Source organism: Ambystoma mexicanum, chromosome 1p (assembly GCF_040938575.1).
Source record: "Ambystoma mexicanum isolate Mex_15411 chromosome 1p, UKY_AmexF1_1, whole genome shotgun sequence".
Classification (NCBI taxonomy): Eukaryota; Metazoa; Chordata; class Amphibia; order Caudata; family Ambystomatidae; genus Ambystoma; species Ambystoma mexicanum.
In genome coordinates, this window is record NC_090921.1 from 1,060,254,464 (window position 1) to 1,060,326,552 (window position 72,089).

The following is a 72,089-nucleotide window of genomic DNA, read 5'->3' on the forward strand; positions in this document are numbered from 1 at the left end:
TGGTGTACTGAAGTACATGCGGTTGTTCTGTATGGTATGGTTGTGTTAAGTTCAGAGTTTGAGAGGTGTATGCAGAATTATGAGTTTTATTTGTGGGTTGGTTAGTGGCGATACCCTATCATACCCCCACATATCCTTTCCAATGTCATATACTGTGGCGTGCTACAATCCCAGCTCCCACTTGCTGTGTAGAGGTGTGTGTCGTCAACAAGGCTACTCAGTGGTGGTACCCTCTCCAACCCCCGTTTTCAGACTAATGGATTCCCATATCACTTTACCCCCTGCCATGTCCCGGTGCGCAGTATCCACCGCCTCCATGGGCCCTTCCAGCAGGGGGCAACTATTCCCTGCGCCCTTGACCTCCATGTGCCACCTGGTCCATCTGCTCCGAGTGTGGATCGCCTCTCCTCTTTAATTCTAATGCCCTCTATCTGTAGTTCAACAAGTCGGAACCCATCTCTCTCCCCTGTTTCCGGTATGACCCTTCACTGGAACGGGAACACCCGGGTCTCCCTTCCAATCAGACGCCTATCTATTTCCCTGCACTTTGCACCCTGTTTTTTCCAGTTGTGTGTTCATTCCATGGGGCGTTGGTGTTGCATATTCGTTTTCGTCCTGTTCTGAGTTGAAGAGCCAGGTTTTAAAACGTTTTCTGAATTTAAGATGGTGCTTTATGGTTCGTATTTATCTGGGGAGAATGTACCACTGGCAGAATCAGCACCAGAAGAATTCAATCTAAGGGTGGTTGAGCAAGTCGGTTGTGTTGTTTCAGGCAGTGTACGAAAAGTATTTTGACATGCTAACCTCTTTCTCACTAGTTTTGATTACGGAGAAGTTTACGTACGTTTCTTCATCTTTATTTGCGCTTCTGGGCGGCGACGCAAAAATATCGCTTGACGGCCTTGATAGAATGTCCCTGTATGGCACGCTAGTCCAAGAAGCGTTTAAGTAAAAACGCTATTTGTGTTTTCCTGTCAGCTAAACTCCTTGTTGTCTGTTGTTCTGTGTGCCCTTTCTAGTGGAAGTTGAGCAGGTTGGGCGGGTGTTGTGTGCAAATCAATCTTCATTGGAATATTTAGAGTATGATTTCACCGAGAGAACACTCAGCATATTTCAAAATACCGTTGCCTTTTCAAGTAGGAACAGCAAAGAACCAAACAGTGCTAAAAGCAGATTAATGGTATTTTCTTAGGCACTCTTCCCAGAATATGCACTTACAAGCAGTGCTGAAATTCGTGGAAACATAAATCCCTCCCCCTCTATACTGCGCCACAAGATACGCAAAAACATGGGGAATGTTTACTTCTACTTTGTATAGCAACTCACATTTCACCTTTAAAGAAAAGTACTGATATTCCAGTATTTAAAATCAGCTGTAATAATAGCAAATCGCAAGTCAATAGTTTTAGCTTCTGTGTAAACGTTTCTCAGCTTTTGACAATTTGCCTCCAATTGACTTCATATGCCATGGTATTACTATCCCATGCATTTTATTGCCATAACATGTTCTTATACATGGCAGCGGTTGTTATCAAGCACCAGTGCACAACAGTGTGACGTTATGGGGCAAGTCCTTGTGAAAATATTCAATCACATCTTTAGGATTGGCGATGGTTCAGGATGTTGGACACATTTAATCTGGTGGCGATTTTAGCAGGATTCCCATTGGACCTAATGGTATGTGATGTCAAATCAGAAAGTTGAGAGCAGTGTGTTGGATAGTTTTCAACTTCTGATTTAAACGTTGTGCTCGTAACACCACAGAAGCATTTATATCCTCCTCGCTGCATGTTTCAGAATTATTCCAAGGCATCCCCAATAAGACACTGTACATCCCACAATGTTTATTTATATAAAGAAGAGAAAATAAACTGTATAGAAAAAACAAGTGTCAGTGTCTGATTCCTCCGTTCTCAAAATGCTAAGTCCTGAAAAAATGGACACCATTAGCATGTACAAAATTAATACAAATACAATTTTTTAAATAACTTGCACACAGCAAGAATCTTCTTAAAACCCTATTAAAAGGACATTAAGAAAAAATTGTACACAAAAGTAAATGCAAAAATCACATGACACACAATCAATAAACAATAGTGCTCTGTCATGGCGCGTCGGCTCCCGCAGTGGTCAATGTGGGGAAGGTGGAGACGCCGTCCTGCAGTGGCACACCATTCCGCCGATGTAGTCTTTTTACATACTTTCAACATGGCAGCTGACACCCTTTGTGTGGGTAGTCCCTTGTTTGTCTCAACGTGCCAAGGAACACTGTGTCATCGTTCCGCTCCAGTCCTCAGTACAACAAAGTCTCAAAAAAGGACTTCAGAGACACAGAGCTTCGTGTCTCAACGCTAAGGTTTGTTTACCCTAGCTCAGTGCGCTACCTTGTTTGTCCTTACTGTCGTTCTCACTGTGTTATCTCTGCCTTTGGTTCTTTCTCCTTCCCTGCTTCCCCCCTTTTTTTTTTTTTTTAAACATATCTTTATTGGATTTCACATATCAACCAACATTAAACAGTACAACCCCCCCCCAACTTCCCCTTCCTTCCCTTCGGGGCACAGGTTGCCATCATTCTGGGATTGCATTATGCACTAAATACGTCCATTACTTTAATGTTGTGTGGGCACCATTGTTCCATAAAGTCCGATTGGAGATACTCCAGGACTCCTCCCCATTCCTCTGTGAACTTATCCCTCGTTCCTTGTACTCTGTGAGTGACTTTCTCCATAGCCATATACGTCCACACTTTTTGTAGCCGCGTGAAAGTCAGTGGAGTGTCTTTCTTTTTCCAACTCTGGGCTATTGTTGACCAAGCTGCGATGAGAAGTCCCATAAAGGTTCTCCATTGGTTTTTTTTGTATTTCCTTGCGGTTTCATCTCTCCTTCCGCACAACCATACTCCCTCCCCCATTTGTCCCACATCTGGAAACATTTTCCCCATCTCTCCCTTCACTTCTTCCCAAATGGCGCAATCCCTTTACAATCCCACCAGGTATGTTTCCACGTTCCCACCTCTCCGCATTCCCTCCAACATTGGTTTGTCGAATTGGGGAACATGGTATGCAGTCTTTCAGGTGTGAAGTGCCATTGTGTTACTATTTTGATCCACATTTCTCTAGCCTGCACAGATCTCGTCATCTTTGGGATCATTGTCCAAAGGTCTACCCATTGTTCTTTCGGAGGTTCCTCCCCCAGTGTTCTGTTCCATTTGATCATGTAAAACCACTTGATCTCTTCCTCCTGGGAGTTTATGAAGGAGTACAGAGTGGAAACCCATTTCTTTTCCCCTGTGTTGGAAATGACATATTTCTCAAAGGGAGTGAGAGTTCTCGTTGCGGCCTTAGCGATTTCCAGTGTTTTTAACCAGTGTTTAAGTTGTTCATACTTCCCCTTTTTTTTTACTTCCCACTCAGGCTATTTTCTTGTACCTTTTTGGCTGATTTATTTGAAAACCAGCTGAATACTCAAGAAACTGCTCAGCACTACCATCTATACCCTGGATTGTGCATCTTTACCAACTGATGTTTGTTCCCTTGTTTGGGGGTTTTCCCCTCTTTTTGGAGATCAGTTCTGGGCGCAATCCCTTCCCTTCTTGCCGGATTGTGCGGCGCCCCTTTCTGCAGGTCTCCCGTTTGCGGCGGAAATATCAACCAATCCACCTGGTAAACTGTCAGCCAAGCTCCAAGTCTGACAGTTTGAGACTCCCAGGAAAGTCCGAAAGACATGGAGTCCATGCAGGATGTTGTCAGGGCAATGCAGGAGTTAACTGTAGAAGTACACAGCCTGAAAGCTGAAAACGCTGCCCTTAAACATATGGTTCTGACCCGTGATGTGCTGCCACAAGAAAATCCTTCCCTTGGAATCGTTTTGGAAAAGTTTGACTGTTCTCTGAAGAAATTGCAGTTGTTCCTAGATTCCTGCACTATTCATTTCACCTTTCGGCCCCTATTCTACGACACTGAGAAAGCAAAAGTGGTATTTCTGATTTCACATCTATCGGGCAATTCCCTTTCTTGTGCCACTCCTTTTGTGAACAGATCTGATCCCTTGCTGGATAATTATGCTGGATTTGTGGCCATATTTAGGAACATGTTTGACCAACCTGATTTCGCTATCAATGTGCAGGAATCATTGTTGGATCTAAATACTGACCTGATGACATACACCAATAATTTCCGCCAATTGGCCCAGGAGACTGGCTGGCAAGAAGACACCTGCTATACCCTTTATTGTAGTGGTCTCAATGAAGACATCAAAGATGAACTGGGCCATGTAGCCCATCCACCAAATTTTAATGCTTTGGTCGCATTGGCATTGCAAATTGACTACCGTCTTCAGGAAGGAGGAGCTGAAAAATACTCTTTTCCATACAAACCCGCTACAGTTCCAGCTGGCAGCTCTTCAAGTCCCCTGCCGGAGCCTGAACCCATGCAATTGGGAGCAGCCCGGGGGCTTCTGATGCCTGAGAAGAGGAAGCACAGATCCTCTTAAGGATTGTGAATGTATTGTGGTTCTCAGTCACATTTACTCAGAGAATGTACATTGGTTCCACCACGATGCTCGGGAAATGCCAGTTCCCGGTCCTAAATGGAGCCATGAACCGGGAGATGAATGAATGCCCCGACACCGTTCTATCCACCATAAAAATAGGCGGACCCTCGTTGGTGGTGTTGAATATTACACTTACCCCTCAACAACAAGACCCCATACATATAGTGGCATTAGTGGATTGCAGAGCATCTGGCATATTTATGGACATCTCCTGGGCCAAACAAAATAACATACCAACCACTATGAAGGCTGTACAACAACCGGTTGAAGGTATTGACGGGAGGCCATTTTCTTCAAGTCTCATCACTATGCAAACAAGCCTCTTAAGAATGGAAATAGCCCAGCATATCGAGGAATTATGTTTTGATCTTGTTAAGGCGGCTCATTTTCCTGTAGTTCTAGCGATACCATTGTTACACAGGCACAATCCTTACAAAAACTGGTCGGCAGGAACACTCTTTCTAGGTTCTGAATTCTGTACCCTTCACTGTTCGAAGTCTATGGTTTCAGTGCAAGCAGTAGAATGTCAGCTAACAGAATCTCTATTGTCATTTGCCCGCCTTCATTTAGTTCCAGCTGAATACTAGAACTTTTATGAAGTCTTCTCTGAGATAGTTGAAATAAACTACCTCCTCACAGGCCAGAAGACTGTGACATCAATGTGATTCCAGACTCTATAATCACATTTGGATGGATTTTCATACTCTCAGAGTCGGAAAAAAATCCCTAAAGGAGTACCTTGATAGAGCTTGGAAAGCGGACTTATCCGCCCTTCAAAGTCTCCCCGTGGAGCGTCATTGCTTTTTGTCCCAAAAAAGGATACAATGGAACTGAGGTCTTGTCTGGACTATAGAGGGCTAAATCATGTCACAATTAAAGACACATACCTGCTACCATTGATTACGGACATACTGGGAGCCCTCAGAGGTGCCGTGGTATTCACAAAATGAGATATTCGGGGTGCCTACCACCTAATATGAATAAGACATGGCGACGAATGGAAAACAGCCTTTAGGACACCCTTCGTGCCAAAATAACGGACCCACACCAGCATTTTGCATCTATTGGCCTATAGGGCAGTCCGAGCATGGTGCTGATCTTTCAAAAGGCTTTTCTAAATGGCTTTAAGTAAATCTGCAAGAAGAGAGAATATGCAACATTCAACATATCTGCAGAAGAAAGGGAATCATTGCAGGATTTAAAGCAGGATAGGTTATTAAAAGTGAAGATTAGGGCGATGGCATTGGACTGCAAAATGTATGATCATGAAATCATTAGACTTTTGAATAACAACTTACATTATCTCCCTTTATCGGGAGACCCGACTAAAGAGGTGAGAAGTGAAATGCTGCGTGTAACAATGGATGAAGGCATTACAACAAAACCAGAATTTGAATATCTCAATCATACAGAACCGAAAGTCCCGGTGTTTTATCTTACCCAAGATGCACAAAGACTTGAGGAACCCTGCAGGAAGGCCGATTGTCTCCTCCTCTGGGTCTATTTTGAGCCAATTAGCTAGTATGTAGACTTTTTTATTAATCCTTTAACAACCTCAGCAAGCTACTATTTGGCAGACTCAAGAGCGGTTATTGACCAACTTCAACTTGAAGGCTTGCCTTTTGATTGTGAAACTGAATCTTTGGTGACTCTAGACATAGAATCACTATATGCAAACATCCTGCAGGAGGAAACTATACAAGTAGTTAAACTTTCAATCACTGTCCTGTTCCACAAGTGGTCCCCACCACATTTATATTGGAATTGGTAAGGCTAGCACTCACTAAGAACTTTCTTCTGTTTAAACAATCACTTTTTCTGCAAATAAAGGGCACCTCTATGGGCTACGACTTCACACCAAGTCTTGCAAATTTGTACATGGCCACTTTCAAACGAATGCATGTTAAGCATAAGGCCATTCCTTTTTCAGGTTATCTGAAACTATACAAACGTTATATAGATGACATACTGATCATTAAACACTTTTTTGAGTGGATGAATGGATTGGATCCGAATCTCAAGTTCACTTTGAGTTCGAGCCAACCTTCCTAGACTTAACCATCAAGGTTGAAGAAGAGAGAATAGCAACAACTTTATATTGCAAGATGACTGATAAAATCATGATCTTGCATTTTTCCAGTTTCTATCCCTTGCTCCTCAAGCAGAATATCCTGTATGGGAAGTTCTTGAGGGTAAGGAAAAATTGTACTTCAGTTGCTGACTTCAAATATCAGAGTGAAATACTGGCAAAATATTTAAAAGCAAGAGGGTATCCAAGAATGTTATTGAAGTATTCTTGTAAGAGAGCGAGAGCAGCAGACAGGAGAGTACTATTGGAACCTAATAGACAGTAACATAGTGAAAATAGAATGGTCTGTGCAACCGCATACTGCGCAGACACACCAGCCCTTAAAAAACTGATTTTGAAAAATACCACATTCTTCAATTGGAGGAGCCCAGCTTAGAACGACCACTTTTTGCACACAAGACGAATAGCATCCTACGCCAGTCTCGAACATGTACCTCAAGATCAGATAGACCTAAAGAGACAACCTTTGTCGGAATATGGGGCTTTCCCAAAATACAAGGCCATTGTCCGAGTGGGCAATGTAGTGTTTGCAAATTCTCCGTGAAGACCTTTGACCAATGGCACCTTCAGCAATTGACTAATTTCAAGACAGCGGGTGTGGTATATGCCATCATGTGTCCCTGTGACATGGTGTACAAAGGGAAAACTATCCACCAGCTAAACAGCAGGATCATCAAACACAGGTCACAGATCTGCACAGGAAGTATGAATGCACCCGTGGTGCAACATTATCATGAGAAATGTCATACAGAGGATGACATGAGGTGGTGTGTATTGGAGAAAGTCCAGAAGAATCCTAGGAATAGGTCTCTAGTGTCAACATTGGCAAAGAAAGAACATCTATGAATGTACAGGTTACAGTCTTTCACCACTGGTCTTAAAGACCAAGAGGAGTGGCAACGAAAATTGCCAAAGCGCATAGCGCAGGAAGTCTTGATTCTATTAAAGACACGGAGGTGAGCATTATGCTTAATCTTCTTTATTACTGCCTCAGCACAGCACTTCAAATTTATCTTCATTTTCTTTCTTTTCTTTTTTTTTTACAACAGGTATAAAACAAACAAACAAACTTTCATCTAACATGGATCTCTTAATCCAGTCCAAGAAGTGCACCCACTACCTTTCCCATGAGGCCTCAGGTGTCCTGTAGTCCCAGCCTCAGTCTCAACCTCCAATAAGACTCCCTTTCCTAGTATAAATCCTTCCTTGACCAGGTGCTTTCCTCTTCTTTTTTGTTGAACTGGCTGAACTCTCCTTAAAAGTCTGGCTCCTATTGTCTGGTGCATTTCCTCCTGTCTTTATGAGTAGCGAAGGGCTCTGCACTCTCTTGGATATAACATTGAGTCACTCTCTTGAATTTTTCTGCTCTTCCCCTTAAGCAAAAAACAAAATCGATATGTTAGGGTGGGGAATTCGCTGACTACTCTCCACAAATGTATACATTAACCTTACAGTGCAAAATGTTTATATAGCGACATTCCCACAAGGAGGGATAATGCTCGCCTGCGTGTCTTTAATAGAATCAAGACTTCCTGTGCTATGCACTTTGGCAATCTTCATTCTATGACAAGACCGGAGGCGAGCATTATGCTTGTTCAAAGCTTTGAATTACTGCTGATGCAATATTCGCTATAGGCTTAAAATAGAAGGTTCTGAAAACCTAGTCACTAGATCAGTCTGCTGCCTTCAAGATCTCCTGCAGCGGAACTCCAGCCGCAAAAGCTCCCGAAGCCATGGATCCTCTGGCTGAATGAGCTCTGAAGACAGAAATGTCTATGCCTGCCTGTTCCATAATCTCTTTCACCCATCTCGCAATAGTAGCTGGGGCCACTGCCTTGTAAGGCTTCCTTCGCGCGATGAGGAGCTGCGTGACATTATGGGGTCTGACTGCCGCTGTTGCTGCTTCATAACATTTAATGCATTGTTCTACGCAGAGCTTGCCAATGTCTGGAAAATAGGGATAATTAATGACCTTAGAATTTGTCTTAGTGCACTGCGCAAGGTTAAAAGCTATGCCTTCTGGATAAAATATTTTTCGGTCAATCTCTAATGCCTTAACGTCTGATACTCTCCTGCAGGAAAATAAACAGAGTAATGTGGCTAACTTTCCTTTCAGCTGCCTGTTTGATAAGAGGTCATTTCTTGGCCACTGTTCAAATAATTGTAAAACTCTGTTGACGTCCCAAAGCATTGAATATTTAGGTAATGGAGGTCTAGTCAGTTTCACTCCCTTCAGGAGTCGAGACACTGCTGGGTGCTCTCCCACCAGAGTTCCATCTATCAGCTTGTGCCCTGCTGAAATGGCTGACCTATATAACCCTATTGTCCTGAAAGCTTTCCCGCTAGCTGTGAGTGATGCTAGGAAATTCAGAATATGCTCTATAGGTGCTGAAACGGGGGAAATACTCCTCCCCCTGCACCATCTGACCCAGGCTTGCCAAGCGGAATCATAGCTCTGAATTGTGGAAGGAGCCCATGATACCTTGATAAGCTCCGTAGCTTGCTCTGAAAGACCCGGCAGGCACCATCTGCGCCTGAAATTCTGCACGCTATGAGGTTCAGCGTCTTGCTCTGAATCAGCGGATGTGGGTTGCCTCTCGGATCGAGAAGGAGATCTGCTCTGGGGGCAATCCTCTGCGGGAAATCCATAGAACGTTCCATCAGAACTGGAAACCATGCTTGCGACTTCCATTCGGGTGTCACTACCACTAGCTCTGCTGCTTCTCTGCGAGTCTTTGATAGAGCCCTCGCCAACATCGCAAAGGGGGGAAAGGCATAGTGAATGGGGCCTTTCCAGTTGTGCATGAACGCATCTGTTCCCATCGCTTCCAGGTCCAGTCTCCAGCTGAAATACTTTGGCAGGTGGGCATTCAGTCTCGATGCAAACAGATCTGTATCGAAAGGGCCCCACTTCCATTGCAATTTCTCGAAGACTGACTCGTGTAGCCTCCAGTCGCTGGAGTCTGTTAAGTACCGGGAGTTCCAGTCTGCCACTGTGTTCTTCACTCCCGGCAGATACTCTGCTTTCACCGCATCTCCCTTTCCAGACACACGTGCAAAAAATCTTTGGCTAACTCAGCTAACATCTTGGACTTCGTGCCCCCTAGCCTGTTGGTATATCTCACTGCTGAGATATTGTCCATACGAAGAAGGATGCAGCATTTTGCTTGCTCCTTGGTAAATGCCTTGACTGCAAATGATCCTGCCAGCAGTTCCAGACAGTTTATGTGCAGTTCTAACTCTTCTCGGGACCATTTTCCGCCTGTCTCTATAAAACCGCATCTCACTCCCCAGCCTGACCTGCTGGCGTCTGACTCCATGACTATCTCTGGTATGTCCGCGAATATGGCTCTGCCATTCCATGCTTCCATGTTGCTGAGCCACCAGCGAATCTCTGTCTTGCTGTCCTCGTCTAGAGGAACTAGGTGATGATACCTCCATCCTTTCTGTAGGAATCTTATCTTGAGCCTCTGAAGAGCTCGATAATTTAAGGGCACTGGGAATATTGCTTGGATCAAGGCTGCTAGGAGGCCTACTATCCTGGCTAGATTCCGGAGCGATATAACCGGTCTCTTCAGAGCTGCTCTCAGATCTTTCTTTATCGCTCTGATCTTGGAACTGGGAAGCTCCAGGGTGGCCTTCCTCGTGTCTATAATGAAACCCAGGAACTCTATTCTCTTGCTTGGCACCAAGTCTGACTAAACCGTATTGATCAGAAACCCCAGCTCTGCAATCAGTGCACTCGCCCATTGGACCTGTTTTAATAGTCTCTCCTTGTCCTCGGACATAAAAAGAATGTCGTCTAAATAGATGATCATTCGTATGCCCCCGTCTCTGAGAGAGGCTGTGAGGGGCCTCATTAGCTTCGTGAACACCCACGGGGCTGATGCTAGCCCAAAAGTCAGGGTTTTGAATTGCCATCTTTGATCCCCCCAAATAAACTGGAGAAATCGTCGGTCTTGGTGGGCTACAGGAACTGTCAGGTAGGCGTCTTTCAGATCTAACCGTGCCAACCAGTCCCCTTTCCTGAGAAGGTCCGCTAGCAGATGGACGCCCTCCGTTTTGAAATGCCTGTACACTAGCCAGCTGTTCAGCTCTTTCAGGTTTATGACTGGCTAAACTTTGCCCTTCCTGTGCACTAAAAACATGTTGCTCATGAAACCTGTTGAATGAGAATGCGCTCTTTCTATGGCCTGTTTCTGCGCTAGCGCTTGCAACTCTTTGTCTAGTAACACCGCTTCCGCTTCTGAACAGTGTAAGCGCGGCGGGAGATTTCTCTGCCTGGTGGAACGTATAAAATCTAGCCGGTAGCCCTGCGCTGATTGTAGTACCCAAGCGTCTGAAGAAAGCTTTTGCCAATTGTGCATAAAACTGGCAGTTCTGCCCCCTTAAGGTGGGTGTGCCGCTTTGCGCTCTCTCACCTGAGTTGTTATTCTGGTGTTTGAAGTAACCTCTTCCTCTTCTCCCTCTGAAGCCTCTGCCTCTATTCAGAAAGAAGGCATCTTGCTGACGCGACTCCTAGTACTGGGCTCTCGGTCCCTGAGGCCTGCGGTTAGAGTTAAAGCAGCCGGTCGAGCGGCCTCTATATTGACCGGTCCCGGCAAAAACCCGTCCACGGAAAACATTTCTGATTGAAGCCTGCACCTTTTCGAGGGCTGTATAGGTTCCTACGAACCTGCTCATCTCTTTCACGAATGTGTTTCCAAAGAGCAATCCTTGAGCGCCTTCTCCTGCCTCGTACAAGGCTACATCACTTAGCTTGTTATCTATCTTTAGCAGCATAGATCGCCTTCTCTCTGCTGATATAGCTGAGTTTGCTTTTCCTAGAAGACATACGGCTCGCTGTGCCCAGCCTGCCAGAATGAAAGGATCTACTGGTCCCCAGTATCTTTGGCTCTCTCTGCGAGGTCCATAATCTTCGCAATGGGCCCTGTTAGGTCCAGCACCTTATCCTGACAGGATCGCCATGCACGGTCCATTCCTTTCCTAACATCTTTACTTGCTTTGGTGACAAAGGTAAGCATTTTCGGGTCTAACTCTGGAGTCTCAGAGACTTTCCCGTTAAACTCTGGTCTGGGGCACTCAGATCTGAGCCGGAATCTTGTCTCCTTTTCTAAAGGCTTCCTTATTTTCTGAGCCATATAAATAGCCACTCTTGGCGAAGGGGTCCATTCCATGGACCGAGGGTGTCTGATTGTGTCCGGCTCAAACATATCTGATATGTCCTCATCTGGGGTAGCCTCCGCTGTGCTCGCTTTATTTGCATCTGCTTTGGGCTGTTCAAGAGCCTTCTCTTTGCCCAAATTACTCTCATCGTCTTCCTCCTCTTGTCCGTACTCCTCTGACGATGAGCGCTCTTCCCCCATATTATCTGCCCCTGAGGTTGGGGGTAAGAGGCAGGGCGCTGCTGATTTTGCCAGAAAGGCTTCTTTCAATCTGTGGAAAGCATCAGCTGCCTCCTGGGGCTTTTCTCTTAGTCCCCTGATAGAGCCCAGGGGGGTAGAAGAGTGCTTCCTCTTCCGGGCTGCTTTACACCCCCTATTAGTGTTCTCCAGAGGTCTTGCGGAGGTCCCCTCACCTGGATCTTCCTGACAGCCAGCCTTAGTGCCCAGCAAACTCTCTAGGACTTGGAGCCATTCTTGTAAGGGTTGCACTCCCTGAGCTACTGCTCTAATCAGAGAGTCGCCTAACACTCTTTTGAAGCTGAGTGGTAGGTCCGTCAGCTCCTCCTCCTGCATTTCTTCCTCCTGCTCTTCATACTCCTCCCAATACTCTTCTCCTCTGTCACTTGGCATAATCTTAGCTTGTGGGGCTGCGCTCACTGCTTGGGGTCTCATCAGGCTTGGTTTGGAGCCTCTGAGGAGCTGGGCTCTCTCAACAGAAATGCCACTGTAATATTTTTTTATTTATTTTCAAATTTTTCTGTATGCTTTTTGCTTTCCCTCTTGGTGCCTCTGGAAGTGGCTTAAAAATGCTGCAACGTGGTGCTTGCCGCGGGCGCAGTGACTCCTGAGCTGTAACACGTGTTTAAAGCGGTGTTTTGACCGTTAATGGAAGAGAACAGCTGCTACATGCATGCGCGAAGTCGTGCCGGCGAGTAAACGGCACCACCGCCGTATTCAGGAGGTCGGGCTCTGGCAGGCCCTGAGGAGGCTTACGCGACTGCGAAATGAGGAGCGGGCGAGCCCCTAGAGCGAGCGATAACGCTCGCGGGGCTATGCCTCCCTCACAGTATCACGAAGGTACCAGAATATTAAAATTATAACGTACTCAATTACCTTTATGAATTAATTAATTATTACATAATTATTAATACACGCTTGCTGTAAAGACAATAATATTGCAATTACGCGCCCGTGAATAACATATGGCGGTCACATGAGAAAATCGCTTCGACAAAATTTTATAAAATATAAAGCTAATGGCATTAATTGCCGATGTCTACTTAGCTGTGTATGCAGCAAAAAAGAAGAGGAAAGCACCTGGTCAAGGAAGCACTTATACTAGGAAAGGGAGTCTTATTGGAGGTTGAGACTGAGGCTGGGACTACAGGACACCAGAAGCCTCATGGGAAATGTAGTGGGTGCACTTCTTGGACTGGATTAAGAGATCCACGTTAGATGAAAGTTTGTTTGTTTGTTTTATAACTGTTGTAAAAAAAGAAAAAAGAAAATGAAGATACATTTGAAGTGTTGAAGTGCTAGGCAGTAATAAAGAAGATTAAGCATAATGCTTGCCTCCGGTCTTGTCATAGAATGTTGGGGCTGTGTGTAGTAAATAAGCAATTGGGCTATGAGATGGCGTTGACACAGTTAATTCCAATCTAGTAGACACTGTTTCATACCCAGGTATGATACTGTCTATGAATATCGAGAGACCTGTGCCGTAAGAACGTAAGCTATTTATATGTCACACACCAAATAGTGTAGCAAAGATGGGGCTACATTGAATCAAGAAGCAATTCCTGCTGTGTCTATAGATGTCACTGCTATGAAACATTAATTATTATTCTGACAGGCATCATTGCATACCTTTGTGCCACATTGTTAATGTACATTGAGAGTCCTGTAATGCAAGAATACAAGCTAGGGACATATCAATACTGCACAGATTGGCTGAACATTAATTAACGTTTATTCAGTTATGGAAGGATTTCACTCCTTGCAAGATGGCCCCCAGCTGCAGCACAAACGCTGATGTGATTGGCCGGTCCGTTGTTGATGTCTCGCTAATGCACGTTACTTCCGCTCACGAGTCATAGAACGGTAGGCTGTCGGTGTAGCCGGACCTGCAGGCTGCCGCTGGATGGAATGAGGGGCAGCGGCATGCGAATTACTAGTACGCATTGAGATACAGCTACCAGCGACAATGGTAAGCTCTAATTGATTACCTGTATATGGGTGGGGACTTAAATCCCTTTCATAAGATATGGGCGCATCGTGAGTAAGGCTCCCAGTTTTATGGTATTTATTTTTCTGCCATTTCTGCCTGTATTTATCCATATTTATTTTTTTGGCCTTTTTTCTGTATTTAGCCACATTTATTTTTTGTCATATAAAAAGATAATTCACAATCAGTATTTTTCTGCATTTATTCTAATAAAAATGGATTTATTAAAGCACACATGCAGCCATACAGGAAAGAAATGCGAACTCAATTTTTTCCACAACAAACGGGTTTTCCTGTGACTGCTGCTGCCTTAAGATATATGTTGTCAGCAATTTGAAGAACTTTAATGCATTTATATACAATGTTTACCCTCTCCATGCTGCCAATATGCAATTTGATTGGCCTGCAATGTATGAGTGACATCATAGAGAACCAGACAGAAAGACTTGTTTTTCAATTTCTTTAAATTTTTATAAATAAATACAGAAAGAAAGCAGATTGATTTCCGTCTGTATTATGTCTAACAATCAGTAAAAACAGAAAACTGGAATACTTAATTATGAGTTACCTATGATTTACTTCAGCAGGTCCAATTTGAGAACTTTGTTGTGTAGCTACTTGTGAAACGTGCACATTGTGCTCCTCCAGATACAGAGTGAGATGATTGCAAGTAAGCACGGCTGGCCTGTGGGTGATGAGTCTAGGTTGGAACAGTAAGTAATGCTAACATTGGTTCTCCTTGATGTTTTCGGCTTAAGGAGCCATTGGTGGATCCCAGCACCATACGGCTAAGCTGGACACATTGAGTTGAAGGTATCGATACAAATTATGTCACATTGTTGTGGAATCATGGAACTGATTGCCACTATTTAACATTAGTGGATCACCCGGGAGTGGCACACGGGGTGACGGCTTGCTTTGGGTGATGAATGGCTTTATGATTTGTTTCAAGCAAGCAAGCCAAAATGTGTAACACTGGTATTGCATGCTGACATCTAATATGGTTAGACATGCATTTATAAAAGTTACTGAGTAAACTTTAAGTAATGATAAATTGTGACACACTCTGTACGAACAGGAGTCTGTGTCTGCGTTAACACCTTGCGCGTTGTTTGTCTTATTTTTAAACAGCACGAAACCCCTGACGAATATGTGGAATACAATGTTGTCAAAACTAGTGCAATCTGTTGTTAGATGTGGTCAAAGGAGGAGTGGGCCTGTTCAACACTAGTTGGGCATGGCTTATGTACAGACATATGTATAAACCTATGGAATAAAGCGTGTGATTTTCTGCCTAATACAGTCCTCTTTTGATAACCTAGGAGCCCGAGTCCACAAACAGGTTTCACATATGTCTGATAAATTGGTAGTTTACCGTTGATGCATTTGAAACTAAACATATGATACAGCCATGATGGTAATCCTATCGACATAGCGGTAGAGACATGACTCACGAGGTGTTACAGCATGACTGTTTGGCAGAATGGACGAATTCATGACTTTAAGTGAATTGCTCATACCTGGCCTAGTAAGATCGCTGTCTCTGTCTTCCCTCTGTTCCTCCTCCCTTGCCTCGTTGTGCCTTGAAACACTTGTGTATAGGCGCGTTATAAATGCCATATCATATACCATTTCATATGGTGTATGTCTTTGTCTAACATTGAAGAACATTGAATGCCTATAAGTGTACATGCGCATGTTTTAATATAGGAAAGATTCTGCCTAATAAACTCGGTGCTGCAGCGGAACTAGACTCTGTGGATTTGTTTAAAGAAACTGGATTAATTCTGCAGAATTAATTAGCACTATTTTATTTCCCGTGATACATTTTTGTTGGTTAGGCAAAAACAAAAAAGATCGGGCAGCAAAATACTTAGGATGATGAAGGCGATGCAGCACAGCTTGAAAAAAAATTTCGAGAAAAGAAAATGGGAAAAATGGCATCAGATTTTTGAGCACCTACAACCAAACAGCATTGACATGAAATACTGGTCATAAGGCTTGTGTAGACCATTTGGCCACTTCCAAAAGGAGAGCGTGGGATGAAAGGATCAAAGCGATGTAGCAAAGAGATCTAAAAAGAATATTGAGCCCGGAATCTCTTTGGTCATTGGCTGTGCTAGAAGAGAAAAGAAGAAACTCCCTCTTGGAAGAGAGACATTTCAGATTTGTAGCCAACATGCAGGACTTAACCCAATTCAGGTAACTGTTCCGATGATGGACACGCCCCTTTGAGGTGACATCTTGGGTATCATCGGCATACTGATGAATGCTGACCCAATACTCAGTTGTAAGTCCCAACACTGATCCATATGAAGATTGGACAGAATGGGGACAGGATGGACACCTGGGGTCCTCTGCAAAGGTTGGACAAAGGGGAAGGTCAAAACAGTCCCATCTTGGAAGACTGAGATCTGCCAGATAAAAACGGTTTAGAGCAAAATCTGAACAAAACCCTGTAAACCCACCCGCCTGAATTGATTAGCAAGACATGCCTCTTATACACTGTGTCAAGTACTGCTGAGAGGTCAAAAAGCATGAGCAGATAAGAGCCATTATAATGAGTTTCCCAAGGATGTCATCCAGAACCTTAAAAGCGGTTGTCTCTGCGCTGTGTAGGGCCCTGAAACCAGACTGGTATGAGAAGAATAATTGCTGCTGCTCTATATGTGCAGTCGGGTGGAGTGAGATTTCCTTTTCCAAGAAAAGTGAACTGGTAATTTTTTTAAAGTTACTAAGCATAGAGGGGTCCAGGGAAGCTTTAGTCAAGAGTGAGGCTAAAGCCCAGTTTAGCAAAACGATCTTGAGAAAGAGATACATTTAGTAACTATTGAAGAACTTAGATTAAAGGGAGGAGATTTTAACAAACATGAAGCAAAAACATTGGGGTCATTCCGAGTTTGCCAGTATCCTGGCGGTAAATCTGCCAAGATACTGGCAAACAGACCTACCGTTACCGAAGCCTGATATCCCGGTATCCCTGATAGTCTCATAGGTCTCCATGGAGGGGATTCACAGTATTAACGGCAGCAGTAATACCGGTTGTTTTTGCCGTAGGGGGCCTGATTTACCTCCAGCTCCTGCCGAATGTGCAGTAAAAGTGCAATCAGCATTATTTTTCTTTTTTTCGGCCGATACAGAAAATTCGGCCGCTTTTTTTGTAGACCGGCAGGGTCGGATTCAGCCCCAGGTAATAGGTAGATTTTAAAGATGACAAGACAGAAATAATGTCTGACCTTGGGGCATAAGAACAACTGTGCGTATTTTTTTCACAATTTCCTGTTGAATGAGATCATTTTTATCAATGCAAAATGAATACATGATACTATGTTTCTCAATCAAAGAATCAACTAGAAGAGGAGAAATAAAAAGAGCACAATTTCAAAGAGGCTCTTTGCCTGAGCAGTGGCAGTATTTTGGAGGCATAATAAAGAGATTTGGCCTAGACAATTAGAACTGTACGAAAACGTCGGGCAGATCTGAAATCCAAAATAGACTGCTCTGAGGGATGATGAGGCCACATTTTTCGATCTGGTGTAATTTACATTTAAATCACGAGAACACTACGTGGTTGATGATTCTTGACTCGTGTGAACTCAGAGGTCAGAGCCTTTCACGTATGAAACATCTGTTTTGGAACTCTAACCCTAGATAGTGTTGACATTTTCTTCCCTGATAGGTTCTCCAATCCCACACAAATCACTGATGCTGTCATATTTGAAATTATCCAGCTTGTCATTGATGAGGTCATAGGTTAACTTGTTGGTTTTGCAGCTTAGCCTTAACATTCTCAAATTACTGTTTTACATATCCGGGAATTACTTAAATCTTAAGGAAAGGCTCAGATGACCATTCCAACGCTTTTTACTTTTGTACTTGATGGTGTTATGTTTTTTCCAATTGAAATAACAAAACCCACGAGGGATGCTACATTTCACAGTGCCATACTTACTCCATGTGCCCTGATTTTTCACTGCCAGCATTATAGCTGGTTGTGAGGACCACATTTTACTGTACTGGATTGCTCAGTGGCAACGCGTTTGTCTTGGAAGCAAGATAACACGGCGCAACACATCCCAATCCCGCGCTTAGACACCACGCTTGTATTAAGCGCATTATAAATGAACAATAAATGAACGATAAATGTACCCTGTGGAAGAGCAGATTGTGTGAAATCCAGTACAAGTTCCCACAGCTGTTGCGACCTTTCCTATGAGAGTGTGCGTGAAAGTGCTCATAACACCCATCTAGCTATATATGTTCATTGTCTGTTAGCCCATGAATTTCAGCGACCTCAGGGGACCAGAGAAAGCCAGCGTGAATGAAAAGCGGGATTCATGGCTGACTCCAGGTAGGGAATTTGCTTGAGAGATGGGACATGCCATGACCCTGGCAGGGGGGAACAATTACCCCCTCCCAACCTGGGGTAGGTAACCTACCATAGTGTATACCAGAGTCGGTCCTACCCCAGAGCTGGAGTGAGGGAGTTATGGGCCACAGTACCGGTCACCTGGACAGTGCATTGTTTGTGGCTGTGGGTACCATTGTCTCTGCCACCGTACCTATCAGCCTCTCTTCTGTCTTTTTCTGAACCGCAACTCATAGAATACACCTGGGTGAAACCAACAAAACCCGGACAGAACCGGATGAATGGATTCGAGACCGGGCATGGAATGGACTGAGATTTTTCCTAACAAAAAGAGATGAGATACCCAACACCTGACCCACTAACCCCAGGCAGGCCCAAGGGAAATGGTGGGGCAAAATAAAACAAACTTAGAGTGAGAAGGGACTGCAGGGGAGAGGGAGAGAAACAGAAATCCTCAAATCCATTTGGGAACCAAATTCACCAGCACAGGAAGAAAGCCACCAGGACAACGATCAGCCTAAGCCCCTTTCCTGTCCCTACACTAATGGAAACAGAAAAGGGGTGGGCAAATGCCTCCCTTAACCATCCAAACACCTTCCTAAAGCCTTCCAGAGGGTATTGGGTAATATTATCCCCATAAATAGTGTCGCCATACATATAGCCGCCGGGAAACGGAATAGGCAACATTATTTATGGGGATGATTTATGGGGTAAATGGGAGCGGGGTTCCCCTGCTCCCTTTAAAAAAATATGTGGGTTGCAGGGGTGTCCCCCGCAGGTTCCATTGGGTAATATTGTGGGGATATTATCACATGGAACCTTCCGCAGGAAGCCCCATCCCTCAGATGGATAGCTGAGCCAGAGATTGGCCAAGGGGAGCAAGTGACCAGGGAGACCAATGGCAACCTGGTGGAGTGTTGGAAGGAGTAGGCTGGTCTATAAAGGCCCAGTCAGAGCAGAGGTGAATGGAAGGTGTGCACGTAGATCAGGTGGAGCAGGGATGTACCAAGAAGACAGGCGGAGGGCAGACAGTGGAGTGGAGTACTGAGGAGACTGTGGCAGTCTTCTGAGAGAGTGCAGCTAAGGCATTGTGTGTGAGAGAGGGTGGTACTCGTTGAAGTGTAATATGGTGAGCGGGGATGTGAAAAATGAGAGAGAGGGAGAGAAGTGTATGGGGTTTAGAGAGGGCATGAGAGTGAGTGGAAGGGGAGTGGTGACAGCAGGCAAGAGTGAATAGGGGTGAGGGTGGAGTGTAACAGGAAGGTGGGATAGGCGGGGGATTGTGATAAGGTCAAGACACAGAGGACTAGATAGAGGATTGAGAGCAGAGAAAGGGATAAGGGAGAAGACAAGACTAGCAAGCAGAGAGAGAGAGAGAGAGAGAGAGAGAGAGAGGTAGAGGAGACTAGATTGGGAAGAGGAGCAAAGACAGGTCGAAAGAGGGTAGGAGTGAATGTAAAAGAGACAGAGCAGGAGGGGAGAGAAGGAAGATCCTGGAAGGGGAGAGTGGAGATAGATATAGGGCCTCATTACACGGTAGGCAGTGGACCAAGGTGCTTTTAGCACCTTGGTCCATGTCGGTAAAATACCGGCACCGCCTTGGAAGAAAGGGGAATTACCGCCCTATTCCAAGGTTGGCGGGGTGGTAATTCCCCCTTCCCCCATTCCCATAATGGGATGGGGAAGGTGCTAATTACGGTACCGCAAATTGCGGTACCGTAATTAGCACCCTGGTCCCTTTGCGGGTTGGTTTTTAACGCCTGCTAAAAAGCAGGCGTTAAAGTACCAACCCGCAAAGGGACCTCGTAGTAAGGCGGTAAGGGTTAATGGTCACCGGTAATTACCGGTGACCGTTAACCCTTACCGCCTTCTGTGTAATGAGGCCCATAAATGGAGAAATAGAGGTGGAAAGCGAGAGAGAATGAGAAAGACAGACCGAGAGACAGAGGGAAGGAGATAGAAAGCGAGAGAGAGAAATAGAGGGAGAAAAAGAAATAGAGAGAAAGTGAATGAGAGAGAGAGGAGACTGGACGAGAAACCCTGTTGACACTGGGCAGTAAAAACAGACGAGAAGTATCCCTCAGAAAAATCCCAGGAGATAAAGACAGAAAAGGCTTCAAACTGTCCCAGGTTAGAGAAATCTTGAACAGTAGGGGTTACCAAGTGCTCGAATATCTAGGGACATTCTGATGATGTGGGGCACCTTGGATAGGCTGGCGGGAGGACACGGGGAGTTCGAGAGAACTGTTGGGACCCTCTAGTTTCAATCGTCCGATCTTTCTAAAACCATGTTTGCTTAAAATGAATACATCACCTTAAAATCTATTATCCTTTTTCTCTAGATTTCTGAGGCCATCTGTTGAATGCAGTGGCTCGCAATGATTGGGCGGCCATCAAAATGTATAAATCATCATTGAACAATCTTTATTGAAGTAGATTAAGCTACCATACACTAAAATGCACTGTTATCACATTATCATAATGCAATAAATAATAATGTAATAGTTGCATATTATATATGTAACAACTCATAACCATGTCATGAGCAAGCTCATCACTGAATGAGCCCCATGTCCTTGTAGAGAACACCATCGCTTTTTCCAGGCACTGTGCGCATACTCAGAGACCCCTTACTCTCCCACTTGATTAGCACCTGAATTAGGTAGGATCACCACATCAAGGAAAGCACACCAGCAGAAATCAAGAGCGTTCTCAACCAGTGCAGCCTGAGGCAGGAATACCATGGACAAAAGAGCGAAAAGTGGACACCAGTCTCCATTTCAGGGCTGCCACATACACATAGGCATGCATCCAACCCCTCAGCCTTACATTGGCCCACAGGGCATGCAGGGGGGTCGAATGGCAATGTCGAACTCTGGTGTACAAAAACGAAAGTTTGCCATTGTGGTTCAATTCTACTCAAACGCCCATTATTATTCTACTATTGATTGTTTGCTTTATATTTTCATAAGGCGCGAACCAGGCCCAAGGGTATCAGAGCACTGTACATGGCAAGGTAAAATAAACAAACCAAAGATATTCAACTATATAAGTCGATAACGTATCTACTGAGGAAATTATAGGTTTTTATCAATTTCTTCCTGAACATAAGAAATGGACCAGCCGTAAAGGAGGAGGGAGCGAGTTCCATAGCCTGGGCGGGTGAGTGGAGGAAGCCTGGTTGGCATTCTTGAATTTGGTAACTCTGGGGAGGCTAAATTGAAGAATATCTTTACTTCTAGTGGTATGGGCAGCTCCCATAATCTGGAGCTTCGTTGCAAATGGGGGGTAAGGACTGAAGAACAATCCCCTTAAATTCTAAAGTACCCAATTGAAAGGAATTCTGGTTTCCAAAGACAGTCTATTTAGAGGAGTCTGAAATGGGGAAATATGGCCAAATTTCCTTTTCACACAATCAGCTGGGCCACTGAGTGCAGAGAAGTTTCGAAAGGCCTTATATCACAAGGTAAGGTAAGTGGTAGTATAGTCTTCCCTTCTGCCAGTGATGTTGGCCTCATTGCTTGTGGCTCTGCAAATGCAACTGGGTACGTTAGGTCATTGTTAGTGGGTTAGTAGGGCAGGCATGTGCGGAACATCTGTGGTGTTGATGAGTGCACTTCAGATACACCTGTTACCTGTGTGCCTATATGGATTATACTGTGTTTGGGGGGATATGCTGTGGTGTGTTAATCATAAGGACAGTCCCAGGGATGAGGGAGTAGCAGTCAGTGGAGTGAAGTAGGGTTGTTGATAGTAAAATATATTGTGCGGTATGCATGACCTTGCGGGTCATCTGATTGCAAATAAATGTGGTGTAACATTGGAAGAGTTTAGTGGTAGGACTTAGTGAAAAGAAGTAAAGGTGAAAACGACGAGTAAAGACAGTGCTCAGAGACTTATTCAGGTGTTGCAGTAGAGGCCTTCATTTGTTTCAGAGATTGCTGTCTGAAGATGATTGTCGTGATAGAGAAGATGGGTATCCGGCCAGGCTACTCCATGATTGGGACTATCATTCCAGGAGCGAGGGGTACCAAGAGCCAGTCAATATTGAAGAGTGTAATTGTTTGGGACTCTACATGCCTGGTGCCTGTGCGAGACAGTATTTTCCTCTTGTGCTAAACTAGGATTGACTGCTGTTTATCCAGTTAAGTACATTCAAAATCCAAGACTTCCGTTTTTTCTGAATGTCAGGTGGTTCAATTTGATGCAAAAATGTCTTGGTAGGGAGTTCGATAGTGGCCTCTCGGGAGAATGAGGATACATCTTGTCTTTGTATGTTGAAGTTAGGTACTAGGAATACAGCGTTGTTACCGGACCGGTACGACGTCCTTTCATCACCGGAAATGTAAACGCCTGCAATTTAAACGTGTTTATAATTACGAAAATGTACATCGAAATTTATAGGGGGGGTTGGTGGGGAAGGACAGATAAGGGGTTGGGAGTAGGCAACAGGTAAAAATAGGTGGGGGTTTGAACCCCCCTCAATCACTCAAAAATATTTGATGTACATTTTCGTAATTATGTACACGTTTAAATTGCAGGCGTTTACAGTTCCGGCAAAGAAAGAACATAGAACCACTGGACCTTGGTGTCCTGGAGGATGACTTGTGAAGGAAGCTGGACCTCTGAATGGTATCTGTGGTGGGTTATGCAGCGGGTTTTGAAATGTATTCTTTACTTGACCGGTGACTGTGGAGTGTGCATGTGTGATGTTTTCAAATCTTCTCATCCTGAGGAGTAAGGTGTCCACCATGTTTTGTATTCTAGTGTTTTCATGAAGGATTCTGGGAGGCCGAGATCGTCCCAGATGAGATAGAGGCTGTTTGCATAATCCGATCTTGTTAGTGATTATGGCCATGGTCCTGTGGTTGATGGATCAGTAGGGCAAGATGTGTCATAGAGTGCCGAGTTGGAAGAAACAGCTTCTGACAATGTGTCACACCTGTGGTTCAATCATGAAGCTACTGTACCTTATGGTTCCGAGGTTCCTTATTGTGGAGATTGCTACTGCACGTGGACCCATATTGTCCAATGGATTGAGGTGGTGTGAGAAAGAGAAGCACTTCAAAGCATGAGTTCTGTTTTAGTAGTATTGAGCTTTAGTCTGTTTGCTGTCCTCCATGTGTCTGCTTGTGCAAGGCATGTGTTTAGGTAGGGTGATTTGGTTGAATAGTTGCACTTCAGCATCATTTACATAGTTCTAGCAGGTGAGGCGTGACTGGTTGATGAGGTCCAAGAGGAGTGTAATGTAATTAATGGAAAGGAGAGACTACAGTGTGGATCCAGGAGGTACAACACAGGTCAGAATGCATTGCTGGGTAAAGGGTCATAATAGTGGTTTTGCTTCTGTCAGTGAGGAAAGACATGTCCTGAAGGATGCGTGTGCTCTATGGATTTGTAATTCTCCTCGTTCTTTAGTGTGCCCCATATTGAGCACAGAGCTGATTCTTTATCCCTCGTCAGTCTAAAGCAATGCTGTGCCTCGTGGAGAAAGTTGCTTGTCTCAGTGAAATCCAACTGCTGACTGTGGATGAACTTTTCCAGTATTTCACCTATAAACAGAGGGTTTGAGATGGGGCAGCAACTTGCAGGTTCATTTGCGGTAGATGTCCGTTTTTGGAGAGTGGCTTGATGTAGACTCACTTTAAAATTAGAGGGACCATCTCAGTAGTGCTTGAGGCATTAAGGATAAGAACACAGGCGTTCGTACCGGATTTTAGGAGGGCATGCATCCTCTGGAGATCGTGATGGGTTGATGGCAGCGAGTAGGTACTGTTGGGAGAAGAGAGAGGTGGTGATTTGTGGCAGAGGTGATGTCTCCTTGGTAGGCTTGGAAGACGCTTTTTCTTTACTCTCCTGGTGCTCCTGTATTTGATGGATCTTTTTCCTGAAGTGCATTGCAATCTGGGTGCAAAGTTCCTGAGTCAGGATTGGGGTTGTGTTGAAGGCTGCCAGGCCGTTGAATTCTTCAGGAAGCTTGAACATTTCATTTTGGCTATGCTGTACTGATTCTACTTATTGTTCTAAAGAAGCACCACAATTGCCACAATTAACGTGTAATGGTACTAAGGTCTGCGTTACCAGACAAGAAATGGTGGAATACAGTTTTGCTCTTACACAACCCAAAAAGGTGAGATTTCCTTAAAATATGACCTTTCATGGATAACCTGTTTCCCATCCAAAATACAAGGGATTTGACCACCGGCGATAAGGAGTTCAAATGAATTACAAGCATAATAAAGCAACTGTTTGCATAATACATGACCTGTACGAATGCACGCTATCGCTCGTCCTTGTTTCCTAAATCGAGCTACTTGAAAAATGGAATAACCAAGTGTCCTCATCTCGTGCAAATGAACACTGGAAAAGGCGGAAAACATCCTTCAGTTTAAAAAATAAAAAGATCAAGTGACATAGATGGAATAACCTCCCTGATTTCAGAGGATGAAGAGATAGCCGATTGGGGATTTATCAGTGCAGCTGAGAGAAAGGAATGTTACTGGTGTAACAAAGTCCTCACCCACAACCACATTGGTGAAACTGGAGCTTCCTTAACACTGGGGGAAACGCTTTCAGCCAGATCACTAAGTAGTCTGGCCCAGAATATGGGAAGGGTAACAATAATTCCAATTTGAAAGGGAAGCAGATGCATCCACAGTAAACGCAGCACTAATATCTATAAATACAGAACTATTAAGTAGCTGCATAGGTAATATTGACACATGGAGAGAATGGGTAGAATACGAATTCCAGGAGCCAAATGGTTCTGTAAGCATTGAGAATGAAGAAATCATATGGCTGCAAGAGGAAAAGTCGCTAAAATTGATTGATCAGCGCCTATGTGTAACCACATGTTCAGAAATTGAATATTTATTGATAACACTATCAGCATTTAATGTACAAACTACTGTGCAGAAGATCACTTAATAGATGGAGACCAAAGGAAGGACCCCTTAAAACATGTAAAGTAAAGGGACAGTGGCTGAACGCTGCTCGAGCAGGCCTAAGCAGGCATCATGTCAACAAGTCCTTGGAGCCTAACGTGCTTGCTCATAGAGATGGCATTACGTGCAACACACATCCCTCCTTATGCTCAAAGTAACATAAAGAGCCAAAGCTCAGGGCAGCGGTCTCAGTAGGCCATGGGATCAAATGCTGGTTTGGTAGTACGCAATCGCAAGCTTTCTGTTTACTTTTTACTTTATCAATTTATATAGCGCAACAATGGACCCTGAGGCTTTAGGGAGCATAACAAGATGAACAACGAGAAACAGAGAGGGGGAGATAGGTCAGGTAGAACGGATCCAAGCAAAAGACTAGTCAGGATGGAGAGGGGAAGAAGACACGTCCAATAAGGCTACGAGAACAGCCAGGTTTTCTGATTTTTCCTGAACAGGTCCAAAGTGGTCATACCACAGAGCTCAGGAGGGAGCGAGTTCCAAGCCTTCGGAGCTGCTGCAAAGAAGGCTCCTTGCTTACATTTTGCCTGCAGGGATCAATTAAGGAGAAAGAAAGTAGATGTTTACTGAGACCCTGACAACAGTGCAGCAGCAGAGAGAGCATACTGCAGAGATCCCATTGGGGGCCATAACCCCTTTCGTGGCAAAGGAGAAACATATTCTTGCTAACCTAGCAGGTTTACATGTATCCCAGGATACTGTAGAAGCCAAGATCTACCAGAGAAGGAGAAGGGGTACTAGTCATACATGTTTCTCCTGATCCAGGTAAGCCAACACACTGATTAAATGCAACATGGTGATTGGGGCTGTGGACATTACCCTCACCCTAAGGCCCTGTAAGAAGAACTACAATGGTAACAAGATGCTGAGGTTGAGACTGGACGTGAAGTAGCTGTTATGGAACCTTCAACCTTGTAAGATGCACTTGGTGGTGACATTCTATTCACTGAAGGTAACACATGGCAAAGAGGTAAACTGGTTTACTGCTGAGGTGGTCCAGATGAACTGAGGCAACCACTGAACAGGAAAGATACATTACTATCCTGACCAACACTATTAGCCACACTCAGGTTTCATTATTGGTGCATCACCCTGAGATATTCTGAGCCTTTGGGCTCTCAAGCTATCTAGGAGTACCAGGTTTGGAGCCAGCATGCCCATGTGACGTGAAATAACACAGGGCATTAAGATATTAGTCTTGCCTGGGGTCTGACAGCTCCATGACCTATGCCTCCAGAGTGAGGGAGAGGCTGCAGCAGGCCCCTGAGTGCCTTCTTTCAGGCACAGCCTAGTACTGTTGCCAATGCAGCTGCTGGTATCCTCAGGATAGTAGTTACACAGGTGTATCTAAGGTTGACAAGAAATGAATCACATAACACATTGTAGACAAACGCATATTATTTTCATCCCGAACCTTAATAATATGACAGTTCCTTAACACAGCTTATTTCCTGCATGTATAAATAAATGCATACAATCAATGTTGGTCCCAAAATAGCAAAGACAATTTGTAAATGCCATGTGCTTCCCCTTATATCATCACAATGAATGCACCATACAATACATAAAACAACACTCAATACAAAATCTGGTCCTTATTGTGTCCAGAATCACAATGATAGGTACTTGACCAATCGGGTAATGTATACAGTTGTAAGTTCATAACATCAGCAAAAAGAAAAAAAAATATGCTCAGGTTTTGCATTCCAAAACAACATTCTACTAGAAGAGTTACAAAACAATGTTTGTCTTCAATACTGAGCTCTACCAGGGTCCTTGGCGATATAAACCCTGTGCTAGTTTCAACCTTGTCCCTAGTGGGGGCTTGTTTTCATCAGGACTGGGAATAAGGTGTTCAATATGGCCCAAGATAAGTTTTCTTGAAGAAAATAGAAACTTTCAATCATCTGTTGCAAGGCTGTTGAGAAGAATCGTCCCTTTTTAAGGATTGGAGGTACAGTGTGCCAGGTAGAGAAACCCTCGTCAAAGATGTAGTGGGCAAAATGCATGCCTCAAGGTGCCATCGTGTAGCGCCTGTGGACTGGTCATAGGGCGATGGAATGAATCCGGTGGCTTCTGTGCCAGGAAAGGATGAGGTAGAACTCTTGGGAGCTGCAGACCTGGGCCTAGCTTTGCCGCATCCCCGTTTGTGTCTTCTGGATGCCATGATAGTTCCGCCTGAACTCAAAATATCAGAGAGAAATGTAAAGATCTTGGCAGGCGTTCTCCTGACTTATTTAGCCATTATTAAGCCTGCAGAATAGCACAGCACCTGGAAATGATGATCAAACAAGGTAAAACACACGGGGAAAGCCGGATCCCTCCCTGGAATATGACAAGGTCCCAGACAGTCTCACACGTTATTAGGGCATCGGTCTCTGAGGGACTTAGAGCAGAGATGGAGAGAGGCAATACAGTAGGGTAGGGAAACAAAGGAGAAAGAAAGGAGAGGTGTACTGGGACCCTGCCAAGAGGGAAACAGCAGAGACAACATACTGCAGAGAACCGTTGGTGCCATAACCCATATCCTGGCAAAGGGGTACTAATGTCATGTTAGCCTCCTGGGGCTATATCCCAGGGTACTGAAGAAGCCAAGATCTACCAGAGGAGGAGAAGGGGTGTTTTTAGTCAGCTGGGAGCTGTAATTTAGAGCACGGTGGGAGTAAGTCATACAGTGAGGAAAGAAAATAGGAGACGTTTGCATGCTCAAGCCGAGGAGGGCAGCTCTTGCCTGATGGGTGAGAATAACTTCAGTCTGACAAGCACCTGTCCATTGGGGGAGGCAGAGAAGTAATTCGTGGTATGAATAGTCTTGGGTATCCCAAAAGCATTAAGGAAGAATACGTATTTGAAAATAAGTATCTGCTGGTGGGCTTGTTCTGGGTCTACACCAAGGAGCCTAGCAGGGTGACAGTGTTTGCGCCAGGAGGCAACCAGAGAACTTTGTAAAAGCCATGGAAGTGCAATGGGTGCTGACTCACTGGAAATGTGGATAGTGGTTGCAGAAATGGATTCAGACGCTAAGTCCTATTAGATGAGGCTATTGTCCTTGTCTTGTTGAACCTCACTTCAACTTGGCAAATTCTCCAAAGTTCTCCCTCTTGAGTTAGCTCAACGCCTTATCTCTATAGGTTGTCATCCAATCCCTTGTGTTGTATTAATAAAGGATTTCCTGTGTCTTGAATCACATTTGGAAAAAGCATTTTAGACAGCACTGAGAGGGATGTTTTAAAAAAATATTTTAGTGAATGTTGAATGACACATTTAAAATATTTGAATAGGTTTTTGTGTCTAGTAATGCTTTCTCCATTCCTTTTAGGGACTGTTAACCATGTTTTAGGGTTTGGAGCGTTGCATCTGCCAATGTCACAGTGGTAAGCGTGCCTGGACAAGTGCGGTTGCACGTGTTACAATTTTGTAGTCTGCATAATTGTGGCCGCAGTGGCTGTTGGGGCTGTGGTGAAAGCCTGACTTGACAACGCGAGTGAGCTTGGAGTGTAGTTGTCGTACTAGCATATGCCACGTGACTTCTTGCACAGCTGTGTTAGAAATGAATCGATGAGAAGGTGAAAAAGAAATTATAAAGTGACGAAGTTTCCTGATAGAAACTACAGAAATCATTTAATGAGATTCCGTTTTAATGTATTACTGGCAAAAGAAATTGCGTGCATTCGAAATGGGCTCCACAATGACCTGGCCTTCTATGGCTATTTTGGTGGTTTGATGGAAATTTGTGAACAATCTGGCACAAGTGGATCCGGAAACTTGTGGTTAAAAGTAATGGGGGACAGATTCGTTGCATTCTCATTGGCTGTAGCAACATTTTTCATGAAATTAGATTTGCATAAATGAAATGGCAGGATTGCATATTTAATAATTTTAGTGGAATACAATTTGTATTGATTTATTTTACAACTTTGATCTATCATGTTTTAATGTGATGAATTGTATGGGTTTGTTTTTAAATCATAAACAATAAAAAAGGGTAGGGATAATTCCAAGCACAAGCAGAACTCTACATGATCATGTTTCATTCTCTGGGGTTCTTCTTTTTGTCTTTCCAATCATCTATCCATCCATCAAGAAGCCATCCAACGACATGATCACCTGCCATCTGGCCAACCAGTTGTCCATCCAACCATCCGTTCATCCATCCACCCGCCTATAAGCCACCCAACCACCCGCCACCTGTCCATCCATGTGTCCGTCCATCCATCAACCCTCCCAAAGAAGCCACCCAACCACCTGATCAACCACCAGTGGACCACGCATTTGTCCATCCAACCATCTGTCTGCAATCCAGAAACTAAGAACTCACTCAACCACCCAATCACCGGCCAACTATCCATCCATTTGTTCGCCCATCTCTCCATCCATCCATCCATCCATCCATCCATCCATCCATCCATCCATCCATCCATCCATCCATCCATCCATCCATCCATCCATCCATCCATCCATCCATCCATCCATCCATCCATCCATCCATCCATCCATCCAATTATCCCTGCAATCCATTGTCTTTTGCCCTGCAAATATAACTATCTATCAACATATAGCTTCAGTGCTGTAAGACCACTACTTTGGACATGGGTATGGTATAATTGCTTTTTAACATAACATTACATATCTATATATCTATTTCATAGCACCCAAATACAAACAAGTTTCTCCTAAGTGCTTAGGGAAGGTAAAGGTAGTCATGAAAAACACCTGGAGTAAAAGACTAAGTACATTAGACCGTTGGTTGGTGCTCACATAGCCGTACCGCTATGGAAAACAAGGCAAAACAGTACCATGAGAAGGAGGGGGACAAGTAGTCAGTACAACACTCCTGGCATTATGAAACATGCATTGCCAAAGCCAATAGGTCTGGCTTTGCAAATGGAGAGGATAAGCCTTTTTTGCCCTCTCTGTACTTTACACCAAATACAGTTTACCCTCTAGATTGTGAAAGCCAGAGCTGGTAGCTCTGCCAATGCTTGTTTTTCAAAAAGTGTTGCAAGATTATTACCCAACCATGACTTGAAGGTCTCCCTTATCTAAAGGCTGTTTGTGTATAGATCATCCAGTACGTACCCCGCTATTAAGAATTTGATTGGATTACAGAATAACACCTATCTGTACTAAGAATGTCTTTACTTTCATACATTTCTTTTCTGACATCCTCAAATGGCAAAAAGATGCATAGGAGCAATATTTGATAGGGGAACGCATCCCCCACTTTCCATAGATGGGGCGGGGGTAGAAGAGAATGTATTGCTACTTTCCTGAGTGGAGAATGCAGGGCAAAAGAGCACACTGGATTTTCTTTAGTCAAAAGCTGCCCAAAGTCAAAAGTAAACAAACAACTGGAAATCCTCTCTTGCAGTAAATGAATGCAAACGTCTGCTATCCTGCCAACCAGCAGATAGCCAACTATTAGGGAGAAGAACACAGGAAGGGTCTTTGGAGTTTGCAAATTGACCTGTCCACATTTTCTGGTTAAGTTTCTGAATGCAAACCAAGCAGCTGAGAAGCTCCCTCTATGAAAACAACATACTGCTCAATGTCTGCGTGGCTGAGGCTGGTGGTCATGTCCCCTATGTATAATGATGGCCTAGTGATGACTGAGCTGTTATGAATAAAAAAAAAACGAAACTAGCTGGAATAAATGTGTTGACAATTAGTATTGCAGATTGCTCAACACGGGATTTTGCTGCTACTCAGATAGCAATTATGTAAAACTGCCATACTTTGGTGCTTTTCCAATATATTTAGCAGTGCACATATGGCCTCAAAGTGACACAGAAATACTGTGATTTGGTGTGGATTAAGATCAGATGTGCCTGAACTAAATCACCTGGCTTTCACAGGACATGCCTTCCTTCTCAAGCCCTTCGCTCAGCTTTCTCCAACTCTCTGAGGGTCATATGCTTCTCCAGTCTGAGAGTGGGGGGTAGATCTCTCTACTCTGCAGGTGGCTTCCCTCTGTAATGGCCTCCCAGACCCTCTCAAACTTGCACCGGACCACCTGAAGTTCCGGAAGCAGCTCAAGACCTTCCTTTTCTCCGGTACTTTCTCTCTTTCCCTCCTCTGCTAACCTACCTGTCAGCTGCGCCGAATGGTTGCTTGGCTAACCTCAGAGTCGCACTGGGTACCAGGATTCTCCATGATAGGTCTTCTCTGTACTTCGTCTGAGCCTTCCGCACTGTAACTGTAACCTCTGCAGTCCCCCGCCTCCTCGCACTTGCCCAGAGCCACGGTGCCCTGACTGCACTTACTCACAGCAATGCTGCCCTGACTGCACTTCCACCTTCTCTGGCACTTCCCCCTCTCCCTTCCCTCTCCACTTGCGTTTAGCACTTGCATGATCTGAATTACACAAGGCCTAGTAAGATCGTTTGTCTTGCTCTCCCTCTGTCTTCCCTCACTTGTCTTGTCACGCCTAGAAACTCTTGCATACAGATGTGTTATAAATGACATATCATTTCATATACAAACAATCAAAGACAACATTTGAACACTTTTGACATGTACATCATTTTATGTATGGCCACAAGAGAGTTTGGGCCTCATTACACGGGCGGCGGTCAGGGTTTACCGGTAAGGGTACCAGTGCTGGTAAACCCTTACCGCCTTACTACGAGGTCCCTTTGTGGGACCCTACCTTAACGGCTGGTTTTACCAGCCGTTAAGGACAGGACCGGCAAAGGGACCTAGGAGGTAATTATGGTACTGCAATTTGCGGTACCGTAATTACCGCCTTCCCCATTCCCATTGATCCCTATGGGGGCAAAAATGTGAATGGGGAAGGGCCATGGTGAATGGGGAATTACCGCCCACACACACCTTGGAACTCGGTAAAATACCGGCGGCAACCATGGCGCTAATAGCGCCATGGTTACCGCCGTCCGTGTAATGAGGCCCTTTGTGTCCTTCATATCTATATGTAATCCATGGAACAGAATATCCTGTTCTAATCACACACACAGAGGAAGGCATTTTCACTGGGACACATTTGAAACACATGATGACTACATTTAACTCTCATAATAGTCATAAGTACCTGTCGGTAGGCTAATGGTTCCTCTTCTCCATCACTCACACACACCTTCAGTAACCAGTGTGCCTGTACCTGCAGCTATTGTGGCAGTGTGGGTGCCCAGAAAAGCTAAATCAGTTTCAGTGATGGTAGTTGTGACCCTGGGGGTCACGTCTTCCAAACATCTAATCAAATTATTTTGATCAATTACATCTCACAAACACACTTGCAGTTTTAAATTAAAGCTCCCCACAAAGAGCTGCAACTTTGCAAAATCAAACTGTTTAGTATTGCCTCATGGAAAAGGATGATCTGTTCTCGGGTTGGCGTTATAGATGAAAGCCAATGTGAAAATGACCTTTTTAATTCCTGACTCAAGCAGGAAAAAGATTTGTGATCTACCTCATATTAATGGATTCCAAATAAACAGAGCAGTGATTCCGAGGGCGGATACCAATGATAGCTGTCCTACGGCCTCCAGACACAGAAAAAACATATCTTATCTTCCTGAATGTTGATATGCCTGAAGACCTTAAAGTGTAATTTCTCAGAAGAAAATATGACTAAATATACATCCAATAAAAACCTTCCTTTCTGGCAGTTCTATCCATCCTATGGGGGGATTTGTAGACAGTAAAAAAAGGGTTCTATGTAATTTAGTTTTAAGGCTGATATACAAATATCTTATCCACTTCGATTACCCCAGAAGAAGATCCCCCCAGAACGCGAAGATTTGTCACACCATGCAGTCAACGTTCATTGGGCCTGATTACGACTTGGCCATTACCGCCGGCGGTATTACCGCCGGAGGTAATAGCCCTACCGCTGAACTCCCCGGCGCTAATAGCGCCGGATCACGAGTTCGGCGGTAAAGTAATTCCCCATTCCCCATTGAGCCCATTCGGGAATGCCCCATTCCCCATTGGGCTCAATGGGGAATTTTCGCGCTCTTACCGCCGGCGGATTTCCCGCCGGCAGTAATAGCGCAAATTTTCCGCGGATTTCCCCCCAGCTCAGAGCTGGTGCGAAATCCGCCGGAGCCCTGATTCAGCGGACCCTTAAATCCGGCGGCATTAGCGCTACCGCCGGATTTAAAGGTTACCGCCGAAGTCGTGATCAATATCTTTTAAGTACGTGTTTCACTCAAACATGGACTGTATTTTCAGGATCTCACACTGAACATACCACAAAGGCGTTACATTTAACTCCTGCTTAAATGGTGGCTGGTAGTAGTTAGATAAGTGGGTTTGATATGGATGAGTTTTGAAGACTTTGCAAGATATCGCCTTTTTGGTGCACTGGCCTTTATCATATCGCAGGTTATTAGATATGTAACCAATGCATATATTCCCTCAATGCTTTGCTTAGTGCGCATTTGACCTCTTTGTTCCTCAGGCTATAGATAAGAGGGTTCAATAATGGGGTAATCACTGTGTACAGCAGAGCGGCTATCTTTTTAGAAAATTGAAAATTGTTTGTGTTTGGGCTTAAGTGTATGAAACCAATGGTCCCATAAAATATGATGACAACAGTAAGATGGGAAGCACAGGTGGAGAAGACCTTTTGCCTCTTCATGGCGGAAGCCATCTTCAAAATGGCTGAGATGATGCGGACATAGGATACCACGGTTAGCAGGAAAGATCCAAAGGCTATCAGAGAAACCATGGCAAAAATGATTATTTGCACAAGGGATGTGTCCGTGCAAGATAGGGTGAAAAGCTGGGGGGCGTCGCAGAAGAAGTGGTTTATTTCAGCAGATCCGCAGTAAGGTAACCTGGAAATGAGTATGTTAGGTACCAGAGAAGAAAGCACACCTCCAGTCCAGCAGCCTGCCATGAGCCATTGGCATGCTCTGTGGTTCATCAGTGATCCATAGTGCAGGGAGTCACAGATGGCGAAGTACCTATCGCATGCCATCACAGCTAAGAGAAGGCACTCAGTTGTCCCCAAGCTGTTGAATATGTAGAGCTGTACCATACAACCACTGAACGAGATGATCACTAATTTCTGCAGGAAACCCTGCAGCATTTTTGGGACAATGACAGAAGTGAAGCAGATCTCTAGGAACGACAGGTTGGAGAGGAAGAAATACATGGGCTTCTGGAGGTGATAATCAGTCCATATTAGGTAAATAATGACAGCGTTTCCAGCGACGATGCAGATATATAAAGTGACAAATAATGCAAACAGCAGAACCTGCATACCAGAGGCATTTGACAAGCCAAGAAGCTGGAACTCTAATACAGAAGTTTGGTTTTCCCCTTCCATCGCAATTGTTCAACTTTCTCTGCAGAAATATATAAACAAAGGAATAATAAGGTAACCAGTAATCATTATTAGCAGCATTTGCACCATTACACTGAAAGGGATTGATTTCTCACAAATGCAGTGTTGAAAAGTAGTAAACAAAAGTCCCCAAACACTATTTTTCCATATTTCACACAGCTGCACTGTATAGCTTTGATTAATTGCCTTCTGGGGAGGCTGTAATTTATTTTTATTAAAGAATAAAATGATACAGCCAATTCCATTTCAGAAAGGGTGGTCTGCTAATCAGAACCCACTTTGAGAAAACTCCATGCCAAAAGTATGCACCTGTGCCCTGCAGCATCAGTCTGCTGATCTTTAGTGGCACAGATCAGGCTCAAAGGTTGCCCATGCCCTGTCTGACAGCGTCTCTGACAGTAAAGTCACTGTAGATAAATATGCAACCTAAATCTGAGCCCGTAATCCAAAACCAAATCCAAAACCATAGTAATTGTTCAGAACTTTCCAACAGGTGGCAGTGTAATCTCTAATAATAAGCAATACCTGGGGGTTGGTATGGTAGCTGATAGTTCACACAATTATTAAAGTCACATCAGATTTTCACCATACAATAGGCAGAAAGGCTGTGCCTATGTTTATCGATTTGGAGATTGGGTAGCACCTCTCCAGCCCAGGACACTCCCAGCGGGGGGACCCCTGGGAACCAAGCTTCAAATAGGCACACCCACAACAAAAGGGAAAGTCCCATGACTGGGTGCATACTAAAGGGACTTTGAAGGTACAAGCAGTGGGCAAAGTTAGGACAGCCAGAGAGAGCAGAAGGGTTTATCTATCTTGACTCTTCTGTAAGATTCTCTTTCCTTCCTGTATACAGCACTTCCTGCAGAAAAGTTTTGGGTTTGAAGGCAGAAGTCACTTGTTACCTTGACAGAGATTGGACCCCTTAAAGCAGGCTTGCGTTCATCCAATCCCAGTGGCCTTTTGCCATTATAAGGATACGGTCTCCAGGTTCCTGATTTCGTCTTGGACTATTAAGGACAGAAGAATTTGTTTTGACCCTGTTTTGAGAAGATTCCATTCCAAACCCCTCTGCTAGAAGTGAAGACCGGTATTGCTCTCAGCACAACTCTGCTCCCTCCCCATCCACAGGGAACATTGGGGATGACCTGCTGTTGGATCAATAACTGCGCTCTCTTCCAGATGCTAAGAGGAAATGGACTTTCCTTGTCCCTGAGGCTCTGGATTGGGACTCACAGCACCAGAAGAAGCTAAGCAGCTGGATTCCTGTTTTTGGCATCTTCCTACCATCCTTGAACACGCGTTGATTGCCTTCGAACCAAGAAGATCCATTGGTGCTGCTTTTGGCACTCTCTTTACACCTTCCTTTGCATTCATCGAACTGATTCAATGCCGCTTTGTACCAGCATAGCATGTAACCCGTTCAGCATGAACAACAGCTCACTGCTGCAAATGATTTCACCATGTTCACTATACATGTTCTCCCGATATGTTTCTTTTGGACCCACTAGGTTGCCATGGCCTTGGCTGTGGGCACTATACATGTATTTTGTGCCCAGTAGCCAGAGTCTTTGGCCGTGCCCACTGTATATTTAAAAACACATATACCGGCCCACAAGCCATGGCCTTTGACCGTGGCCACTATACATGTCTTTCAGGACCACTAGCCAGTGAGCACTGCCTTTGGCCTTGTCCCCTGTATATTGTAAAACACCGGCCACTGTGGTGATGACTTTTAGCGGTGTCCACTGTACATGTTCCCCCCAATATGCTTCTTTTGGACCCCCTAGGTGGACACAGCCTTCGACCGTGGTGACTATACATGTCTTTCGGGCCCACTAGCCAGCACCGTTAGCCCTGGCCAGTTATCATGACCTTCGTGCTCACTGGTCAGGGCCATATTGCACCCCATGACATGTTGCCCCAATAGGTTACCCCACACCTCACTGTAGCTGTACAATTCTATATGTTTTGTACTATTCTCATTTTGTAACTCTCTCTTTTAAAAGAAAACGTTTTCCTCAAACCGCAGTTATATCAGCAATGAACTACAAATAAACATGAATATTCAAAAATATTTGCAGCTATTATAAGTGTGATGCACTTTCAAAAATAAGCCCAAATATGGAAAAGTATCCTCAAATATGCGAAAACATTTGAGCTTTGAACTTGGTCCCCAGCCCCCCCTAAACCCCAGTTTTACATGGTGTCCTCTTTCCGCCTCCCCACCTCTAGCCTGGTGCCATTTCATCCTTTTTCCTCCTCCAAATGGCATTTTTCGAACTTCCAATTTTTGGATAACCTCGAATATTACCCACAATATTCAGGAATATCTCTCACATCAGACAAAAAAAATTTGATTTTCAATCCTGAAAAGCCTCTCTGCTGCAATGCACCATGGGAGATATAGCTGGAATTTGGGGACAAGGGGGCACTCTCTTCTCTGTCAAATATTAAAAAAAAAACACTGGACACAATAACCCCAGACTGCCCCCGCCCCCGGATATCGAGTCAATGATTCGTGCTCAAGTTGTTTTGTACATAGTCGAGTTCTGTCCAGCAGTTTTCACTGTGTGCTCGAGCAAAACATGTGATTTTATTCTCTCTTAATAACTTCCTTATTTTTTAACAGATCTTTCGTAGATGTTTCCCGGATCTTTCTCTACACCCAGCTTCCTCTCCCAAATACCTCCCATGAAGAGTCCTTCGGTCTTCTGGCTCCAACTCTCTGCAAGTCAAATGTTTCTCCAAGCAGAGAGCGGGAAGGAGATCCCTTTCCTCGGCTGGCGCCTCTCTCTGATACAGTCTCCCTGCCCCCTCAGAATTGCGCCGGATCTTCTTAAGTTCCAGAATCTTCTCAAGACCTTCCTTTTCTCAACTTCCTTCCCTCTCCCCCTCCCGTGCTAAAGTATCCATGTGCCACTGTGACTGGGGTCTGGTCCCTTCAGAGTCATACAGGGGCCAGACCACACCCCACCAGTCCCCCCAGAATCCTTTGCCAGCACTTGCCCTCTGGCTCCCTTTCCCAGACTATCCCAACTTAGTCCTCCCTTTCCACTGCACTCATGCCCCCCTTTCCACTGGCAATTGCCGCCTTGGCCCGACCAGCACTTGCCCGCCCTCACCAATGGGGTACCCGAATCCTGCACTTTTCCCTCGACCCCCAACCGTTGTGCACTTACCACCTTGTCATGTACTTTCATGGTATACAATCGTTCTTTGCTGTTGTATTTTTATGATTTCCCATGCCCCCCCTATCTTGTCTTGTAGTACCTGGAAACACCGTGTGTAGGCGACATACAAATGTCCAATAAATAATGAAATAAATAAAACTTCCAGTCGGGGTGGAGGCCAAATCTATCATGCGAGTCAAAAGTTTTTAGCAATTCTTTAGATGGGTTTCCTATGTATTTTGATACTCAACTATATTGTGGTGACTGCGGCACTATGATATATGTATATATTCAGCTAAAGCCACCTTAATTTCACATTTCCGATTGTGCAGCCTGAGACCACAATAATGATATTACAGATGACATCACTGATGACATCTATGACGTACACACAAGTCAATGTATTAAAAAATGTGACTCTTTTTAAAGATTACTTTTATTTTGTACAGTGTGTTTTATTTCAATGTTAACATGTTAATAACTTACAAAAGACACATACAAATAAATATACAGCTATGTATATGTTTTCAAGCAAATATTGAATTTCAAAACTTCATTTCTTTTCTGTGCATATATACATTTAGAGTAATATGTGCTTTTTTCAAAACCCATGTATGAAAATTCTTGAAATGTATCATAATGCTTAATGCATATACCCTAATACTTAGTTGTTCCATGTTTTAAAGCTCATGTAATTTAGAAAATGATATGTGTAAAAAGGTCAATTGCCAAAGAGCACATCCAAAACCGCTGGACGAATTGGGACCAAGTCCAAAACAACTTGGGTACGAAGCGTTGACTCGCGATCCATGCATGGTTTGGGGTTATCCCATGAAGTAGTTATTTAAATATTTGATGGAGAAGGGGTATTACCCAAAACTGGGTATTTTTAGAAATGAAACAGCCTCCATCTTGTTTTTCTCTCGTTGCAAGAGAGAACAGCGGTTATGGCTGAGGATAACGGGAAAAGAAAAGTAGTTGAAAAGCAATTTGCAGGTTAATATAACTGCAAATTACTTTCGTTTAGAAGTGGGGAGGTTGCAGGAACACATGAAGTGAAGATTGGGAGTTATAGGAGGTCCAGGGACTGAGTTAGCAACACACATCTTTCTATAGCCACGGTTATAGCCTAGAATAGCCGACATCTCAAAGCAAACTGCATCATAGAATCAACATGTGTTGTGGATGGAACGTGAAAGGGCAGAAGAGGTGAGGAGGCCATCTGGGGACACAGGGGAGCTGGCCCAGATGAGGGGACCACTTGGTGAGAGCTTGGGGGGGGCAGGAAAGCATTTATTTCTGATAATCGCGGCTATATTCGAGGTTATAAAGAACTAAATACAGCCACGGGTAAGAGTAGTTCTGTGCCCGCAGCTATACATTTGAGGGATGTCCCTGTTTTATTTATTTTTAAAATATATATAGTGACGTCGGGTGAGAAAAATCACTGGGTAGCCATTTGGCAGTCTTATCTATTTTGGCTGCATGTTTTCAGACTTTCTTACATTTGAGACTGCAGAGAAAAAAAGAAGAAAATTGTTTAAAAAATTCAACACAAAAATACAAAAAAGAGCCATCCTACTCTAGTTTTAGATGCCCTATACACTGTATTTTAGCTTGTGTTTTATCACCCATGCTATTATATCTTGTGTAATTGTACCTATTCAATGTATCTCCACCTAGTTTACTATCATGTATTATCTCTGCTTTCTTTATCTTCATCTACCTTACATAACTACATGAGCAGTGTTTTACTTTATTGATCTTTAAACTTCTATTGTATTATAAAACCCAAAGTGAGCCCCCACCCCTTTAAATAAAAATGTGTAAACGTGGTTATAAAAAAAGTCAATAAACTCTCACCGTGGTTATATAAAAAAAATATTTTGGGTATTATTTTATTGTATTTGTGTATTTATATGTGTTAAGTAGTCCTTAAAAGGACTGTTTTGGGGTACACTGAGTGTAGTATTTTAGCACATTTGGAGTACTATTTTGATGTTATGAAGGAACACTGGATTTCCTTCATCGGTTAGGTGGACTCATATCTATAGGAATTGGCCATGTAGAACCGTGTGTTGTTTTTTGAAATCATCCATGATTTGTTGTGGTCTCTCATGAATGCTGAAACTACCATCAAATTGTAAAATCTCTCAAACCAAGGTCCACGTTATTATTTAGTTTCTCACAAAAAGCCAGTAACCAAAACAGCCAACTGTCTCCAATCAGCCACACAGTTTTCAAACCACCCATGATATCTGCTGTCTTTCTCCGTTTCCAGGAAAATTATTCTTACTTTGAATTTCTAGTAATTTCTATGAATAGGGTATATATGATGTGTGTGTTGTGGTGTTTGTAATTGGTTGATGTTACTGTTGTAATTCTGTGTTTGTCTGTGATAGGTTACACTCAAAATGTGTCAGCCATTTTTGTATTTTGGTTAGTAAATATAGTCCTCTTTTTGAGATTTTGATTTTGAAAAGTATAAAAGCCATAGTTTTTGCAGTTTTATCCTTCTGATTGTAGAACTCTTTATGCACTATACTCTCATTGTTTGTGTCCAACCTATCCTTTACCTGTTTTTGAACTTTTTTCACCCTGCCTAATCCCAATCCTCCATATACTAACTACTGTGTATACTTTATCATCATCCACTTTAAATAACTCCATGAGCAGTCATTCATTGTATTGACACCTTTTAAGTAGCATTGTATCACTACTGTCTCGTTTGTCATTTATGTTCCATACTTACATTTAAAAATGAAAATAAAATGAATTCTGCTAGCAGTGGCTATACATAAAGGGAAGTGATTAGTGCATTGAAGATTATGCCCAGAAACAACAATGACTGGGATATTTACCCACAGCTATCCAGCATCCACTCAGTGCGCAGCATTGCTACCCGTGGGTAAAAGTGGAACCCTGTGCAGCCAAGGCTGTATTCTGGCAAACGGCACGTCATGTGGATGTGTGGTTCCCCGGCTATCCGACATTTTGGGTGGAGTAGCATCATAGATGCATTGAGTGTTTTGGGGGACTGGGAGAGATGAGGGAAGTGGAGGCGGACTATGAGGAGTGGAGGTGGAGGCTGGTAGGCATATTAAGGACGCTTGATTGGAGTTTGGCGGAGTGGAAATACATTTTTGTATTCATTGTTTTTTTAGTCTAGCCGTGGCTAATGGCAAATGGCCATGAAGGGCTTTTCTATAACTGCATCTATAAAAAAAGCATGTGCATAGTCGTGTCAATGCTTTTCGTCATTTTATTAGCTATACCTGTAGGCGCGGTTATATTTATAGCTGTGTCTATAAACCATACATTTTCTGTGCAATCATTATATTTTTAGGTGGATGATACAGCACTGCATGTTATTTGTGTGTGTTATTTTATCTGCTCAGGTGTTCTCTTATTTCATTTGAAGTTTTGAAGGCCAGCTTAGTTTGAATTTGGGCTTGCTAAGAAAATTATGTGTAGTCCCAGATACAAAGGAAGATCTTCAGCTTCATCAAATAGCTGCAGCTATGAACGATGCTGGGTGGGAAACAAATAGAATTCTGTGAGTTTCATTGTTTGTTATTGGTTGTTGTTATTTTTCTATTTGTGTAGCTCTCTGTGACAGGTTGTGGTAAAAAAGTGACAGCCATTTTAGTAGTTTTATTGGCATTTGTTTTTGGAAAGTATAAAAGGCACCATTTTCTGCAGTTTTATCCCTTTGATTCCAGTCTCTCTTACTGTGCACATGGCAGGAGTGTGGCTGATGTGAAAGTAAGTGTTAAATATTTATATATTTGAAGGTTTATTTGCATTGTTGTGTGTGTTAGTTATATTAACCACTGCTATCTTTTTTTTCATCTGCTCTGATTGTGTGGCAAGTTTTTTTAATGTATTTTTTAAGTTTAACTAACATGGACCTACAAAATTAAATTTGTCAATCAATGGCATTTATATGCAGGCATTTCGTTTTTGTATTCATGTTAGTGAGGTTGAAGGTTTATTTGATTGTATTTGTTGTAATTGTAATGCACTTTCAGCTATGCAGTTCTCTTAGCTGTTTTGAGTTTTCTGTGAGGTAGTACAATGGATGGTGTTTTGCAAGTTCATTTTAGTCATTTTTATTTTTTTGAAGCTGCATCGTCTCAGTATCCCAGTTACCTTGCACTTGATGTTGCACAGTTAACTCCTTTGAAAGGCCAACCCATATTCAAAACATAGTGGTACTGCTGGAGATGGGAGCAGCACATCAGTTCATGAAAAGTCTCCTTTGTGAACCTTTTTAGCATTTCTGATAATTCTTCAAATGGAGTGATCCAGTGCTGCAGGTGTTTCAAGACTCTGGCTGTTGGTGGCAGCACCTTTAAGGTGTGGAGGTTGATTTTGCGCAACCACCGCTCACAGCTCCAGTGAAGAGGCAAGTCTACATGTAAGTCAATATAGGTTGCGCCTAGTATGGGGCAGACCATCTAGAAACATTTGAAGGCCCATGTATTAGCGTCTTTTCATGCAAGTTGTAGTGGACTTTCTCTATTTGTTTTTTGCCACAAAATATGAAAAGTACTAGTGTTTCTACCTGTTTGATTGTTTTCTATCCCATGTTGTCCAAGTTTGCTTATCCCACCCTGTTCACTCTTGTTCTCCAAGTTTACTTAACCTTCCCCATCCTCTGTCCTGCAACCACCCAGTATAACATCCTTTGTTTAGTCTTACCCAGTTTATATATCCCTGTTTTTTTACTGTAATGGTAGTTTTTATATTTGTTTATATTATTATAGGGTTTTTTTAATCCAAGTTGGATTTTTTCCCCAATAACCGAATGATTGGTATGTGCAAAGAGAACAACAGTGTTGTATGCTCAAATGTTGTATCCTATATAGTTGTATCCTATATAGTGCATGTGATGCAGTGCATTCAAGATATGAGGGTCATAAAAACTTGTGCATTAAATTGTGTTTTTTGATGTGTGTGTGTTCTTTGACTAATTATATTTTCTTTCTTTACAGATAGAAGGATATATTTTTAACTACTGAGGAGAGTCATAGCCGTGGGTTCATTGCACCATAGCCATGTCTATATGCATCAATGTGCAAAAAAGTATGCTGTTTGTACCCGAAAGAGTCCTTTCTAAAATGTATCTATTATATGTATGTATGTATAAAAATCTATGTGACTTACCCCGCCAAAAGATTCATATTGCAATTGTGGCTAGGAAAAAAGTAAATGAACTCTAGCCGTGGCTATGAGCGATGATTTATTTTAGAATATGTTTTTGGATGTTATATAATTGTACTTGTGTTTTTATATGTGATGTGTAGTCCTTAAAAGAACTGTTTTGGGGCACACTGAGTGTTGTATTTTAGTACATTTGGCATGCTCTCTGTATCATCATGTACCTTACAAAACTCCTTTTAATTACCATTGTATCGCTACTATCTCTTTTGTCATTCATATTCTATGCTCAGTTTGAAAAAACAAAAAACAATCCTATAGCCGCAGCTACATAAAAAAGGGGTGTTATTGGTTTATTGAGGATTGTGCTTAGGAACAGCAATGTCTGGGGATGTCTACCCGCATCTATCCCACATCCATCCATGTGTGCTGGGTTGCTACCCGCGGGTACAAGTGGTGCTCTGTGCAGAACCAGATAATAAGCAGCCACCAGCATATCAAGGTAAATAAATATGCAAACAAAGTTTGTTACATACATGTTTATTTGAGGGGAAATGTGGTTGTGGGTTTTATTTTTCTTTCACTTTGAACACATGATACATCTTCTTCCTTAGCTCAATTATCTGGATTATTACTGTCCATGATTTGTCTGAACATTTTCAATTTCCTTTTCCATTGAATGTACTTCTTTTTGAACATGAATTAATGGTTGTTTTTATTTCTTTTAATGTATCCGTAATTAGTTTCATGGGTAGTTGTTGTGGTTCTTCTTGTTTAATTCGTCTTGATACTTGAATTACTTCTTCATCTGTTTGAAAATATTTGAAAAATGTTTAAACAATTGAAGCTATAATACCCTTTAAAAAGATTTGTGTTGGTTGTACAGACATTTAATAGTAGTTAGACAAACTATACCTGTTTTTTTGACTGATATTTGTTGCTTAATATATTATTGTTAGTCTTATTTTACATAAATATAAAGAATGGGCTCACAAAATACTGAATGTGGTGTATTTTCTTCTGGTTCCTTTTCTTGAGCATCTTCTTTTTTTTGTTTCTTCCTCTGTAGGATAATTGTCCTCCAGCCATTCCATGTTGTTTTCCATTTTCCTGTGGTAGAAAGAAGTGCTGCTTGTCACTTCAGATATTACACTAGGCAATGGAGTAAGAGTACATGAGGAGAGATGGTGGAATTTCTTGTATTTAGTTTCTGATTGATTGTTTATTGTTTGTGTGGTGGGCAGCTGTCAGTAGGATCTCAAGTACCTCAGATGTTGTTCAACTGTTCAACCTATCAGAGAATGTACATTTTGTGAGTGATGTTTATATACGCCAATACAACTGTAGATTATATTGTATCATTACATTACAATTTTTTCTACAGAGTATATTTTTATTGCTTCAGATTGAGGTGTAGTTTTAGGAGATTGTGCTATTTTTGGGGTATATTTATTGCTTCATTGGATATTTGAAACATGGAGCCAATTTCAGAAGGAGAGGAATTTCACTGTTCAGAAGACTGTTGAGAATTTTGAGAATGGGGTTCATAGAGATGTTGAGAACATAGGTGATGTGTTGTCAAAGCATTGGCTTACAAAGTTTTTTTGGTTGCATAATATTGTTTTAGATGGAGTGTTTGAAATGAGAGGTTTATGCTGCAATTGTGGAGACATATTTTTGACAGGGAGCGCAGGTTATTTTCTCTTTGGGAAAAGAAAATGAATGAATCATCTAAAGAAAGAGCACAGAGAAATGTTCCAAGATTGTTTTACTTGTAATAGAGGTGCAGGGTATTTCCCCGATTGAAAATATAATTTTTGGTTATATATTGATAAAGGAATCCAAAGGCTCTTTTGAGCGCCACCCAGAGAAATTATATTATATAAGTATATTGGAAAAGGAAAATGCTTTTGTTTTTAAACAGCCACGGTTACGACAGTAGCCAATGAAATGTTGCACTCTGTCAGAGGGGTTTATAGGGGTTATGGCTGCGGGCACCACTCAGCCAACGGGACGTTGCGTATTTTTGGTGGTTCCTGCCAGGTCTATAACTTTCACTATAACTATTGCATTAGCCACGGGTACAACTGTACCAATTCTTGTGCATTTATCATGATATTTCATGGATTTTACAGTACACAGTTCTACATTATTTTATGCTCTCATGTGTTGTTTGAATTTTCACACCTTGTTAATGTGTCTTTTTGAATCTTGAAAAATATTATGGCTAGCCACGGCTACTGGCGGTTGACCAGACCCACGGCTACCCATGCTCCAATTGGATGTCGTACTTTACAGCATGTTTTGGTAGCCGCAGGTATGAAATCACTGATTGTAACCCACTGTTATAGCTGTTTGTATTTTGGTGCAGTGATCATATTATTGTATTGATGTTTTAGCACAGATTTTTACATGTCTTTCTGTTTGGATGTTCTCACTTCAAGGCATGTGTGATTTAAATTTTAAACATTTGCAATATGTCTTTTTTCAGTGCATTTGAAAAATGTACGTGTGCCCGTGGTTATGAGAAGGTCCTCCCAGTGTAACCAAGGTTGTAGCTGTGGTTATGTAATTTGTCAAATTTGAAAGAAAATGGTTTTATTTGTGTTTCTACATGTTCTACAAAGTATTCATTAGAAGGATTGTTTTGGGGTTTATTGCCTGTTATAGGTTATAATAAAAATGTGTTGGGCTTTTTACTTGTTTGATTTGTACATTCCTATTTTGAGCTATGGATTTCTAAAAGCTGTGCAAGTGACCTTTTTGAGAACTTTTGACATTCTGATTCCAGAACTCAGAGTGTGCACATGTTCTGTGTTTGGCTGTTGTGAAGATCTATTCATTATTTGGATCAGCTGAAGGTGAGTGATTGTATGTTTTTCTATATTTCATGTATAATATGAATTGTGTTTATATAAGATAAATTAAGCATGTTTAGGTTTATGACAATTTTATAAGTATTATTTGGAAAGTAGGGTTTTCCATATTTTACTACAGTGTTTTCAGGAGAGTGTTCAAGCAGTAGCACCTGCTATGCAATGGCTAAGTGTGAGAAAAATATATTTCCACTTAAAGGTTGTTTCTCAATGACACTGGAAGATGTTGAAATTAATGGGGGTGTATAAGAACCCCTAGTGTAAACCAAGGAGCATATCTCTACCCTTGACAGATATTGCAGCTGTGTATGTGCTTTGTAGTTGGATATCAAGGTGTTTCATGTGACCCTATATTAGTGACTTTTTACTGTGTCATGTTGTGGAAGTGCTTGAATGTGGCTTTACATTTAAGAAGTCTTATGAGGCAGTGCACCTGATGAATGCTAACTTAGTTATGATGTTCGCCAATGTTCTTTTGATTATTTTTGGAGATTTGTGGATTCTTCCAGCTTACTGGGAAAATTCATTTCAACTGTGAAGTTTGCAGTGAAAATTTCTTCTTTTTCAGAAGTGGTTTTGAGAATTGTCCTCTGAAGTTATGGCTAGAGTATGCCAGGTAGTATTGAAGTCCTTTGGTATTTCAGACAAAATACACCAGGTAAATGGTTTCTGAGAAATTATAAAGCAAAGTGAAGAAGGTGAATTCATAGTGGCTAAGTGGCTATGGCCTCATAGTTTGCATTTCACTATTCCTGCAGTAATACATCAAATGTGCTTGCCTCTTTTTATATACATATGATCTTGCATATCACATGGTTTATGCATATCGTTCTCTTAATTATGTGCATGCTTTATCATGAATTGTTACGTTATGAAAGAAATTGTTACTGTGGCATATAGGATTAGCTCACTTTTCATTTGGGCTTATCATCCAAAAATTGTACTGTGTCAACCACAGATATAGGACAACCCAGCACCTCTTATTTACACTATATGAGCTGCTCAATACCATCCCACATTACTCAAGCACTTAGAGCAGAGGTCTACATGGGGTATTTTGTATACTGTATTTCCACTCTCATCTAATTACTGCATTATGTAGTTCAGCTATGTACCGTTTCCTCACCAACAATGTATGTCAAATTGAGTCTAACATTTCGGTCACAGATTTGAAAGTAGATTCCATTACTGTCTTGTATGTAGAACAGTATGGGTACTATTATGTTCAGTGCCAATGCATGCATAAGTTTAACCTGTGTGGTAGACAAAACAAAATATTGGTAGTAATTTATAATTAATAATCAGCAACCATATTTGGTAGTTTAACAATCTGCTTGGGCATGATGTGCTTTGGAAGGGAAGGAATCTATTTGGGCTTCATGCTATGTAATCACATTTTGTATTTTGTATTTGTATTTATTTGAGACTTGTATAGCGCCTTAATCCAAAGCACTGTACATAATAGCAATATCAAAAACTGTATAGTGATATGAAGTATGATATGATATAATAGGTTATTCATAACACACTTAATACCCAGAGGTTTCTAAGCATGGACCCGGGGATCGAACCTGTGTTGCTCCGTGTCGTCCTGTGTCCAAGGCTTGCACTTTCCCCCTAATATATCCTCCTGAGACTAACATGACATGAAAAGCCTGGGATGAACATTGCTGGATCCAATAGGATTTCAGTGATTTACAAAACAAAGCATAGACAGAGTTAGATCGTAGAGAAAGAGGAAGAGTGTTCCAATGCAAGGGAGCAAGGTGAGAGAATGTGTGACAACGTGACTGGGCACAGGCTGAGCTGGTAATACAGGACGCAACTGAAACAATGGCGAAGAGAGCGGGAGGGGTATAGAATGAAACAAGTGAGGTGAGGTAATATGGGGCAAGACTGTAGAGTGATTTAAAGATAAGGGATAACAAGTTGAATTTTAATTGAGCATAGAGGGGGAGCCAGCCAAGAGTGAGAAGAGCAGAGGAAATAGAATCACGTTGAGTCAAGCAGAAAGGTACACAAATAGAGGCACTGAAAGCAGATTTCAAGGGAGCAAGTCGAGAATTTGGGAGGCTGAAAAGCATAGTGGAACAATAGAAAAGGCACGAGAAAATGAAAGAAGATATCAATAACTTGGTTGCATCAAAAGTCAGGAAAGAGCGAACTTTGCGAATATTGAATAAATGGTAGTGACAGGCACGAGAGGAGATTTAAATGTGATGTTTAAAGAATAGAGCAGAGTCAAAGTGAAGCCCCAGATTGTGGGCAGTGGATGAGATGGCGAGCTGAGAGGGGAGAAACTGATTGGATGAGGGAGGCAAAGGCGGGGGATGGTAATAGAAGGCAAAGAGAGTACTTTAGTTTTCGGAGTGTTAAATGTAAGATAGAGGGAAGCCATGCAGGATTTTATGGCCAATAAGCATGAAGACAGCTGAGTATGTGTGTCAACTGAGAAGGAAGAGAAAGAGAGGAAGAGCTGAGTGTCATCAGCATAGAAGTGATGTGATAGACCATAGGAAGAAATACCTTTAGCTAAAGGAGAAGTATAGAGAGAAAATAGGAAAGGTCCGCAGACCGATCCTTGTTGGACACCATGAGAAAAAGAATAGGAGTCCAAAGTAATCCCTGCCCACGAGACAGAGAATGTTTTCTGGGACAAATAGGATTTAAACCAGGAAAGGACAGAAGGGTGAGAGTGAGGCTAGCCAGGGTGAGTGATCAACAGTGTCAAATGCAGCAGAAAGTTCTACTACGATAAGAAGGTAAGGGCGCTTAGAGTAATGTTGCATGAGCAACGAGTTTAAGACTGACAAAATAACACATATTTTGTTACACAATGGACAGACATAGGGAGATGTAAAATGAATAGGGGTGTATAGTAATTTCCATCATTAAACAAGCAGCATACCTCAACCCTTGAAAAATATTTCAGCCGTGTTTGTGCTTTGAAGTTGGATATCAAGCTCCTCCCTATGACCCCATATTTGTAACTCCTTTTGTGTCAGATTTGTGGACGTTTTTCAATGTGGCTTTAAATATGACAAGTCCTATGATGGAGTGTGGCTGATTAATGCTAACTTGGTTTTTATGTTGGCAAATGTTCTTTTCCTTACGTGTGGTATGATATGATATGATATGATATATGATATGATATGGCATTTGTAACGCGCCTATACACAAGTGTTTCAAGGCGTGATTACCATATGGTAATATATGGATTCTGCCATCTTATAGGGAAAGCTAATTTCAACTAGTATGTTTCCACTGAGCATTTCTTCTCTTTAGAAGTGGTTGGGAATTGTACTCAGAAGTTATGGTTACAGTATGCCAGGTATTACTAAAGAAATGTTCACTGGGATGGGGGCAAGGCCATTATTGATGAGGTTCGCTAGGGTAGCTTTCTAGGGCGGCCCAGGGCACTTGACCATTGAAATCCTAGTGAGAGTGGGGATGGGCAGTAGAAGGAGGACACACATGGTGATGTCTTTTGTTGGGTAGTAGTAGTAGCAATTAGTTTGTAGGTGAGTGAAATGCAGGATAGCGGGTCAGGCTATTGGTCCTATCAGGACTGAACAGGTATAAACAGGTGAGGCCCTTGTCTTTGCACATCTTTTGATGAGGCAGCCTAAGGAGGTCTGATTAAATAGGTGCTGGGAGGAGCAAGTGAGTGGCAGGGTCCGGTCATGTGACCAGCAGCCTACTCAATGTTGTCTGGCTGGAGCTGACCTACAGTCCTTAAGAGGCTTGTAAGGTGTGAAAACTGGATCTGGGTGGAGCAACTGAGTGGCAGTGCATTACCATCCAGATCTTCTCCCTCATCACCTTCCTCATAAATTGAGGACACACCGAGATTAAGGACTGGCAGGTAGCTACATCAAGCCAACAATATGTAACAGATTATCTTGCAACAGCTTTATGTATGTGAATTAACACGTTATGTTAATTTATGCCATATTTATTGTGCTCAGGACTAAGATGCCCACTTTGCATGTTCAGTTTTTAGCAATGAATGTATGTAGAGAGAGAAGACCTTGAGCCCTTCCTTCAAATTTCTGATGAAGGAATGCTTTTTGTCCAATAGGCTGACATAGCTGTTATAGATTAGCCTTATATGATTGGAGAAAGTGTGCGACAGATTGCAAGTAGTGTAAATAAGATGAGCAAAGTAGAGTTTGAATGGCTGTGATGTATTTGTGGTTGGTACAGTACATTTTAAGCCTGAATGAAACCTGAGCTAATTGTATAGATCATAGTGACCATTTGTTGTGCAGCCTTAGAATTCATGATAAGGAATGCACATATGAAGTGAAAGATATACACCAACTATGGCATTTGCCAGGTCATACCTATAGAAAAAGAAGCACGGATAATTGATATGGGAAATGTATTTTTTTCACACATAACCATAGCATAACATGTACTACTGCTTGAACCCTCTTCAGAAAACAATGAAATAAAATGTGGAAAACCCTACATTCCAAGTAATACCTATAACCTATGCTAAAATACCTATAAACAGTTCTAAATTACAAACCTAAATATGCTGAATACATTTTATATAAATAGCAATTCATATATATAACAAATATAAAGAAACACAATCACTGACCGTCACCATCCCAAATGTTTTCTTTACGGCTTTATTCTAAGATTCCATCAAGAAAGCATTAACAACGTGCCATAAGGAAGAACCGTGTGCGGGAAAGTCATATGTTACAATATTTCAAAAAGTAGTGTTCTTGAATCTGTAGATACAAATACTTTAGATAATAAAACAATACCTGTTATCGATAATACTTTTCCAAATCTGCAATTTCAAATAGGAGATGGAACAACTGAACAAATTAATGAAACCCAGAATGTTTTTAGTGAACGTAATAAAAGAATACATTTATTAAATCTGTTAGTAGCTAGAGTAAGACCGAAATCTAGATATGTTGTGAAGCATGTTTTGCAAAAGAAAAAAGTAGAAGTAATAATTAAAAAATCTTTTCATTTGAAAATAAACATGTTCATTTTTGTATTGAATAAACTTAAGAAATTACCTAAGGTGACTACACCATTCCATAGAAATATAGAAACAGTTCATGTACTTATATATGACAACTTTTGTGACATGTTATGTAGAGAGTGGAAACACACTTCTCATACAGAAAGACTTTTTAATGAGGAGCTTTACATTCAAGGAAATAATGTGCCCCTTGCTATTGATGACTATGGATGTAGCTATCAACCCAAAATGGAGTGATTTCTAAAAAGGAAGAAATCCTAAGGTCTGACAATACAGAAATTGAAAGTTTAGGACAGTCTAGAATAAAACCTAAAAAGAAACGTGAGGTATGGACGTGTCATGCACCAGCCCTGGAAGATAGATTACCGTTGGAAGTACTACTAACATGGATTCCATTAGCAAGACCAACGGTCTAGCTTATTCCAAGAAGGCCGATGGAACCTATAACTGGCTGATCAAACTAGCGCACGGCACGTTGTATCGTATGTGTTACCTGCGCTGCCAGTCTCTTTCAGCGACTAGCATTACTCCGTCTCCCGTATTACTTTGCTTTTGCCTTTCCTGTCCCTTACCACACGCGGTGTCTAATGGTTTTCAGGTAAGGTGATCGGGGACTTTTCTAGCTACTTTAGCTTTCACTACGCGTACCCTTTCTCCACGTGTATTCCGTGTACTTGTCTCTCTCCGCAACCCACTTAGTCTCTGTCGTCATAGCCCTCTCTAGTGTCGGGAGACTTCTATCTTTTTTCTGTTCTATCCTATTTTCGTGTTCCCTCTATTGTGAACTTTTCTGTTCAGTCCTTACCTGCATCATTACCTCTGTGCAGTATCTTTCACGGTAGTCCACGATACCATTTAATCCTACGGACCCCTTTCACCGGGTCCAGAAGGCTCCAGCAACCAGTCTCTTCTGTTTACATCGGAGCTTTGCGTCTGTGGTCTCAGCTGACCTGATTCCACACTTCTACAAGTCTTCTGGTTTATCATCGGACCTTCCTATTGCTACAGTCTTGGAATCCATCGGGGTTTTTTCTGCCAAACGGCTTTTTCCCCATTTTTAGGGCGTGCTCCTCGGGTTACCTCCGGTTCTGTACTATATTCAGACCACGGAGGCGGCCGAGGGAGCACGGCCTTACTTACGTCAAAAAAAAGGACAAGAAGCCTGGACAAGGGACGAAGAGAAAGACCAAGAAGAAGAGCTCAGTCAAGGTAGAGGAAGTACCTGAGCATACAGGTGAGGAGGAGTCAGGGGAGGAGGAGAGCCCGTCTGACAGGACGTGCTATTTTATTTAGCAATATTGATACATTTTCTTGTAAAGTCTTAAAGAGATTTTTGCAAGTTTTGCACAAAAATAATGTTCAAAGACAGGTCAAGATGCTACAGAGAATAGATGACTGTGAAGTTTGTGAAAAAACAGGACTTCTGGGTCACTCTGTAGCTTGTCTTGATAAAAGTAGATGTAAGAGTCAGTTTCATAATATGCCGATGCTGGCTGCACATCATACCAAAATACCTTCTAGTTAAACTGTATGAGTGCAAAACACCAAGTATGTCTCTTGCACTATTAAATCAAACACTTCTGACTGCAACTAGAGAAAGTTTAGTTTATAGAGTGCACATGATAAATATCATGCATTTAAAAGAGTATGTGTACGTAGATGAAACACTTAGAGGCAGTGGAAATGATCCTATGCGTTCTAAGGATCTGATTTTTCAACAGTATGAAAAAACTATGGCAATGTTTGAGTTGTCTTCTACTGAAACACCTGACATTGTTTGTGTATTTTCTCAACACACTTTTTATAAGTCTCAAGTGCAACTAGGGTACATTGAGAAGAAAATTAAACACATTCTAGAAGATGTTTGGAAAGAACTTTATCTGTATTTGTAGAAGAACGATTTGTCACAAGTGGGGCACTTTATGTTTGTAGACACTGTGTTGGGTTTTATAATCAAACAGGTATTCCTCCAAGAAGTGTCTGGAACGATATGGTAGTGCCTAATATCCCGATTGTGCTTAAAAAATTGAACATGTTCATCCTTTCCAAGTTATTGTTAGATTTCAAACAAAGATGTCAAATCTGCCTAAAAAATAATTAGTGCAGGATGTGAGAGGCAAAGTTGTGTATGTACCTCTCAATTTGGAAGAAAATGTTAACGCTCAAGGAGTGAAGCGTGACATTGCAGATTCTTTGTATGTTTTAGTAAATGGCGTTGCCGCTAAAGATAAGACCATTTGGCAACGGTTTATAGATATTGGAAAGGTGAAAAATCCATTGGCGTTTCTATTGGAGCACAATGATTTATACAAAGGCAGTCTGACTATACCAGATTTGTCTATACTTGATGCTGAGTCAACAAACAAAAGCAGGGAAGGTCAGTTCCAACGTCTATCTGTTACAGAAGGGAATAGTTTGTATGACCATTACACTATTCATCCTCTAACCTCACATGAAGTCATTGGGCCTCATTACGACCCTGGCGGAAAGGGGTTTGCGGCAGCGTTAGCTGCGCCAACACCTTTCCGCCAATTACGAGTTCCCTTTCCGCCATGGCGGTTTTTACACCTGCTTTTAGCGGGTGTAAAAAACCATGGCGGTAAGGGAACTTGGTGTTAATTACGCCACCGTAATTTACGGTGGCGTAATTAACGCCTTCCCCACTCCCATTATGCCCTATGGGGCAAAAATGGGAATGGGGAAGGGTAAATGGGGATTGGGGATTTACCGCCCCGCCAAGGTCGGAATGGGGCGGTAAATCCCCTTACCGCCATGGCGTAATGAGGCCCATTGACAACCATTTAGAATTGTATCAAATGAAAATAATGAAAAGTGCATCAAGCAGTGTCTGGGAAAAGACATTAGAAGCTTGTTGTTTCCCCTATGCTTTTTCCTACTGGTACAGGAGGCAGATTTGATGACCCAAAAGTTCCAATCTCCTCTTCAGAAATCGTTGTACAAGAATGTATTCTGAATATTCCTGATTCCGCACCAATGTTGAATATATTTTTCACTTATTGAATGAAAGTGAATTTTCAACATTATGTTATGCTCTTGCTCATACACTTCAGGCTGGAACTAGATTTCAAAATCTTTCTGTATGTGAGATGCTGCAACAGGTGAAAGAAAAAAATTCACAGGCCGATTCATGGAATAAATGTGCGCCGAAAATTCCGGCGCAGAGGGGCCTATACGTGCGCTGCGCCGAAAAATAGCGAAAAGCGCAGGGAAACCAGCGCACGTCGATTCATGGAAGTCCGTGCGTAAGAAAAGCATAGGACGTGCGCTGAAAAAGTGCGCGGCGCACGCCGGCGCACAGGTCAACCAACGGCGTGCGCCACGGCCACTGCGCTATCACTCCGAGCGCAGAGCACAGCTCTAAAGTAGGCGGAACACAGGGCGGGACACTCGGAATGGGGAATAAAATGGGGCACAACACTCGGAATGGGGAAGAATGTGGGCGGCACGGGGAAGTACAGGAGGCAAGTGCGCGGAACGCCCACACGCTCTCCGGCAACACGTATTCATGGATTCGAACAGGGCAAAACAGCGCTCGATCAAACCAGCGCACAGGCCCAAAAACGTACGCCACAAGTAAGCAGGCGGTAGCGTCCCGACGCACTCAACGAAAGTGCGCCAAAACCTGCGCCAACAAATACCACCCACATACAGCAATGGGCCATACCGTGACCCCAAAGGACTAATGATGTGCAAAGGTGTACGCCATTTACACGGACACCCACTGTTCAAAAATTCGCGCGTGTGTGTACAACGGGTTGCGCGAGAAGTCACTCGCGCGATTGCCCTGGGTACGTGTATCCCGGGGTGCGGGGAAGTCCCACACGCGATTGCCCTGGCCACGTCGATATCAGGGGTGCGTGTGAAGTTCCACACGCGAAAAGCCAGGGTACGTCATTTACAGGGGTGCGCGGGAAGTTTCACACGCGAAAAGCTAGGCTACGGGAATTCCAGGGGTGCGCGTGAAATCCTACACGCGAAAAACTAGGGTACGTCATTTACAGGGGTGCGTGGGAAGTTTCACACGCGAAAAGCTAGGCTACGGGAATTCCAGGGGTGCACGTGAAATCCTACACGCGAAAAACTAGGGTACGTCATTTACAGAGGTGCGCGGGAAGTTTCACACGCGAAAAGCTAGGCTACGGGAATTCCAGGGGTGCGCGTGAAATCCTACACGCGAAAAACTAGGGTACGTCATTTACAGGGGTGCGCGGGAAGTTTCACACGCGAAAAGCTAGGCTACGGGAATTCCAGGGGTGCGCGTGAAATCCTACACGCGAAAAACTAGGGTACGTCATTTACAGGGGTGCGCGGGAAGTTTCACACGCGAAAAGCTAGGCTACGGGAATTCCAGGGGTGCGTGTGAAATCCTACACGCGAAAAACTAGGGTACGTCATTTACAGGGGTGCGCGGGAAGTTTCAAACGCGAAAAGCTAGGCTACGGGAATTCCAGGGTTGCGCGTGAAATCCTACACACGAAAAACTAGGGTACGTCATTTACAGGGGTGCGCAGGAAGTTTCACACGCGGCTCTGCTGGGTGGGTCCTCACAGGTGTTCCATTCACACCCTCCACGTCCCCTGCATGCAACCCACACCACAGGGGACTACCCTGCACACCTGCTCATGCCTCCCACCACCCCCCCCCCGCAGTCAGGGGCACCTGCCAGAAGGCCCCCACCCATGTCTACCACCCCCACCCCCCCGTAGTCAGGGGCACCTTCCAGCAGGCCCCCACCCATGTCTACCACCCCCCCCCCCCGCAGTCAGGGGCACCTAGCAGAATGCCCCCACCCATGTACCATCCATGTCCACCTTCACCTGGGTCACAACCCCACACAATCATGACCGTAATGGACAGTCTGCCCTGCAAGAATTCCCAAACAACTATCCCATCCACCCACATATCAAACACAATGACATGTGACACACCCAATGTAAATCATATGAATGAACACATGTCTGTCACACACAGATGTTGCAAGTGAATGTCCAAACAACCCACATGTCATGCATGAAAGCAATGAGATGATACAAGACATTGAAGGATCAAATGAAAATGTATTAAAAATAAACAAGGATGGTAAAAATAAAAAATAACAATAAACATGCAATGCAAACTAAATAATAAAAAAGCACAACCAAAAAAATCAGGAACACTAATTAACAAAAATTAAGTAAAATAGGGGTCCAAAATCAAAGTCCAAAATCAAATCCAAGTACAAATGAAAGAAGAAACACATTGCCTCATGTGAAAAAATCAAACACATATTAACATCCCTCAAACTATCAACATGATGATCCGGGTCCATGAGCCCTAATAAATGAAACCTAACTATTTACACTAAGTAAGAAAATGTCTATATACAAAAATGTGGTGCATTGTCCTTTGGCAACCAAATAATAACATTAAAACAAAGGAAACCAACTACAACTAAACTACAGAACTATATACAAAGGCGGCGGGCAAGTCCTGCGGCTCACTGATCGTTGTTCCGGGCCAGGGCATCATCGAACTCCCGCTCGATGTCCCGGAGGCGGCCCCGTTCCACAGCCCCGAGGGTCCGCAGGGACGCCGATGTACCCACCTCCAACTCCCTGCGGATGGCCTCGAGGCACTCGGCCCGCCTCAGGGCCCTCCGCATGGAGTTCTCCGCCCTGACCATAGCGAGCCGCGCCTCTTCCGCCCGCCGCCGCTCCGCATCTATGGCATGGCCCAACCGCTGCCACACGGAAGACACTTGACGTCCAGGGTCCTCCTGCCCTCCGGCTGATGCCTGCCCCTCTGATGGTGATGGCCCCGAGCCATCAAGGCTCCCACCTTCTTCCTCCTGCTGCTGACGTGCTGGTGCCGGTGCCCTGACACCTGCTGCCTGCACATCCTCCATTGTTTGGGGTGCTGTTGTTGCGGTGGCCACCCCTGCTGGACTCACGACTCCCGACTGGGGCAGGGATGTGTCCTCCACCAGCTTGGCCCCATCGTCAGAGGCAGCTCCACAGGGCACCCAGGTGACAGGTGGGTAGGAAGATGGCACGGAGGACGACTGGCGCATAGGGGGTTCAGGTGAGGAGGGGGTCGGAACAAGGCCCAGTGTATGGAGGAACACAGCCTGGTCTCCCTGAGAATGGGTCCGGACGTGGGCAACCCTGCTGGTGCAAGATGATGCAGACACAGGACCGGGGACAGGATTACACACAGGCACCTCCGCGGCGGCCTGTGCTGCCTCCTGTCCCTGCCCCTGTGCTGCACCACTAGCACCAGTGGAATACCCACCTCCAGACCCCATCTCAGTCCCTTGCACGGCCTCCTCCTCCACCAAACCCACCACCAACCTGGATGACTCCCTGCCATCTTCCGCCGCGGAACCCTGTGGGGTCTCAGCTGCCCCTTCTGCTGCCGAGGAGTCCAACTTCCTCCTGCGCCTCCTGGACCTCCCCTCGGCAGCTGCGACCTGGGACACAGCACCGGACTCCTCACTCCCCGACGAGATGACAACAGGGGAGGGGAGCCGGGCCTTGCGTCTCCGGCTGGCGGTGGCATCCCTGCTGCTGTGCTCCACAGCACCTTCTCCGCCCTCCACATCAGATGACGCTGCAGGCAGGGAGAGACAGGAGACAGGCATCAGGACACTGTACAATTGACTCACACACATAACAGTTGTACAAGAGTGGCATTGTCATACTCCAGACCTGGCATCACAATCCCCAACACACTTGTCTCCTCAACGCACACACATGAGTCATTCAACAGCCATATTGCTACAGCCCGCTACATACATTCACATACAGCAGCATGAGCAGACAAAGGTGAGCCACACATCACATGATACACACGGACTCAAATACACATGCACACATGCAAAGCACACATCCAAGCATGTGTACCACTCCGCAAACTGTCAGTCATGAGATGAACATCCATGTCACATTTGCAATTCACTCTCCAACATGACAGTGTCACCTGCATCCATGTAGCAACACTGTTGCACCCTTCACAACTACACACACGCACACGCTGCAGACTAATGCACATGGAATCAACATCCATGTGTCACACCACAAGCATGCCAACTCACATGCACAGTCAAACACATGTGCCCACACACAAGCATTTGCACTGCAAGCACACACACACACACATGCACCATCCTTGTCTCACACATCACAGGCACACATGTGCTTGTCTCACAGCCCTGCACACACACATTTATACATGGCCACACAAAGACATGTGCAACATGCACACTCCTGGCACACCACCACACACACAGCTTACAATCAGTATGCATGTACACTCACCGCTCGACTCCAGACGGGTCTGCCTCCCAAGGACCTGGACATGGAGCGCTGGGGATATGCGTTCCAGGACCCAAAGTTCATCTTGCGACAAGTGGCCCCGCCGCCCCTTGGCATCCACTGCCTTCACGAGGCGCCGGGCCTTGTTCAGGGTCCTGGACCTGTAGTCCTCCCAGCGCTTCTTGACTTGATGGAATTCTCGGACTGCCACCCCCTCTGCGTTGATGGCAGTCACAATGTCCGTCCAGATCCTGGTCCGTCCTTCCTTGTCGAGGCGCATCCGTCCGTAGAGGGCATCATACTGCCCCAGGACTCGCTCCACCAGGACACCAACTTCGGTGGCACTGAAGCTGGTGCCCCTCTGCCTCCCTGGCCGGGGGTTGCCAGTCGTGCCAGATGTTGTGCTCCCTGACATGGCAACCCCAGAGGCAGGAGTGGGTGGCCAACTGGGTCCTGGGGCTGGGCTGTGGAGCGATGGTACGGCTGTCGGGTGTCTTTGGTTCCAGCAGGGGTGGTCACAGCAACTGCACCCCTGGCTGATGTGCAGGCAGCAAACAGCAGGGCACGTGGGCAGCAGGCAGTCAGGCAGCAGCAGATGGCAGGTGGGAGCGTGCTCGGGGCTCTGGGGGGCAGGATTCCGGCCTTAGGGGCAGGAGCGTGGTCTTCCGTGTGTGAACGCGTGGCCAGCTTGATACGGAGTGAATTGGCACGTGAAAATCATGCACGTCTGCGTGGAATCCGAGGAAAGGCCGCATAAGCACGTCAGCACGCGTACGCGATTTCATTGGTCCAAAGGGCCAGGCGCGTAAGCGCGCCTATGACGCACGGCCGTTTCCCAACCCGCATGATTGGTCCAAAGGGCCAGGCGCGTAAGCGCGCCTATGACGCACGGGTGTTTCCCAACCCACGTGAAAAAAATAAACCTCCCGCGCGAGCGCGTCAGCACGCGTACCCGATCTCATTGGTCCAAAGGGCCAGGCGCGTAAGCGCGCCTATGACGCACGGGTGTTTCCCAACCCACGTGAAAAAAATACACGTGCCGCGCGAGCGCGTCAGCACGCATACCCGATTTCATTGGTCCAAAGGGCCAGGCGCGTAAGCGCGCCTATGACGCACGGGTGTTTCCCAACCCACGTGAAAAAAATACACGTGCCGCGCGAGCGCGTCAGCACGCGTACCCGATTTCATTGGTCCAAAGGGCCAGGCGCGTAAGCGCGCCTATGACGCACAGGTGTTTCCCAACCCACGTGAAAAAAATACACGTGCCGCGCGAGCGCGTCAGCACACGTACCCGATTTCATTGGTCCAAAGGCACACAGCGAGTAATCGCATATTCAACTGCGCGCGTGAAAAACGCCCGGTTACCATTTACATCTGAATACAATTACAATATTAATAACGTACATTTAACCTGGTAAACCTCGAGCATGTAGTCACACACGCTCGGCCACGACACGTGCAAAATTACAACAGGCAATACGGAAAGACGTACGCCTGCAGGAAGCAGGCGTACGTGACCCGGCACGTCTAAATATTCACGTGAAAACATCCTACAAGCTCAGTGCAAAGATGAACATACCGTTCCTAGCAGCAGTGGCTGTGGGTTACCAAAGGAGGAGGAGGAGGAGAGTCAGGGCCAGAATTTTCTCACCCAGAACCAGCCTATTCGGGATGCCTGATGACCAGGTGTATGGGAGGTACAGGTTTCCAGCACACATCATACTGGACCTGGTCAGTGAGTGGGAGGATGACCTCACATCACCCACCCTGTGCTCCCAAGCACTCAGCCCCCTGCAGAAGGTCCTGAATGTACTGCACTTCTTGGGCACTGGATCTTTTCAGCGGACAAGTGCCATAGTGGGTGGTGTGTCACAGGCCACGCAGTCACGCTGTCTACACCAGGTCTTGAACATCATCACTGCACGGCCATCAGTCCGCAGGCACATATATCTCCCCAGGACTCCTGCAGAAAGGCGGGCGTGCATCCAGGAATTCTATGGTGTGGCGCAATTCCCCAAAGTGCTTGGTGCAATTGACTGCACCCATGTGGCTCTACGTCCCCCCAGGGCAACAGAGCACATCTATAGAAACCGCAAGCACTGGCATTCCATCAACGTGCAAGTTGTATGCAATGCCAAGGGAATCATCACATCAGTATATGCCAACTATCCCGGGTCCACCCACGACAGCTTCATCTACAGAATGTCTACCCTAAGCCGGGACCTAGAGGCTGGCCGGCATTGAGATACATGGCTGCTTGGTGAGCATGAATGCCACTGCACATGCATGCATGTCAGATACAGGGTCATGTCACAACACCACTAATGATACCCATCACCACCTCCGCAGGGGACAGTGCCTACCCTATCAGCCACCACATGATGACCCCAATCCGGAACCCCACCACGCCACCCGAGGTAAGGTACAACACAGCCCACATTGCAACACGGGGCATAGTGGAGCGCACATTCGGAGTGCTGAAGTCACGCTTTCGCTCCCTTGACCGTTCTGGCGGGCAGCTGTTATATGCTCCCCCACTAGTGTGCAGGATCATAGTGGCAGCATGTGTCCTGCACAACGTTGCAACACGCCGGGGCCTGCCCGTGGACATGGTGGTGCCCCCACATCCACAACCACATGCACGGCCGCTGCGCATGGGAGGGGAAAGGGCACGGGGGGAGGCAGCCCGTACGCAACTGGTGGCCAACTTCTTCACCTAGGAATCACAGTGCTGGCTAGTGCACACTGCTCTGGCACATACCATCTGATGATCAATGATGACACTACCTGACAATGTCACAAAATTTCTTGGCAATAAACTGTCAGAAACACATCAGCCTGAGATTGTTAACATGGAAGTGTCACTATGTGTGCACCCCTACCTACACATACACCAGCAATGCATAACTATGAAAAGACACAACTCCATTCATCAAAAATGCATTGGCACAGGCGAATTGCTACATTACAACATTGCCATGTCACCCAATCCCTTCACAGTCCCGCCACAGAGGACACCATGTCATGGTATGTGAGAGCAAACAAACTGACCCTCACAACATGACACCGGTGTCACAAATAGCAGTGCCCCAAATGGAACATAGCCGCACTTGAACAGCTAACCGTGATGGAGGCACTACTACACACCTGTGTAAGAGTCATTTCAATCAAATTACACACCAACCCACCCTGAAGCCCACCAAAACAAGACACAATGCATGTAATCAATGGTAGTCTCAATACCTGATTGTGCTGGTATGTCCTCACCGTCCAGATGTACAGTGATAGCGCCACGCAAAAGTGTCACTGCACATCTACCGACATGTAGTCTGACTCCAGAGAGTATGCCCGTGTGAAGAACTGTGTGAAATACCTGCAAAACATGAGTAACATATGTAAGTTGAGGCACATATCAAACCATCATGCATAGTTAGGTGCAACAACAATGTACACCATGAATGTCTACACAGTATTGACTATGGACTGCCCAACAGCTCATGGAAGTCCAATGTCACCGTGTAATTTGCTGTCACTTGGGCACACCCTTTGCAAGCCCATGGAAACGGAAGCAGGAGGGGTGTGGATGCCAGATACCCAAGCATCGAAACCAAACTCAGGACAAGCCTGCATGTGCCCAGCCACAATACAGTGTATGCCCAGGTACCCACACAAGGCAACACACTTGAAAAATAAAAATATGATAAGAAAAAATGGCCATGAAAGGGCCGACGGGGAGGGGGGGGCCACCTATGAGGTCCGAGGACAGGATGCACCCCACAATCCACCTGTGTGGATCATGGGAAGTAAAAACACCCCATAGGCTCGTGGCCCACACGGCTACTCTGTTGTGGGAGATGAGTCGCTATCGCTCTGGCCAGACCCTGCAGCTGACTCAGGAGGTGGGGGAGCTGCCTCAGAAGATGGTGTGACAATGGGAGGCAGCCCACGCAAAGCCCGAGTTTGCTCCTCCATGGCTGCAAGCAGGCGGGTCTGGAAGGTCTGGTTCTGGATTATGATCATGCGGAGGTCCCCATGCAGTAACTTCCGGGATGACCTGACCTCCGCACGAGTTGCCTGCATCTCGGCCGAGAGCGTCCGTGTCAGACGCTCCAGCTGCTCCTCTGTCCTTCTATGGGATGAAGCCTCAAGCTCTGACAGGGTCGACCTGAGGTGATGGAATTCTTCCCTCAGGCCTTCCCTGTGGCGCTGGGACTCCATGGAAAGTGATTCCCGCAGAGTCGCCAGTCCTGCCCGCCTGTCCATGTTGGACGCCAACATGTCCTCCCTGTGTGCCTGGCAGATGGACTCTGTAGCCTGCTCCAGTCGCTCCATCAGCCTTTCTGGGGGGACAATGGAAGTGGCCACCCTATCCATGGCCTGTGCAATCATCTCGGATGATGCTGCCTGTTGGGTGGCCATACCGTAGATGGATTGCTCCCAAGTGGTATTGCCAGGTGGCATACGGCCACCACGTTGGCGGGCACCACACCTGCCTGGGGCAAGGCGGACTGCGCCTTGCTGTGCCGGCAAAGCCTCAGGCTGCAGGACTGCATTCCCTCTCTGATCTGCAGCCCCAGGAACAGGATCAGAGATTGTGTGGTGTGGCCCTGCATCCATAACCACCGGAGGCTGAGCTGCCGACACTGACATCCCCATTGAGGGCAATAACCCGGCTGCAGGTGGGTCGGACAGAGGAGATTCTCTCCCAAGAACACTCACCTGCGACTGCACATAGGTGTCATCCTCCGAGTCTACACCTGAATACTGCTCGGGGGAGGAACCCCCAGAGACACCCCTCGACAGCACGACCTGCAGCACTTGTGGGTTTTCACCCACAAACACACCACGTCCCTCACTTGTGGAAGGTCGGCCCGGGTTGCCCTCCTGGGACGGCTCCACCACCACATCCCCAGCATCAACAAGTGCGTCGTCCCCTGCAAAGACATGAAAGAGAGAAATGGAAACAGGCATTAGCACCATGGCATACAACAAGGGCTGATGAACAACAGAGCCAGTAGTTCAATGACACATGTCCCACATGACTGGGAAACCTCCTATGCATTCACCATCACTGGGTCTGGAGGGGAGGCTCAGGGCACACAATGATGACACAGAGAATGGAGAGCAACGCCTGCTCCCCATGCTGCCTAGCACTGGCATCACACATTGGCCGGTGATTGCCATGTCAAATGCACATGCCATCACACACATGGCATGTGACATAGCCACCAAGTGAAGAGGGAGAGGAGGGCAACTATTTTGGATTTTGGCCACTCTGGTCCTGACATTGCTTCATCACATCAAGAAGTTAACATGTTGGACATGGATCTGCTAGTCCCAATTGGCCACGATGCACAGTGCCTTGTCAACATTAACAAAATGCAGTAAACAATGAGATTCCACCTCCCCATCACCTGTAATGGATTCATATAGCATTCGTGAAGCACCTGTACAGAAATGTATGAAGGAACAGCGGAGCACTGAGGGGTGGTGGGGCAGAAGGGGATGCCATTCAACAATCCTACTGGTGCTGGTGTCATTCATGTAACGCAAGTGCAGAGGTGGGTGGCACAATGAAGTGCAAGGGGAAGTTGCGGCTGGTAGTGCTGTACAAGGTAAGTAGGACTTAACGTCGAGGGCAGATGGTGGTAGGCGCAGACAAGTGCTGGGGGGGTGGCCTATAGGGGTACAGAGACAGTCATGCAGTGCTGTGGGCTCGGAGGGGACAGGGGAGGTACACACTGCATCTGGCTTGGCAAGGTCCTTGCAGATTTCAATGTGTCCTGCAGAGTTGTCAGATGCCGCAGATATGTGCCCTTGGATTGGGGCTCTCATCTTGGTGAGAAGGGTGAGACGCTATTGCCTTTGGAGCAGGTGGCAGGCCAGTTTGCCAGAGGATGAGCATGATGCAGGCCATTTCCTCTCTGCCACCCGGCACCTGTGTTTTGGGTTCACAAGATGCGAGTCATGCCAGGAGTCAGCATTGGCATGGGGCTTCAGGCGGATTGTCATGACCGTGGCAAAGACATCCAGTGTACCTGACATAGAGTGGAGCATGGAGTGGGCCCTGTCAGGACGGGAGTGAGCCTAAGGGGGAGCTGGATGGGGGGAGATTTTGGCAGCATAAGCCTCGACTGACACACACTTCATGGGTTGGAATACCAAGAAGGTGTGTGACAGTGGTGAGGGTGGCTTTGCCTGTGGGGTGGTGAGGGTGAGGTGGGAGGAGAGGAGAAAGTGATCACTCCAGGAGAGAGGAGTGCAGAGAGGGATGGAGAGGGGAAGGTCAGATGAGATCAGAGCATCAAGAGTGTGCCCTGCAGAATGAGTAGGGACAGACGGGAGTTTAGAGGGTGATAGGGAGTTGCTGAGGTCACGGAAAAGTCACGTGGGGGGACAACAAGCATGCAGGTGGATGCGTACATCACCAAGGAAGAGGATTTCAGTGTCTGGGGACATGAGTGAGGAGGAGAGGTGAGGCCACTCAGAAAGGAAGTAGTACATTTGACCATTTTTCCGATACACAGTACGCACAGTTTGTGAATGTCGAGGTGAGATGGAGAGAGACGTCACACAAGCCATTCCAGAGGGGAGTAGGTCTACGTAGGAGTGACAGTGGCAGGAATACCCTCAGGGAAGGCAAGGGCACACCCCCCCCTGCACAGTAGTGCCGGGCCAAGGAGAGGATCTCCTGAACGTCAGGTAGGAGTGTGTCAAAGATGCAGACAGAGCTGGCCGTCAGACATGTTTCCATGAGACCAAGGATGTCAAGGTGCATTACCTCATGTAAGTGACATATATTGGAGGAATGCCTGATGCAGCGGCAGAGTAAGGAGTGTAAATGTGGAGGAGGTTGACAGCCTTGTAGGACTTACGGGGAGTGCTACAGATCAGAGGTGCAGCTTGTGTAGGAGTTGGAGTGGGAGGCGGAGAAGGATCATGGGAGGGTGCAGGGAGGCAGTGCAGGATAGATGAGGAGAGAGGAGGGGGGACAGCAGGAGAGGAAAGGAAGTTGATGAGATGTGGGTAGCATTTGTCAAGGAGAATAAGGTTGGCCTGAGGTCCTTGGACTGAGATGCTCCCATTACCATACTCATCAATTGTGGCCTCTGAGGATTGGAAGGAGGCCAAGAGTACACCCCAACGGGTCACACCATTGATGGTGGAAGAGGAGCAAGGAGAGAGGACTGGGACCATGTGAAGGGTCCATGGGACAGGCAAAGGCATGTATGAGCAGATGTCAGTGAGAGTTAACCTTGAGTAGGCTCAGATGTACTTGTCAGCAATAGGGTGGGTCGCATTGGAGGGCAGGGTGCCCTCATTTGACTGTTTGCAAGCAGGTGTCGTGAGTAGGGCACGATGGTCTGAACAGTAGAAGTCAGGGAAGATAGACCATGAAGAGCAGCATGGAGTGTGAGGGAATGGGGCTTGAAACCAGACGGAACAAGAGCACACAGGTAGGAGGTGGGTGTCAAGGCAAAATCCAGAGTATGACAGCATGTTGAGTGCCATGTATATACAGAGGACGCATTAGCATGTGGTATCATTGCATGTCAGGCATGTGACGATGGAACTTGAATGGCTGGGGGAAAGTGTAGGAATGGTATGTAAGACATAAGATGAATAGACAGGGGAGAATGAGCAACAATGTCGTGACAAAATGACAATTCAAGGGGAACTTCCATGGTGTAGGGCCATATGTGCACTGTTGGCAGTAGGGATAGTGGTGTGGGCACATGGTGTTGCACTGAACATACTGGATGAGGCACATGGGTGACACTATCAACTCTGCCACACACCCCCTTGACAGGCACCCAACATGAAGGCTTCGCACACACACCATGCACATTGATATAACACACATGCATGTGCACTCACCGGATGATGCCTCGTAATCAGGGAGATCTCCCACACCTTGGAGTTGTCCCTCGGTGACGTAGGATCCATCTACGGACTCGTGTGGTGTGAGTTCTATTTCCTGTGCTGGGGACCCACCTCCAGTCACCAAGGTTGCGGCATGACTTGAGGCCAGCTTATCCTTTGCCCTGCGCTTAAGGTCATTCCAGCGCTTCTGGCAATCACTAGCTGTGCGCCTCACTACTCCAAGGGCACTTATTTTGTCAGCAATGGTCTGCCAGTGTGCCTGGCGTCTGGCATGTGTGGTCTTGGACCCTGCAACGATGACCATTTCCCTATCATGGTCTGACACATACTGAACAAGTGCATTCAGTTCAGCGTCTGTGAAGCTGGGCTTCCTTGATGGGCCGGACTGTGCAGCCGTGCCTGGGGCATCAGCCTGTGCCGGACGTGCACTCTTCCTCTTCCGCTTGGAAGGGGGTGGGGATCCAGAGTGTCCTACGCCGCTGTGGACACTAGGGGCAGGAGCCGTTGTGGACTCAGTACTGGGTGTGTGCGATTGCACACTCAGCATGGGAGTAGGTGCAGGCATTGGGGGTAGAGGGATAGGGTCAGGCCTGATCTGAGGTGCATGAACTAGGACCGACACAGTCTTGGCAGGGTGTATGAGAGGTGGGGTGGATGGAGCCACACCCTGGCCACGGGGGGCAGCAGATGACCTATCTGGCATAGATGCGCGTGTCCTGATGACACCAATGTGCACCGGTGCACGTGCAGTGGACCTGCTGACCTGGATGTCAGCGATGGAGTCACCCTCGGACAGGTCTGGTGCCACAATGGGCTGGTCCAACAAGGGCTGATCAGGGTTGGTACCAGCCACATGACCCTCAACCTGGGGGGGGGGGGGCATGGGTGTCCCTGACTGGTCCTCAAGACTGGGTGGGACAGGGGCACCCTGCAAGTCACAACCACGTCCCCTAGTGGATCCTCCACGGCCACCACGTGTGGCTCGGCCACCTTTGCCACCCTTACGGCTTGCACGCCTCCCAACCATGGCACTGATGTTATTGTGCATATGGGAGTGGGTGTGCACACTTGTCCTGGGCAATTGGGTGTCAAAGGGGTTGGGTACCAGATGGTATTCGTACCCTAGTGCAGTGGCAAGGCTATATGACACCCCTGGGGAAAGATGACGGGTCACGCAACGCACAGGCACCCCAAAAAAGTTAAGGAACGTGCACGATACCCCTCCTAGACCACGTGTGCGTATGAAAAACCCTGCACTACGCTGTGGCATCCAGTAACACAGTAATGAACGTATGCGTGTCACACGCAGCCTAGATTGACCTCTGAAGAGGTACGTGACACACGGGGCAAGCACAGATGATAGATGCGTGCGCAACTCACCGTCTGCCAGGGAGAAATGCGTCAAAAAGAGGCGCGTGTGCGCGTTGGCAACACCCCCGCCAAAAGAAGAATGGGACGCTGTCTGAGGAGACAGGACAACAGTAGAAGGGAACGCTGTGTGAGGAAACAGGCCCAGGAAAAAGAGCAAAAGAGAAAAAGCTGTCAGAGGTAACAGGGAGTACGACCTTTGAACGCTGTGAAGTAAATCGCGTGTCAACTGACAAGAAGTACAGAATACACCAACTCGCTCTCCACGAAAAGCACGTACAAGGAAATGGCGTTCTACATGTACCTTTTATGCAGGCCCACAGGTCCTGCGTCACTTCTGCGTGTAGGCGCTGAAGGGCCAGCCTCCAATCACACGCATTGACACTGGCTTGTGTTTCTTTCACGCGTGTTGGGAAACGGCCGTGCGTTATAGACGCGCTTACGCGCCTGGCCCTTTGGACCAATCACGCGTGTTGGGAAACACCCGTGCGTCATAGGCGCGCTTACGCGCCTGGCCCTTTGGACCAATGAAATCGGGTACGCGTGCTGACGCGCTCGCGCGGCACGTGTTTATTTTTCACGTGGGTTGGGAAACACCCGTGCGTCATAGGCGCGCTTACGCGCCTGGCCCTTTGGACCAATGAAATCGGGTACGCGTGCTGACGCGCTCGCGCGGCACGTGTTTATTTTTCACGTGGGTTGGGAAACACCCGTGCGTCATAGGCGCGCTTACGCGCCTGGCCCTTTGGACCAATGAAATCGCGTACGCGTGCTGACGTGCTTACGCGCTGAGGGCCTTTCCTCGGATTCCACGCAGACGTGCATGATTTTCACGTGCCAATTCACTCCGTATCAAGCTGGCCACGCGTTCACACACGGAAGACCACGCTCCTGCCCAGAAGGCCGAGTTACTGCCCCCCAGTGCCCCGAGCAGCCTCCCACGTGCCATCTGCTGCTGCCTGCCTGCCTGCCTGCCTGCTGCCACTGTGCCCTGCCATTTGGTGCCTGCACATCAGCCATCTGCAGGCGTACAGTTGCTGTGTCCACCCCTGCTGGAACTGAAGACTCCCGACTGGAAGAACACCACTCCACAGCCCAGCCCCAGGACCAAGTTGCCCACCCACTCCTGCCTCTGGGGTTGCCATGTCGGGCACTGAAACATCTGGCACCACTGGCAACCCCCAGCCAGAGAGGCAGAGGGGCCCCAGCTTCAGTGTCACCGAGGTTGGGGTCCTGGTGGAGCGAGTCCTGGGGCAGTATGATGCCCTCTTCGGAAGTAGCCGCGCCAACTATGAAGGACGGACTCGGATCTGGGACGACATCGTGACTGCCATCAACGCGGAGGGGGTGGCAGTCCGCGACAACCGACATGTCAGGAAGCGTTGGTGGGACTGCAGGTCCAGGACCCTCTCAAAGGCCCGGCGCCTCGTGGAGGGGGGCCGGGGCCACATGAGTTCGATCCAAATGAGGGTCCTGGCACGCATACACCCAGCGCTCCACTCCCAGGTCCTTGAGAGGGAGACCCGTCTGGAGTTGAGCGGTAAGTGTGCAGGCATTGCTGTGTGAGACAGTGCATGTTGCAGTGTGCTGGTTGTGTGATGCTGTATGTGTGGAATGGGCCTTGTAGGCATGTATGTGTGCAGTGTTGTCATGGCGATGCATGTGCGACCAGTAATTTGTGGATCACATGGTTGTTGTATGTGTTGCTATGCAACCTGAGGAGGCCTATGCAGATTGGACACATGTGAGCATGCAAGTGTATGTTCGTGGACATGGGTGTGGGTGAGGGATGGATGCTGATGCCAGGTACATGTATGGTGTCGAGGTCGGTGTGCTTGACCTGCATGTCTGTGACTTTTGAATGGCATGGATGCATGACACATGTCTGTGACACTGTACAGGTTCACTGATGCTGCCTAATCATCCTTGTATCCACTGTGTTTGTGATGTACGAGGCCACATGGATGTGACAGAGGTGAAGTGTGTGCGTGTGATTTGCATGACCAATGATGCATGTGTGTTCCATGACATCGTACTTTAGAAGAGTGCAGTGGACATGTATGTTGATGTGCATGCCATGGACCATGGGTGTTGCGTGTGTGTATTGCCTGACCCATGTGTTGTGGAGGGACATGATAGAAGTGTACTTTACCATTGCCAGTCATCTGATATTGCTTCCTGTGTAGGGGACCATTGTACAGTGCCCTGATGCTTGTGTTCTATGTCTCCCTCTATGCAGCGGCTAGTGATGGAGAGGGCGGAGACGGCGCTGTGGAGGTAGACGGCGGGAATGCCCCCACGGCTGCGGCGGAAGGGGTGGGTGAGCCCCCACAGGGGCCAGCTACAGCGGAAGAGGGCAAGGAGCCATCCAGGTTGGTGGTTTCTACAGAGGAGGAGGCGGCCGAGACTGAGGCACACCTGAGGCCTGGTGGGGGCATCCCTGCTGGTGCAAGTGGTGCAGTCCAGGGCCAGGGGCAGGAGGCAGCACAGGTCGCCGTGGAGGTGCCTGTGCATGTCGCTGTCCCTGACCCTGTGAGTGCACCACCATGCACCAGCATGGATGCCCCGTCCCAGGCCCGTCCGCAGGTGGAGGGGGTGTCTATGTCATCTGACTCCCCTCCACCTGCGGACGAGGGGACCCGTGGGCGCATGGAAAAGGTCCTGATTGGGGTCGCGTTGCGCACGGGGGTCATTCGTGATGACGTGCGTGCTTCCCGGGAGGAGTACGCACATCATCACGAAGAGCACCGTGCCGACGTGGCCCAGTTGGGATCTGCCATTGGCGCGGGTTTTCTGCAGGTGATGGCCAATGTGTCGGGCATCTCCTCCTCTGTGGAAAGTATGCGCTGGTCGTTCTCCTTGCCGTCTTCCGGCCCAGTTGACACCAGGGCCCCCTGTGGACCTGCCCCGACCAATGCAGCCGGCTCAGTGGGGATCCCATCCCTGCCACAGTCGGGAGTCGGTGGTCCAGCTGGTGTGGACACCATGGCAACTGGACCCCTGCAGGTGGAGGATGTGCCGGCATCATCAGGCAGGGCACGTGCACGACGGCGTCGGTGGATACCATCAGCCTGGATGCCGTCGTGCTGGCAGAGGCAGTGGCTGCAGAGGCAGCGGCAGCGACGTGGGAGGCGTCATGGCTCGGGGCCATCAACATCGGAGGGGCAGCCATCGGCTGGAGGGCAGGAGGACCCTGGACAGAATGTGTCTTCCGTGTGGCAGCGGTTAGGCCACGCAATAGATGCGGAGAGGCGGCGGGCAGAAGAGGGGCGGCTCGCTATGGTCAGGGCAGTGGACTCCATGCAGAGGGCCCTGAGGCGTGCCGAGTGCCTCGAGGAGATCCGCAGGGGCTTGGAGGTGGACACTGCGTCAGCCCTGCGGGCCCTCGGGGCCATTGAGGAGGAACGCCTCGGGGAGATAGAAAGGGAGTTCGATGATGCCCTGGCCCATAACATCTCTCAGTGAGCTGCAGGACTGGCCCGCCGCCTTTGTATATAGTTATGTAGATAGTAGGTTTCCTTTATTTTTATTTATTATTTGGGTTGATTGGACAATGGCCCACGTTTTTTGTATATAGTTCGCATTAGTTAGGTTTTGGGTAGGTTTCATTTTATGGTTTTTAGGGATATTGGACCCGGACAATCATCTTTGTACATAGTTTGTGGATGTTTTCGATTTTATTATTTGGACCATGGGGCAATGTGTTTGTTTTTGATTTCCATTTTGATTGACTTTGCACCCGTTCTTTTGGATTTCACCTTTCATTAGAATTTTTTTTTTTTTTCCTGTTACTTTGTGTATTCATTTAGGTGTTTCTTTTTTTTTCCTTCTTACATTTTAATACATTGTTCTTTTGATTCTATTGTGTGGACTTCTCTCATTGGTTTGTTGACTGTCACAATCTGGGTTTTCACAGTCATGTGTTGCCATTGTGTGAGTCTGACGGACTTGGACTCATGCGCATACTGCTCATTGGTTATGTATCATGTAATGGGTATTTGATTTTTGAATGGATGTGTACCTTGGATGTGTGTATGGACTGGGGTGACATGGGGTGGGATGTGGTTGCCCATGGGATCCTGGGATCTGTATTGTGATTTCCTATTGGTAGGGGAACATCTGTGTGGGCCTGGTGGAGGGTGCCCCACAGTGCTGGGGGGTGGGTGTGGTGGGAGGCATGAGTGGGACATAAGTGGGGGCCTGCTGGCAGGTGCCCCACAGCGCTGGGGGGTGGGGGTGGTGGGAGGCATGAGTGGGACATGGGTGGGGGCCTGGTGGAGGGTGCCCCATGACTGCTGGGGGGTGGGTGTGGTGGGAGGCATGAGTGGGACATGAGTGGGGGCCTGCTGGCAGGTGCCCCACAGTGCTGGGGGGTGGGTGTGGTGGGAGGCATGAGTGGGACATGAGTGGGGGCCTGCTGGCAGGTGCCCCACAGTGCTGGGGGGTGGGTGTGGTGGGAGGCATGAGTGGGACATAAGTGGGGGCCTGCTGGCAGGTGCCCCACAGTGCTGGGGGGTGGGTGTGGTGGGAGGCATGAGTGGGACATAAGTGGGGGCCTGGTGGAGGGTGCCCCCTGACTGCTGGGGGGTGGGTGTGGTGGGAGGCATGAGTGGGACATGAGTGGGGGCCTGCTG

At 45.7% G+C, this 72,089-nt stretch overlaps 1 protein-coding gene across 1 annotated transcript; it reads right to left on the reverse strand.

The window, feature by feature from the left end:
* Window positions 1–33,704: 33,704 nt before the first annotated feature.
* LOC138521239 (olfactory receptor 6M1-like) lies at window positions 33,705–34,649 on the reverse strand. Its single transcript, XM_069633968.1, has one exon. It carries the CDS (start codon window positions 34,647–34,649, stop codon window positions 33,705–33,707), a length of 945 nt encoding a protein of 314 aa, XP_069490069.1.
* Between the last annotated feature and the right edge of the window lie 37,440 nt (window positions 34,650–72,089).

Bases quoted from the DNA above. Each gene is read 5' to 3' on its own strand.
- LOC138521239 (XM_069633968.1), bottom strand. From the start codon at position 34,649: ATGGAAGGGGAAAACCAAACTTCTGTATTAGAGTTCCAGCTTCTTGGC.